At 38.2% G+C, this 69,586-nt stretch overlaps 4 protein-coding genes across 5 annotated transcripts; all 4 read right to left on the bottom strand.

The window, feature by feature from the left end:
• Window positions 1-16,927: 16,927 nt before the first annotated feature.
• Window positions 16,928-19,211, bottom strand: LOC119777850 (macrophage mannose receptor 1-like). The gene is made up of 5 exons (XM_038276858.1): window positions 19,159-19,211; window positions 18,983-19,071; window positions 18,429-18,824; window positions 17,977-18,333; window positions 16,928-17,543 (listed from the first exon to the last, which is right to left on the bottom strand). The coding sequence occupies exons 2-5, from the start codon at window positions 19,014-19,016 to the stop codon at window positions 17,185-17,187; spliced, it is 1,146 nt and encodes a 381-aa protein (XP_038132786.1). The 5' UTR covers window positions 19,017-19,071; window positions 19,159-19,211; the 3' UTR covers window positions 16,928-17,184.
• Window positions 19,212-26,784: 7,573 nt separating this feature from the next.
• Window positions 26,785-28,679, bottom strand: LOC119777851 (C-type mannose receptor 2-like). Its single transcript, XM_038276860.1, has 3 exons — window positions 28,334-28,679; window positions 27,791-28,135; window positions 26,785-27,476 (listed from the first exon to the last, which is right to left on the bottom strand). Exons 1-3 carry the CDS (start codon window positions 28,578-28,580, stop codon window positions 27,130-27,132), a joined length of 939 nt encoding a protein of 312 aa, XP_038132788.1. The 5' UTR covers window positions 28,581-28,679; the 3' UTR covers window positions 26,785-27,129.
• An 8,651-nt stretch (window positions 28,680-37,330) lies between these two features.
• Window positions 37,331-47,550, bottom strand: LOC119777857 (C-type mannose receptor 2-like). The gene is made up of 6 exons (XM_038276864.1): window positions 47,368-47,550; window positions 46,046-46,049; window positions 44,976-45,029; window positions 44,647-44,871; window positions 43,079-43,420; window positions 37,331-37,842 (listed from the first exon to the last, which is right to left on the bottom strand). Exons 1-6 carry the CDS (start codon window positions 47,548-47,550, stop codon window positions 37,496-37,498), a joined length of 1,155 nt encoding a protein of 384 aa, XP_038132792.1. The 3' UTR covers window positions 37,331-37,495.
• Window positions 47,551-59,898: 12,348 nt separating this feature from the next.
• On the bottom strand, window positions 59,899-63,741 carry LOC119777858 (secretory phospholipase A2 receptor-like). Of its 2 annotated transcripts, XM_038276865.1 has the most exons (5): window positions 63,651-63,741; window positions 63,217-63,317; window positions 62,742-63,113; window positions 62,197-62,541; window positions 59,899-60,603 (listed from the first exon to the last, which is right to left on the bottom strand). In XM_038276865.1, the coding sequence occupies exons 2-5, from the start codon at window positions 63,260-63,262 to the stop codon at window positions 60,257-60,259; spliced, it is 1,110 nt and encodes a 369-aa protein (XP_038132793.1). In that variant the 5' UTR covers window positions 63,263-63,317; window positions 63,651-63,741; the 3' UTR covers window positions 59,899-60,256. The 2 variants fall into 2 exon arrangements, with proteins under 2 accessions (XP_038132793.1, XP_038132794.1); XM_038276866.1 differs by lacking the exon at window positions 63,217-63,317 and having other exon boundaries at window positions 63,651-63,727.
• Between the last annotated feature and the right edge of the window lie 5,845 nt (window positions 63,742-69,586).

Below are 69,586 nucleotides of genomic sequence, written 5' to 3'. Positions count from 1 at the left end.
ATTTAACTTTGTGTGGCTTTCCCCCTTTTTTGTGTCCTGTTTTGCCAATATAGCTTTGGGAATAGCTGTGCCAGAGGTAGATGATAGCCCAACATCTTCAAGCATCACAAGCAGACCATTGGGGTTGTTGCCATAAGCTTCTGTTTGATACTCGTATTTTAAACTTTACTGAAAATTATTTAGAGAGTAAAATCGTATACCAAGGACAAAGAGACAGGGGGATGAGAGAGAAAGAGGTGATAGGAACCGGAGAAATTTCATTTTGTACAGCTCTCATGACAATTCCATGTCTTAAAGTGCAGCAGTTGTCAAACATAAACATTTGGAGAAAAGGCATTGATATTGTCATGATGGGTTCTCTAATGGAGACCCAATAATGCAGAACACCACTGACAGACAGTCCGTTTGCTGCTTCAGCGTCTCACGTCTAGCTTGAACAGACCTTGGCTTTGGTTTCCCAGCTCTAGTCCAGAGCTGCTTGGAGGTTCTCAGAGAGTCTTCGGGGTTTGGCTCAGAGGGTCGGCTCGGCAGGTTAGCTCTTCCTGAGCTTTCACAGAGGAGACTCGGGTTTCCTGGGAAAACAGAGAGGGAGGTTAGAATCCAACCTGGATTCAAAGTCATGGAGATTACACAAAGAACTAGGCTTTAGCGCTGACCAACTGGAACAACACTGCGGCGTTGAGGCAAGGTCTGAAGACAGCTTATGTAGTGGATCCTCTGATGATCTTGATGAGCTGCACCTGTGCAGGAGGCTCCCTCAGAGGATCCCCTTGAGGGGGATGTCTCGAGTGGAGAGCCACACCTCTTGGCCCACAGAATACTCAGGGGCGGGACGTCTCTTGGCGTCGGCGAAACGCTTGACTGACTCGGATGACTGGTTGAGTGTGGCGATGGTCTCCCTCCAAATCCTCTGCCAGCGACGGATGTGTTGATTAACGGACAGCACCGATATCTCTCTCTCATCTGCAGGGAAAAGAGGTGGTTGGTATCCGAGACTGACCTGAAATGGGGACTGTCCAGTGGATGCAGAACGGAGAGAGTTGTGGGCATATTCTATCCACGGGAGGTATTGACTCCAATCCACGGGGTTATTGGATGTAAGACAGCGGAGGGTGGATTCCAGTTGCTGGTTCATACGTTCTGTCTGGCCGTTTGATTGAGGGTGGTAACCTGAAGTGAGGGATGGTTTGCAACCGAGAGCAGAACAGAAAGCCTTCCATACCTGTGAGATGAATTGTGGACCTCTGTCCGAGAGGAATTCCTGGGGTATGCCATGAAGCCGGAAGACATGTTTAATTAGCAGCTGGGCTGTCTGGAAGGCCGTGGGGAGCTTTCTGAGGGGAACTAGATGGCAGGACTTCGAGAAACGATCAACAATGGTTAGTATGGTGGACATACCTCGGGAGACAGGGAGACCGGTGACGAAATCAATGGCTATGTGGGACCATGGACGCGAGGGAACAGGAAGTGGTTCAAGCAGGCCTGAAGGAGGTTGGTGTGAGGCTTTGTTGCGGGCACATGTGGGGCAAGCCAAAACATACTCCTTTACGTCTTTGTGGAGTGTGGGCCACCAGAAGCGCCTGGAGATGAGAGCAACTGTCCTACTCACTCCTGGATGAGCGGTGAATTTGGCGGCATGCATCCACTGGATCAGACGGGACCTGACAGAAGATGGGACATATGTACGATTAGGCGGACCGGTACCTGGATCTGGTTCAGTGGCTAGGGCAGAGTTGATTAGGTCCGTTATCTCCCAATTGACCACTCCAATGGTACATGAAGCTGGAAGGACAGGTTCAGGTGTCTCTGGATGATCGACGGAGTAGAGACGAGAGAGAGAATCGGGCTTCACGTTCTTGGATCCGGGTCTGTAGGAAATGATAAGGTTGAATCGTGAGAAGAAGATTGACCACCTGGATTGGCGAGGATTTGCCTGCCTTGTTGACTGGATGTAAGCCAGGTTCTTGTGGTCTGTCCACACAAGAACCGGATGCTCAGCTCCCTCCAGCCAATGTCTCCATTCTTCCAACGCCAACTTAATAGCCAGGAGCTCTCGGTCACCCACGTCATAGTTCTGTTCAGAAGAGAGTCTACGGGAGAAGAAAGCACATGGGTGTATTTTCTGATCAGAGTCGAGCCTCTGGGAGAGAACCGCTCCAACCCCAGAATCTGAAGCATCCACCTCTAGGATGAACTGTTTAGTTGGATCAGGTTGAATTAGTACGGGAGCTCTGGAAAACAAGGATTTTAGTTTCTCAAATGCAGCTTGAGCCTCGGGAGTCCACTGAAAAGTTTGTTTAATGGAAGTCAGAGAGGTTAATGGAAGGGCGGTTTGACTGTAGTTTCTTATGAATCGACGATAGAAGTTAGCGAAACCTAAAAACCTCTGTAGCTGTTTTCGGTTCTCTGGAACTGGCCAGTCTAAAACTGCTTTGATCTTGTCCTCTGAAGGTTTTACCTGGCCGCCCTCGAGCACAAACCCCAAAAAGGTGACTGAAGGTTGGTGGAATTCGCACTTCTCGGCTTTCACGAACAGCTTATTCTCCAGTAGTCTCTGTAAGACAAGACGGACATGTCTCTTGTGTTCATGGAGGTCCTTGGAATAAATGAGAATGTCATCAATGTACACAAAAACAAACACGTTGAGGAAATCTCTGAGAACATTATTAACCAAGGCCTGAAAGCAGGCAGGAGCGTTTGTTAAACCGAAGGGCATCACCAGGTATTCGAATTGACCCAAAGGTGTCTTAAAGGCAGTTTTCCATTCATCGCCCTCTCGTATCCTAAGGAGATGATAGGCGTTTCTTAAGCCCAGCTTGGAAAACACTGTTGCACCCTGTACAGGTTCAAAGGCAGAGGCGAGAAGAGGCAGTGGGTACTTATTTTTAATTGTGATCTGGTTCAAACCTCGATAATCAATACAAGGTCTCAGGGAACCATCCTTCTTGCCCACGAAGAAGAAACCGGCGCCCAATGGAGAGGATGAAGGGCGAATTATTCCAGCAGCTAATGATTCGTTGATGTATTTTTCCATAGTTTCTCTTTCGGGCTTGGAAATGTTATACAATCTGCTGCTAGGAAGAGGTGCACCAGGTAAAAGTTCAATGGCGCAATCGTATGGTCTGTGTGGAGGTAGGGACGTCGCACTGACCTTACTGAAGACAGGGGCTAAGTCATGGTACTCAGAGGGAACAGAAGAAAGGTCAGGAGAGTCCATCTCCCCCCCACCACTAGGAGGCCCCACCATAGGAGCAGCAGAACGAAGGCATGTTTCGTGGCATGTAGTGGACCATGATTCCAAGAGACATTTAGTCCAGTTAATGTGAGGGTTATGCTTCTCCAACCACTCGAACCCGAGGACCAGCGGGGAACATGCAGAAGGAAAAACAAAGAAGGTTATTGTCTCTCGGTGGTTACCTGACAGAAGTAGCTCGAGGGGCTGGGTTTGGTGGGTAACACGGTGGAGTCTTTTTCCGTCTATGGCAGACACACTGAGAGGCTGAGAGAGAGGAATGGTTTTAATCTGGAGTTGCTGGACGAGGTTAGAGTCGATTAGATTACGCTCACAGCCTGAGTCGATGAAAGCGGAGAAAGAGAGACTTTGGTTATCACAGAAGAGCGTGGCAGGCAGCAACAAACGAGGAGATTTTATTGTATTTATTTGGCCCGCCAGACTCCTCAGATCCTCTGGCGGGCCCCGGCTTTTGATTTTGCCGGGCAGGAGGTGATGAAGTGTCCACTCTCGCCACAGTAGATACATAGTTTACTTAGGAAACGCCTCTGTCTCTCCTCAGGAGTGAGCCTAGTGTGTCCCACCTGCATTGGTTCAGAGGCCTGAACAGGCAATGGTAGAGACTGGGACTTAGACCTCTGAGTGGGCATCTGCTCTGTAGAGGGAGAACAAACAGTCACGTTAAGAGAGGCAGGAGAAAAATTACTCTGCTTCTTAGAACTGTTTCTGGCTCGAATCCTATTATCTAGTCTGATGGAGAGGCGAATTAAATCCTCGAGGGAAGCAGGTTCGTCGAGGGTTGCAAGTTCATCCTTAATCTGTTCATTTAATGCCATGAAGAAGGCTCCCTTCAAGGCGCTTTGGTTCCATCCGGAAGCTGCCGCCTTGACCCGGAAGTTTATTGAAAAATCTGCCACTGATGAATTTCCTTGTTTAAGGATGAATTGAGCTCTGGAATCAATAGTTTGGTCGGTTTCCTGGTTGAAAACCTGGGTAAATTCAGCAATGAAGTCAGAAAAACGGCAATTTAAACTGTCGTCAGTGGCAAATCTTGCCTGAGCCCATTCCAAGGCTCTTCCTGTTAACTGAGAAAGAATGAACGTGATCTTCTTGTGATCTGAGGAAAAACTGCCAGGAGAATTCTGAAAGATCAACTGGCACTGAAATAAAAATCCTTTGCAATCTTTCATGTTACCGGAGAATCGTTCAGGGAGACTAGGACAAAATTCTGATGACGTCACAGGTTGTGACCTCGGGGGAGGGACTGGACCCGGAAATGGTTGCTGAACAGAAGCAGCATTAGCGCTATTCAGGAAATTAGCACAACTCTGTAGCATTTGGTTATGAGTTCCAACTAGATGGTATAACTCACGGAGCGTTTGGGTTTGTCCTTGTAGTTGAGCATCCTGTTCCTCCAAACGACGGGTGAGGTGATCTGCTGGGCCTTGAGTTTGGCCGCAGTGTTCTGTCATGATGGGTTCTCTAATGGAGACCCAATAATGCAGAACACCACTGACGGACACAAGGATGAAAAGTTTAACAAGTTTATTAAGCACAACACACAGAATGTACTGCTGACTGGTTCGGGCCTGGGTTCTGGTTTCACCGGAGTCTGCGTGAGAGACAGAGCAGTTATGGACTGCTGACAGGATCTGATTTCCAAGTGAGCTCTGATTGTACCTTGAGGGTTCTTGAGGTTCTCCTTGGGAGAGTCACTGTTGGTTCTGGAGAAGGGTTTACCAGCAGAGTCCGTTTGCTGCTTCAGCGTCTCACGTCTAGCTTGAACAGACCTTGGCTTTGGTTTCCCAGCTCTAGTCCAGAGCTGCTTGGAGGTTCTCAGAGAGTCTTCGGGGTTTGGCTCAGAGGGTCGGCTCGGCAGGTTAGCTCTTCCTGAGCTTTCACAGAGGAGACTCGGGTTTCCTGGGAAAACAGAGAGGGAGGTTAGAATCCAACCTGGATTCAAAGTCATGGAGATTACACAAAGAACTAGGCTTTAGCGCTGACCAACTGGAACAACACTGCGGCGTTGAGGCAAGGTCTGAAGACAGCTTATGTAGTGGATCCTCTGATGATCTTGATGAGCTGCACCTGTGCAGGAGGCTCCCTCAGAGGATCCACGGCGGACTCTGCTGGAGAAAGATGGGATTTTCTCCAGCTCCCAACAGATATGGTTAGTTTGATGCAGAGACTGCAGAAGGATTTTGTTTTTTCAACATACAGCCTTTTCTCAATTTTTTCAGTTTTTTTTTTTACATTAAGCTGTCTGATGGCGGGGGGGAAGAAGCAGTCCGTGAAGATATCGCAGGCTAAAAACATGCAGCGCTGGGATGAAATGTCTTTTATAGAGGGAAGAAGAGCCCCGATGATCTTCTCTGCAGTTCTCACTACTCTCCTCACCTTCTTCCAGTCTGAGGTGCCGCAACCTCTATACAATACAGTGAGGCAGCTGGTCAAAATGCTCTCTATGGTGCTTCTGTAAAAAGTCGTGAGGATGGGTGAGCGCTTTTGTGCCCTTTTGAATGGTGAGGTGGTGTTTACACCCCAGTTGAGGTTGTCTGTGATGTGCACCGCCAGAAATTTGGTTCTGCTAACCATTTCTAGAGCTGAGCTGTTGATGAGCAGTGGAGTGTGGTTAGGCCCGAATTTTCCCGTAGTCAACGATGATCTCCTTTGTTTTTTCCACATTCATGTAGCTGCAGCCTAGTATTTTATATTAGTGTTTATCCATGAGCACATGGAGCCAAACTCACATGGTATGTATGCATGAGCATGCTCATGTCTAAAGGATTTTCAAAGCTTCTTCAAAAGTAAATATGCTTAATAACAGGCGCAGGACAGACAAAGGCGATGCAAGCCCCAGTTATTCAGAGGCATCACTGGGATTGAAGAGGACAAACACAGGGATGGTCACACCTACCTGAGGGGCCTGACCCCAGAGGCCATAGTGCCTGGATCCTTTTTTTGGGTTACTTTGTCTAAAAATGTATCTATATCACAGGAGAAGTTGTGGCCTAGTTGTTAGATCATTGCACTGGGTCCTGGAGGTTCTGAGTTCTAGTCCCACCACCTCCCACAGACTGCCACTCTGGCTCCCTGAGCAAGCCCACACTGCTTCCTGGGCGCCACACAATGGCAGCACACGGCTTCCCAAGAGGATATTAAATAGCATTTATTATTAATGCATAAGAAAATAAGCCAAAGTAGCTGGTCATAGCTAATGCTTAGCATCTTGCTAATTAGACTTACTTCCTCAAACGTTTGTCTGAGATGTGTTTTTTTTTTTCTACCTACAAGACAAGTGTCCACATCTTTGTAAGACTTGATTTGATTTAGGGACAGCCGATTAAGTTTCAGATGCTGGTGACACCAAAAGTTCAAAGCCTAAGGGTTAGGGTTAGGTCCTCGAGGTCTGAAATTTTCTGCAGTAGTGGTTGACATGATGTAGAACAAATGCAACAAATAATACAATGAGACATGCCTACTCTCAAGCGTGTCTTTATTACTGCAGTTCAAAAAAGACCTGTTTTTTTAAATAAAAATATATAGTTGTATTTTATGTTTAGGTACACAGATTTTCTTTCTTTGCTACTTTGCTTTCTTTTGTATAAACTGATAATAGTATTCTTTTCTTTAACAATTTTTTGTGTGTGTAGCACAAGGATTTTTTGTTTGCTGTTTTGCTTCCATTATTTCTCAAATGTGCTTAGACATGTTCGAAATTTTAGACGTGTACTTAGCAGTGACTCACTCTTGTTGCCAGTAAAATTTTTCTGAACGATTACCACATGGCTTTATTTATTGTTTTTCTGTTCATGGTTAGTTTTTGCTGAATTTGTTAGTAAATAAAGAGCCTTGTGTATATTTACAATATAATAAGAGGTATAATACTGAGCTTCTGTGTAAGGGGTAAAAGAAAGCAGCCTACTATGGCTAAGCCATTAGCACCTCTCAGCAAAGTACGAAACTATGAAGAAAATACATCATCCAGTTTGAATAAAAATGCAAGAAAATGTGACTGGTTCTTTTTATATTGCTTCTTACCGCTATGCTGTGTCCTTGCTTTCTTTCTCTCTGTTGTTCTAATAGGAGGTTCTGGGGAGACTTCACTAGAACTGGAGCTGCTGTAGACCGGTTTATTTAATTAATATTTTGGTCTTCAACCATGCCTAGTTCTCACTTTACTAGGCATGGCAGGATGATTGGCTATATTTTAGTGGGCATTTGGCTTTCTGATAACTCCATACTATTGCCAGCAGATGTCACCTTGTTAGAGATCTCTCCTCCGGATATTCAGATGTAGTAAGCTTGTATGAGCAATGAGAAAAGCAACTTTTAAACAGAGCGTGCACAAGGAGTAATGGGCTTGTGCATGCTTTGCACAAGTTTGCAAGTGTTGAAAAGGGTTGCCTCTTGGGAGCAAGTGCAAGGTCGTGCATGTGTTTTTCTTTTTAAGTGGAGAGTGCTGGTCTTTTAAAAGATTTGCGAAAATCCACTGATTTCAAAGTGAAATGTACATATAATGTAAACATAGATAAAACATGTAAATATTAGTATTGTATAAAAAAAAATAATTGAAGAAACTGCTCTCTGGTCCATCCCACGTATTCTTGGGTAGGGTGGGTGGTCCATCATATCAATCTTGGCTCCTGTACCAGAGGCCTGGAAAATTGAGGACTAAAGATTGAGGATTTTTAGCGGTATTATAGTTGTCCCCAGAACTGCTCTTTTTTGGACTGAGATCTCTGATGTTTCTCCAGGTATCTGTTTGAGCCTATTCTCCTGTGTTGGAGTTACTGCCCCACGTGCTCTAACGAGCACTACAGGTGCCCTCACTTTACAGGCTATTTCTAGTTCTTCCTTAAGTCCTTCATATATTTCATATTTTTCTTTTTCTTTTATTCTAATTTATCTGCCATTTATCAAGTTTTATCTCAAAATCCTACAGGATCTTAGCTCGGTCTTTCTCCAACAGCTTGGAAGGTGACTCATTTTGACCTGGAGGTCTCCAGTTTGTATTCTGCACAGATCTATCTTTACACCATACCAGCCACTTCGTTATGACAGTCCGTGTATCGCTTTCCTGCCAGCATCTTAACCCCTGCTGTGAGATAGTGGATTTTTGCTGCTGCCTCTGTGCCTGGGATCTTACCTGCTTTGGTAGATATAGGCCTCCATTGTCTGGTGCTCAAGGCCTGCTTCTTTTATGTGTTGGTCCAAAAAAGTGCAGTTCTAGGAACATCAAAGACACTGCCCAGATAGTTCAAGCTCCCAGGCCTCTGGTAAAGAACCTGAGCTTGGACAAAAAAAGGGGGTTGCCCATGTTTTACTTTTGTGGAAGGTTAAAAATTTACTTAAAATACAGGTTTGGCATCAGGTTATAACTACGGTACTATGCTCTACTTAGAAAAAATGAGGTATATTTTAAGGGATAGACTTTACCAATATAATAAGATCTAGCAACTCTCTAAAATACATTATATGAATACAGGTACAGAATGACACTGTCTTTAAGTAGGTAAAGCATCTATCTAAAATATGTTTTCTTGGATGCTAGAGGTTCAGTTAATTAGCGTGCCTCCCTTTTGTTCTGTGTGCTTATTGGAGAATTTATTGCTATCTTTTCAAAGCTATACCTGACTCAACTGTTCCAGCAGTGGGGAATGTATGCATGTTTTAATATAAAAATACTTAATAAAGAGACATGAAGAATCATCTCAAATATGAATTTGAATTATAATTACATTTTATTTATTTATATCATTTTTAGTCATCATATATTAAATAATTTTTCCTGGATCCATATCTGCTCATCCAGGTTGGTGATATTGACCAGGTCAGGGTAGTGATCTTTACAGTAATATAAGGCATCATCCCAGGTTTTATTTTCTTTAAATAGGATCACTTTATCTGAATGAAAGAAAAAATGAATATCTATAGATAATTACAACAAAGTCTGTTTTTTAGATCTTTATTCAGAACGTATTTCTTTTACTAGGATTTATAACCCCCTGCCATAGAAAATCCACCTTACTGTAGAGAACAGTTTATCACTATGTACGCTAGACTACTACAATTTATTAGAACTGCTCAAAAATGTTCTCTAGTGTAAGAGCCACAGCTAATACACACCATCTATTTAAAATATAGATTTAAAGACAACTTAAAGACACAACAAACTTTATGTCTCACAATGACTCCTTCATTTATTCACATCTAAACCAACACTTACTGTTTATTTTTCTTTTCCAAGCATAAGTGGCAGGATAATGATAAAAACTGAACATAGCTGTCTTTGAAACAGATTTACTATCCATCGGGAAAAAAATATATATATATATTTGTAAAAAAGCCTTCCTCCCTAAATGTTTTAGAATTGTTGGAAAACTCACCATCATAAGAGAGTACGCAGCATCCATCTTTAAAAACAGTAGTGGCACATTGACCACTGTTGTGTTGTTGACTGTTAAAATTGAGGTCCTAGTGTCTGAAAGAAAAGCTGCTTCGAGGGACATGAGGGGGAAGGCGGCGATGGAGAAAACTGGAGCGCTCTTCATGTTAACCCACCCCCACACTCTTCATCGTCCTCTTCTTCTCTCAGTAGCTACGTCACGTTCATTACCTCGTTTATCGAACCCAACCTGACCTCCTTTCTGTATAACTAACAGCATGAGTATCACCCAACCCTCACTGTTCTTACTGAGTGATGGAGGTGAGGAGCTGGCCCTCACGCTCTCCCCCCCACCCAAAAATCCATCATGACGCTCCTGTGGTCTGAAACCTCATCTAGAATGCTGAGGAGGTTTGTTCTCAAATCATCCTGTGTTCCCGTTTCTACCATCCTGGTTAAGAGAAAGTTTAGGCTCATCCAAGGTTTATCTGCATTCAGTCACCTCATCAAGCGCCTCCGCCCAATGCCAATAACCATCAAATTCTCATTCAGCCTACAGTCCTGTTCTGCTCAAAACTCTCCAGTTTAAGACTTTAAAGCGCCTTCTGGCTTCCTACTTCTTTGGCCTTGAATCCACCACCAATGTAATATGTAATCCTAATCTTACAAAATGTATCCAACCTCATTTTCGGCCACGCCTTTCATATCTTCTGCTGTGTCCAAGCACCACTGTCAGATTCATAAATAAATCCCTTTAATTGCCACAATTCATGTGTGTGAGCCTCTCCAGATTGAATTGGGATTAGGATATTTTCATTTGCCAAAAAAACTTGTTCCTGGACTTGGTCCAGAAAAAGTGTCATGCTCTGTTTAAAACTTTTGTATGCAGTTGAAAGTCTTGTTAAGACTATGGTAACTTAAAGACTTAACATCTTTAAAGTGTGCCTCTCTTTTGTGGAAAATATTTTTTGTCCTCTTCCTTATTCTCGAAACTGAACCTTGTCGCCACAATAAGAAAACATTTCAAAATGCTAGCTGGATTATTTTGCAAGCCAGATTAGATGCACATAAAAGTCAAAATACACAGCACCATTACAATATTAAAAAAATAACAAGATGATTCTTAGCAAAAAAAAAAAAGGTTTATTGGTCACTCTCACCTTAGAGAAACGTAGGATTTTGCTTTTACTTTAAAACAACTTTGAGGATTAAAACATCAAATAGTTAAAAGCAGGGATTCTTTTTTTTTTTTTTTTTTTTTTTTTTTTACAGTGTCCTGTCTGGCAAGGTGGCAATAAGAATAATTGTCTTGATGCCAAAAGGAGCCCAACAGATTTTACTTTCACAAGTGTAGCGGTATCGCATTTGCCATACTGCTCCACTTGTTTCATGTATATAAATTGCTTTATTATAATTATGCAGGGAGTTTTACAGTTCATATGGACACTGCAATGTAAGTAGAGCAGAAAAAAAGAAGAAGAAGAAGGAAAAAGAAAAAGAAAAACACAGGACAAAAGATGAAAGAAAGAGGAGATAGGAAGGAGACAATGACAAAACATTTTCAGTCTGCTTCAACACCTGTAATGAGATGGAGAAAAAAAAAAAAAAAAAAGAAAAAAGAACAGCACAACCAAAAAACATGGTACGAGATATACAATAAAGCAAACACCTTGAAACTATCGCTAAAGTAATATTATTAAGTCTGACATGTACTCTGTGTTACCTGAAGATATGAATATGGGGTTTCTGTTTGGAAGTGAATCTCTAAGTACCTGAAGCCTAAGCAGGGATTCTAAATGTGTAACCGAATAAAGCCACAGGTGTAAATACTGTGGAATAGAAGAGAAGGAAGCAAAAAGACCAAAAGCCCTCTCGATGGCAGCACCAGTCCTGATTTACACTAGAACAATTTCATGAAATGTAATATTCTTTGACACTTTGGGCTGCAGACAGAAGAAAAAATACATTCTACATGGTGTGTTTCTATTACAAAACAAAGGGTTCAAAATGACAGCAGAGGAGAGCTAAAGTTTTCTATCGTGTCTCAATCAGGCAAAGGATTTTTTAGGGGTGTAAAAATTCAGGAAATGTTTCAGCACCAAGCTAGCAGTTAAAGCAGCACTGTTCAAGTTTAACAACTTTCATAAATTGAGTGCTTTGCACATTGAAGTTAAAGGTCAGACCTTTACAAAAGCATAATGCTGCAATATTCAGTTCACTTTCCCCGCTGTCTGATTGATTGTAAGCTTCAAACAACTTTGCATATACTTAAAATGCTTAAGAAATGTTCAGCTCAGTGCTGTTTGAGGGTCGGCCCCTTGTTTCCCTGTTCTGAATGAGCAGGGATGGATGGAAGGATGGATGGATGGATGGATGGATGGATGGATGGATGGATGGATGGATGGATGGATGGATGGATGGATGGATGGATGGATGGATGGATGGATGGATGGATGGATGGATGGATGGATGGGTGCTATTTAATCTAATGTCTTCACTTACTTTATCAAAATTCAAAAATTACGGTAGAAAAGAGTAGAATAACTTATTCCCTAACTCTTATTTTTATTTCATGTCATGTTGTTTGGTTTTATTTTTTCTTCTGTCGCTCTGCTTTTCATGCTATTTCCTTGTTTGCTATTAAGGAAAACATATGAGGTGAGAGCACTCTACTTCCTTATGGAAAACTGCTGTTTAAAAAAAACAGCACCAAAAAACAAAACAAAGCAGCGCTTTTATAGAGCCCTAATTTACATATTGTTCACCTCTAAGGTCTCCTCTTCAGTTAAATCAATTAAATAATAAAATACAGTGATCGAATTGCTAACCTTAAACTTTTTAATAGTCAATATAAAAAAATACTTTTTTATTTTATTTGCTTTGAGCTTCAATAGTATAGTTGGCACTCATTGCTAAAAGGACTAATTTTTGTCTTGTCAGCTTCCAAGGGCTGCAGCATAGCTGTTGTTAAAAACAGTTGTATCCATCAAATAACCAGAAAAACAAATAACAATATATAAGTAACTTTATAGGGCTGAGTATGCCATTGAACATATAAAATAAAACAAATTAGACATGATGTAATCAAGCAGATAATATAAGTCATTTTCAAATACAATTATTTTAAAGGATGAAATAAAACATTTTAAAAGACATACAAGGATTTCATGATTAAAAACATTACAAAGTATTTCCAATTAGAATATTGTTTTCTGTATATTCAAAGGACCTCCCTATGATACAGCAGACTGAGCAGGTAGAGGGGGACCTTCAGAAGAATGAAGAAATCAAGAAATCTCACTTTAAAGTGAACTATCTCTGTATGTATGTCTGTCTGTGTGTGTGTGTGTGTGTCTGTCTGTCTTTCTGTCTGTATATCTATCTGTCTGTCTATGGTATAACAAAGCCAAAACAAATTAATACACCTCTTTTTACGGCCAGCTTTCGGTCTTGATACACAGCATCTCATTACCCACATCTTTTCTTTAAACAGACAAAATTAAACCTTCTCAGTATATCTTTTTTTAAACCATTGATGGATGGATGGATGGATGGATGGATGGATGGATGGATGGATGGATGGATGGATGGATGGATGGATGGATGGATGGATGGATGGATGGATGGATGGATGGATGGATGGATGGATGCTATTTAATCAAATTTCTTCACTTACTTTATCACAAAGCACACTTTAAGGTAGGAAAAAGTAGAATAACTTATTCCCTAACTCTTATTTTTTTTCATGTTGTGTTGTTTGGTTATATTTTTTCTTCTGTCGCTCTGCTTTTCATGCTATTTCCTTGTTTGCTATTAACAGAAAACATATGAGGTGAGAGCACTCTACTTCCTTATGGAAAACTGCTGTTTAAAAAACAAAACAAAGCAGTGCTTTTATACTGTAGAGCCCTAATTTACATGTTGTTTACCTCTAACGTCTCCTCTTCAGTTACATTACTTGAATAATAAAATACAATTATCAAATTGTGAATCTTAAACATTTTTAAATGCCAATATAACAAACCACTTGTTCAAAGTTTAGAGGTATGATTTCTTAACTTAATGAAATATCTAAGAATAAAGATGTGATCTAAAGGGGGTGTGAAAACAACCAAAAACATCAGACCTTTTTTTTTTTTATTTTATTATGCAAATGTGTTATGTACAACTTTTTGAAACCAAAGAATGTAAAAAAATTATATTTGGATAAATATTATGATCTAGTGTTTTGTTATTTATTAATTAAGTCCTCTGTATCCTAACATTTTATTTGCTTTGAGCTTCAATACTATAGTTGGCACTCATTGCTAAAAGGAGCTGCAGTATAGCTGTTGTTAAAAGACAGTGGCAATAATAGTGCCCTTTCAACATTTGGCAAGCTGTGGGCTTACTAGTAGCCTGAGCAAAATAAATAATATCAAATAAGTGGGCTATCATGACTATGAAGCTGATCCGAGTGGGAAATGTGTCCCTAACTATGTAGGGCAGTGATAGCCATGCCAATCCAGGGACTGACTGCAGTTCTACTGTAAAGTGCCTTGGTCAAGGTCAATGACCGGCTTACCTTACATGTAAAAACAATATCATGCAATCCCACCATCCCCCTTCTGTTTTTTTACAACCACAAAACTGGTGGTATCCAAAAAAAAAAAAAAGAAAAAAGACAAACAAATAACAATATATAACTAACTTTATTTATTGCAGTCTCTATAAAAAATATACATATAATTGGCTGAGACAAAACAGCTCTGCTATCTGGACTTTATTGAGGCCATCAAATAGGTCAGAGGCATCTAATGATTGTTTAGAATCTTCAGCATTGTGTGAAATTCTGAGAAAAAAATCTGCTGAGGAAAGTTAATCAAAATAAGACACTTACAGGTCAACATTAATATACAGCAAGAACATGTGGGACACAATGAAGAAATATTCCAGTAAGTATATCAGCTTACTCTTCTTTGAGTTGGATTTCCTAAGAGGACTGCAAAAACGACCTAGAAATAAGTAAACATTTCTTAAATTAAGTGTATTCACCCTTAATTTGAGTAGGTAAATGAGATAGTTTGCCAATTGAATGAGTAATTTTACTCTTAAAATAAGATAATTAGATAATGTGCACTTGAAATAAGACAATGCAATTGTGTTTTCTTATTTTAAGTGTAAATTGTCTTGTTCCATTGGCAAAATGTCTCTTTTACTTCCTCAATTCAAGAACAAATGCACTTATTTTAAGAAAAAATGATTTCTCTAGATTTAGATTTTTTGCAGTGCAGCTGCAATAAGTATTCTTTCTCCAATCAGAAACATGTTACATTGATGACATTGATACATGCCAAGTTGAACCATCCCCCATTACCAACAGAGCAGGAAACTAACCTCATCATCTTCTGAATTTTAAATGCTCAAAATTTATTTTTATTCTAGTCCTGTCAAATCTAGTCAAAATACTCAGGGCCGGATCTATCAAAGGTTTGCATGTATAAAAACGTGAGCTATTTCACTGCGCACGCTAAAAAATGTACAAACTGATCTATCAACAGCGTGCTAAAAGGATTTGGTCTTTAAAACATGCTAAATAGCGCCTCTTATCCATTTAGTACTTTTTCTGCAATGAATATGCAATATGTGGCGTTTACACGCAAAAGTGCGTCTTGTGGGAGGAGAACATGTAAATATATTAATTTAGAACTCGCAAAGTGATTTTATTAAACCTGAAAGCAATTTTGCTAACGGTATCTGACTCTATATTTAACACGTTTCAAAAGAAGGTGCAAATGGTCTGTATGCATAATTGCGCACACATGTCAGCGGTTATTGTCGCAAGAAGGAGACATCGAAATGAAGCAAGGAGACGCAGAGAACGCATTTTTTCACTCCGTGTGAATATTTTTGGAATGAACGAGGAAACGATCATCAAAACATATTGTTTATCCAGCATTGCCATTTTGGAGCTGTTGGGGGAACTCCGAATGGATTTGGAGCCAGCCACAAGGAGGACCCACGCAATACCAGATATCACAAAACTCCTTGCAACGTTGCACTTTTTTGCATCTGGGTCATTCCAGCGTACGGTTGCAGCGAGAGCTGGGATCTCCCAATCTCAGAAGTGCTGTCCGACCGGGTCGGGGTTCCCCCCCTGCGCCTGTGGAGCAACATGCCAATGCTGCGGGGATGTGTAATCTCATCCACAGTCACTTCTTGTGAGCCATTTGGTATGTGCATTTTTCTACAGCCCAATACAAAACACCTGTTTTTTATTTTTTATTTTTTACTGCAGTGAAGTAGAAATTCAGCCACATACCACCTTAGGGAATAAAGGTTGCCAACGTTTTTTCCTTATATATATATATATATATATATATATATATATATATATATATATATATATATATATATTTGTTGGGTGTCACTGTAAGATTTAAATTTCTTAATGCACTAGTTTGTAGAAACTACAAACTACTTTGCCGCAAACCACAAAACGCGCAAAACCATCATTTAAATAGGGCGTCTCCAACAGTTTTGCACCTGCCACCAGCTACGCAATCGCTCTTGTTAAATCACCCGCAAACCATGGTTCAGCCCCTCTCGCAAAATTCCAGTTTGCGAGCGCAAATTACTGCACGCAAAATTGGATCTTGATAAATCCGGCCCTCAGACTGGAATGTTTACAGGACAGATATTTTGTTTATATTCATGTAAACAAAGATGATTACTTTAAATGTGTTAAATTCTTGTTATTGGATTTCTAATGCTTATTGGTTTTTGCATATATTATGTATCCACAGAAACTTGACATGGTGTCTGAATAAAGACTGCATTACTTCATCAGGGTTTTTCTTCTGGATAAAATCTATAGTAGTCTTATGAGAAAAATAATAGCTAATTCTTAACCTTATTGATTAAGCAAAAGCTAATGAGATATCACAACTCCCTGTGCAGCTTGGTAAAATCGGGGGTCTTATAGCCTTAACTTATAAATGATTTAGAAAAAATAAGTGACACAAAGAGGTGTGTTAAGTATATACATTAAAAGTAGCATTTCCCCCAAAAAGTTTTTTGTCAAGTAAAAATAAAATATACAAGATTACTTAATTTAGCGTAGGAAGATCAAGGACTGAGTATGCCATTGAACATATAAAATAAAACAAATTAGACAACATGATGTAATCAAGCAGATAATATAAGTCATTTTCAAATGCAATTATTTAAAAGGTTGAAATAAAACATTGGAAAAGACATACAAGGATTCCATGATTAAAAACATTACAAAGTATTTCCAATCAGAATATTTTTTTCTGTATATTCAAAGGACCTCCCTATGATACAGCAGACTGAGCAGATAGAGGGGACCTTTAGAAGAATTAAGAAAACAAGAAATCTCACTTTAAAGTGAACTATCTCTGTATGTATGTCTGTCTGTGTGTGTCTGTCTGTCTGCCTATCTGTCTCTTTGTGTATCTGTGTGTGTTTGTGTCTGTCTGTCTGTCTATGGTGAAACAAAGCCAAAACAACTTAATATACCTCTTTTTACAGACAGCTTTTGGTCTTGATACACAGCATCTCATTACCCACGTCTTTTCTCTAAACAGACAAAATTAAACCTCTCAGTATACATTTTCTTAAACCATTGATGGTTTCCTCCTGCATCCATGGCTCCAGACATGTCACATTCATCCATCTGTCCTCTTTGTCCCCAGTTCTCATAGCTGACCACCTCATCACTTACCCAGAACCACAAATCGAGGGTGCAGGCGTAGCCCAGTCCCATCCACACAAAAGGAGTTGATGCAAATTTGACACTCTGCTGGACTGATCTCTGCTCAGTGGGGTCGGTGATGGTGACAAGGTCATGGTGGTGCTCTCTGCAGTACGATAAGGCTTCTGCCCATGTCTTATTTTGTTTGATCAGGATCACATTACTCTCTGTAGGAATCAGGAAAGACAAGCAAACATCTTGTCAGGAAGTCATTCCCCAGGACTTATGGTCCATCCAACCATCAATGAATACCGGAACGGCTAGAACTGCCTAGAATATACCAAGATAGACTAGTAGGGCTTAGGATTTAGATTTTTAGTAAAAAAAAAAAAAGTTATTGTAACAAAAGGCAAAGGTTAAGCAATGCATATAGCTAAGCACAGTTTAGCACACAGTATACCAACGGGACAATTATCTCTCTTTTTTTTTTTTTTTTATATATCTGATCTTGCTCCCAGACCTTTTCGACAACAGTTAATATGCAGATATGAAATACTGTATTTCTTGGTTTTACTTTAAAATAATTTTTTTGTCTCAAATACATTCCTTGTTGGTTTTAGTGTTATATTTATCAACTTTTAGGAAAAGAAAAAAACTCACCATCATAACAGATGAAAGGTTTTCTGACAGTACAGTTCTCATTCCTCCATCTACCTCCATCATCAAACACAACCATGGCACATTGACCGCTGTTGATTATCTGATTGTTAAACTCTAGATTCCAGTGCCTGAAGGAGGAACTGTTTCCATCTGACCACCTCCAGGTGTCACTGAACAGACCGATAAATATGTAGTCCTTTTGTATATCTTCAAAACTTAAGTTAAGTTCAATGTGTTCCTTCTGCAGCTGCTTAGGTCCACTGACCAGATCTGTATATTTCTCTCTGCAGTAACTCTGAGCTTTCAGCCAGGTCTTTTCTTCTCTAACAAAATGCAGTTTGTTTGATGTGTCATTATCTGTGGAATAAATAATTAGATTACTATTGCTTCTTAGTCAAATGCAGATGTGAGATAGAAGAAGATATATAAAAGAAAATAGAAAAGGTTTTCACCATTATAACAGAAAAAAGGATAAAGTTCATTGCATGATATGTCTCCCCATTTGAGGAAAAGTCCATCACTTTTCCATGTAATCCCACAATTTTGACCATCGGTTCCCTTATTATTCGGTTCATCATCTGCCCAATTTTTCTCACTTTCAATGAATTCCACTCCAGGGAGAGACCAGTGCCATGTCCTCTCGGCATCTCTTTGATCATACAGACCAATCCAAGCTTCCTTCATGTTTCCTGCTGAGTTACAGAGGAGTCTCTTCATGTCTGTCATGTCAGACACTGTGGCCAGGTCAGTGTGTTTCTCTCTGCAGTACTGCTGAGCTTCAGTCCAGGTCTTTAGCTCTTTAATGTAGTGATACTCATAGAGCTGACAGACCATCAGATAACTCTGAGCTACAGAAAAAAAAACAACAACAAACATTTAAAGCAAATCATACCATCAGCTTCAAAACCAAAATAATAATAAAACTCCTCTGAAACTTTCATCCAGTGGTTTTTGTACAAATTTTAGGTAAAATGTCAAGGATAACATGTTTTTCATTACAACTTACCCATTAAAGTAAGAAGAAAAACTTTCCAGTGCATATTTAGAGCGTCTGTTTGAAATATCTGAATTTTCTTTTTTGTTTTAATCTAGAACCTGGAAAAAACAAGACATAAAAAGGAAATATTGTTTCCAGAAATGTAATCCCAATAATAATAGTTATACATTGGTTAAAATACAAACCTAAGCCTGGTTATGTCCTTCCACTCGGATTGAAAATCATTAAATCGCTGGATGCCTTGTTATAGACAGTTCTCAGTAAGCTCAGTGCTACCTGATCTGTTGTATTAGACAGATTCTCTATTTGCATATACAAAATGTCAAATAAACAAATGAGCAAAGTGTTGCTATGATGGAATTTAAAACAACATTCATTGCTTTTTTTAGATGGCTGTCGGGTTATAGTGCAAAAAAATAATTTTCCAAAACTGAGTTTCATTTTGAACATTTTACAAGTTCACACCAGAAAGACAAAGCCTGATGGGCCACTTTAAACTTTGCCTTCTTGACATTTTTAATAGTTCAGTCTATAATTTTAAACTCTCCTCTTTTAAACCTCAATCAATCAATCTTTATTTTTTAAACACTTTACAACCCCAAAGTTATGTGTAGGTTCTCAAACATTAAGACCTAGAAAACATGAAATGTGCTATCAACACTTAACTAAATAGAATAAAGCATTTAAAACATATAAAATATTTTAAATAATCCTATTAATAAAAATATGTCTTTCTACTCAACCATAATTCAAAAACAAAATTACAAAGCAGATTTCTTTTCGGAAATTTAAAATTAGGCAGAGAAATCGCTTTGTCGGCATAGGTTTTCCAGGTTTAACTCTACGTTTGGTGATACAGAATGCTAATCAAATATTCTACATTCTAATTATTACATCCAGTTATTGTGGGTCCATCCTTCATTAAATTCAGTGTTTTCATACTTCTAATTTTTAAAAAGACAAAACAAAAAAAAGTTAAAAAAAAATCATTGAGCATCTTCCAGCCCTGCTCTCACCCTAAGACATCATCAATAACCTGCAGAAGTCGTCACACCATGGGGCTATCATACAGGTCATTTTCCCTTTGTACTCAACAAAATAAGAATTAATGATGCATTAAAACTACTAAAGAGATACTTCTAGACATTGAAATGGTACAAGAACTGTAACAAGCACCTCATGACGGTCAACTGAATTTGAAACATGTTTAATTTTCTCCCGACCTTCCTGATAGGAGGCAGTCATGAGATTGCTCATTACTCCCTGTATATCACAGGATGTAGGATTCGCCCGAAACACAGCCTGATCCAAAAAGTTCTCGCTCAACTGGAGAATTAGCCCAAAAAGGTCAAAACACATACAGTGTATGCCGGCCTATTACCCTAATCCCTCTGCAGCATATAAAAAATCTTAGGATTACAAATGTAATATAGCCATTATAAGCCAAAAAAAGCCCTGGGTCATGTGTCAGACTAACTAATAGCGGACTGTACTCTTGGTTATTTCATCCTTTACACAAAAGACTCTAAGTACAAGTAATTGTCTTCATCTGCAGTAATTTTCACTTTACTCAGTAGTTTTTTTTTGTATCTGACCTAAACAGGAGACTAAGAGACTGAAAATCAGCTAAGCATTTGAGATACGGTGATGATGTGTGACACAGTTGTATGTTAAGCTGGCTCATAGCCATAACAAAAGGACGCATTGCCATGGGGAAAGGTGCTGATAAGAAACATTAAATAAGATTAAAGTAATGATAAGTATGGTGTAGAGCAGTGTTTCCCAACCAGGGGTACTCATACCCCTAGTGGATCGCGAGTGCATTGCAAGGGATACATGAAGTTATTTCCTAGGGAATAAAATAGGGTTAGGATCTGTTTCTTTGTGAGGATCCAATTGAAAAATAAAACAAGCTTTTATTAACCAAAACATATGTTTTTCTTATATGTTTAAGTTGATCTGCAGCTTTAAAATATGAAATCCAAGCAGAGGAACAGACTGGATTTAGAGAACAGCCTGGGATCAGCTGTTTTTCACGTTGAGCTATCGGAGCTCATCAAAGCAAGTTCAGGCGTCTTGATGAAAACAAAGGAAAACTAATTAAGTCAGTGTGAATATCATTTTTTGTTCCTAATTCATGGAGTTTAAATTTGATTATAAGGGAGTTACTCAGAGGAGCTCCAGTTTTATAAATACAGATTTATGATATGATTTAATTTTGTATTTATTTTGATTCCTTACTAACTTCCAGGCATAATATTTATGTTTATTTTATTTTTTTTGGGGGGGGGATAGAAAGAATAAAAACCCTAAAAATTAAATGCTTAAGTCAAAAGATTAAGTAAAATCATTTGTATTTTATAATTAGTTACTGTACATTCCACTTTTGGACAATCATCAGTCTTGGTAAGACAAAATGCCCAAACTGGTACAAAAGTCAAAATAGGTTTGGAACCACTGGTGTAGAGAACAGATGCAGCTTTATCCTTATCCACAGCACCGTAACCTGCACTGAGCAGGAGCAAAAAGGCCAGGCACACAACATATTCCAGTTTACAGGGAAATAAACAAATTAGTTTTTTTATAGAATCCATGAGAATTAATAAAGTAACAAACACCTTTTTGATCGCTAAAGTAGTGCAGGTGGTGGATGAGGGTAAATGCGTTTTTTTTATTCGCAGACAACAGGAAGTTATTTTAAATACAAGGAAACAGAGTGAACTACCTTTTGCATTGATCAAGTGACCTAGGTACTCCACATATGGCTTCAAATATTCAGTTTTTTGCATACTCTTAGCCCATTCTCCTGCAGTCTTTGGAGAGTGGAATCCAAGTAGTAGAGGTGTTGTACATTGTTTGCTCCTGTACAGAAGATGACATCAAAATCACACTGACCTCCTGACAAACCGCTGAGGATCTGATCCATTGCTTGCTGAAAGAGTGCTTTGTGTGTGTTTATTGTTAATAACTCATGTGAGTTTTAATCTAAAAATATTTGCAGGTAAGCCTGGTTGAGGTCTATTTTGATTGTCCTCCACTTAGACTTGCAAACAGATCTTCCATTAGAGGTAGTGGGTATTCCTCTGCACTTAGCACTGGATTTACTGTTACTTTGAAATCTCCATGTCTGTATTCCCCCATCCTTTTTGGGTAACAGCACAATGTGAGTGGCCTATTCACCAGTGGCAACTCTGTCAAGCACACGATTTTTTGGCCTAGTGGTTAGGGCATTGCATTTGAATCCTGGGGAATGCGTTAAACTGTGATGAGGCTGAAAGAAGAGGGTTAGCTTAGCTGGTCCAGGCGGGTCCAGCTGTAACAAAGGAAAGGTTAAAGTTCTCCACACGGCATGAGGTAGCTGGAGTTAACCATGCTAGTCAGCCCGTTGTAGCTCTCTCTTCAGAACTGCATTGCTCATTGAGTCTGTTTGGTGAGCATTAGCATCCACAGCTTATTTCAGATAAAACACTACCTAGTTCACTAGAGCACTGCACTTATAAAGCATCAGATGGAAGGGGGCAAGGATGGATGTTACTGTTTTGGCTTGGTGGAGTGGAAGGCCTTGGCCTCTGTTCCGTGCAGGCCTAATCTCCAGTCCAGTCCATTTGTCCAACAGCAGGTCTCAAAGAGAGTTTGCTTAATCCAATGCGATAACAAGCAATAAGTGCCACTTCTTCATAAGGACCCCAAGGAAGAACCACTTGTTGTCACAGATCCTCTTGAACTTCCACCACTGCACCATTTAAAGGATCCTCACCAACTGTATCACATTTTGTTATGCAAACTGCTCTGCCTCAGACCAGAAGGCGTTGCAGAGGATGGAGAAAACTGCCCAGCGCTGGGGCATCGCTTCCTGCATCAAGGAAATCTACTGGAAGATGTGTCTGAGAAGGGCCAAGAAATTACTAAATACTCCACTCATCCTGCGCACACACTCTTCTCACTCCTGCCCTCTGGGAGGCGTTACAGAAGCCAATGGACTAGAACCACCAGGTACTGGAACAGTTTCTTTCCCAAAGCTGTCTCCTCCTGACACCAGCTATAAGGACAGTCAGGTGGGGCCAACTCTTCTCAGGCAGTTCTGGCTCTCAAGTGTGGTGACTCTATGATATGTAGTCCAACTTGCAGGAATAGCCTTGCCTCCTGTCTGGAAGTATTTTCCCTTCCGTGAAATTTCCCGTGCAGGACTTAAAAAAAAAAAAAAAAACGATATATCTTCTGATTTTTGTTTTCTAGATGCGAAAAGATTTGTTAAGATTTTGCAGAGGAACAAATCAAATGGCAGAGCTGACACACCATGGAGAGCTCACTTATGTCTTAGTGACAGTGTTGGATCTGAGTGGAGAGAGCTTTACAAACCACCATTGATCAATGAGCCGTTAACCTGCAGTGGAAGATTTTACATGGTATTGTATCTGTGAATGTTTTTGTTTCTGTCATTAACCCTGATGTTAGCAATGATTACCTATTTCACACTAATCTTGAGACTGTTTTCCATTGTTTAATGGAGTGTTATTGTTTTCTGCTGCTATTTACAATGTTGGATTATTTATTTGGACTGTTTGGGGAAGTTTTTTCTAAACATATATTCATTTTGGGGTACAGGTACTCTCAAAAGACTAAAACTAAATGCAGTTCAGGAAGGTGAACCCTCTCACATTACCAGAAACAAAAATCACTCTATCAAATGTACCTACAAAAATCTACATTTTGTAACACTAATTTGTTACACTGATTCTGAAAAAAGGTAGAAAATACTTGCTTCATAAACATTTTGTGGCCATCAAAATGTTTCAGTGTTATTATGTGGGTCAAATACTAAAGCAATGCATAGTAAATGCATTTGGCACAATTTGGCACATTTGGAGATTTTTGGAGACGCTGGTGACACTAAAAGTTTAAAGCCCGACACCTCTGGAACTATTGTAGCTAGAGGTCCGAAATTTACTGCATTTGTGGTTGACATGATGTAGAACAAATATAATACAATGAGACCTGCATTTTCTCAAGCATATTTTTTACTACTGCTGTTTAAAAAAGCCCTATAATTTTCAAGAATAGTAAAAAAAAACTTTGAGTCATGTTTGAACTGATGTAGCTTGGTCTGTTTTTGTTTGCAGCATTTTTATTGTTATTTTGTGTTTGCATGTTTTTAACTTTGCATCATAAATGTGTTTGCAGCCCATTTTGCCACATGTCACATGTTTTTAGCTGTTTGCAGCTCATTTCTTATTTATTTTTCATTTGTTGTCTGTTTTTGCATGTTTGGAATTTGCATTACACATTGTTTGGTTGCTCATTGCATTATTTACTGCGGGTTTACACCTGTAGGCCATGGGTAAACAGGTTAGAGTAAGGGTCTTGTTTAAGCCCTACAAACTATGAAACTCAATGAAAAGTCCCAATTAAATTTGCAAACACTGCATGTGTCTGGATTAGCTATTCAAATAAAATCATTTTTCCTAATAGTTAATTAACTCAAATTTATTGACAATTTTGGAGGGACTGTGTGTGTAAACTACTAGATTATTATTTCTTAAACCGTAAATGGTCCATCCAAATCAGTGCATTAATGTCATTGTGAATTTTATGAGCCATGACAACAACATTATTCAATGCAACCACAGGGAAAAAAAACTTAATTGAGCCGTAAGAGCTGTTTGCCAGGAAACGAGGAGTTGTTAATAATTGTAACTACTTGATAAAAATACAGAAAGAGAAACAAAAGTCAGATATCTGGTTAACTGTAACTCCCTAACAGAGTGGTAGCCGTCAGTTTTGATATGGACAAAAGAACAAAAAATCAGCTAAAAGGAGTGTCAACATTTAGGGTTGTCAAAAGGTAAGTGGTTTGCCTTTTTGGAATCAGGGAGGTTTAAATGGTTTGCATTCAAATATTCTGATGTATTTTAAAGAATGGGGAAAATAAGTCTGTTTTTCTTTCTTTCTTAAAGAAACTTTATATAGTCCGGATACAATTACAATATTTTCAAAGATTATTCTATAGGACATATTATGTATGACTTGTTAAAAAAAATAATAGATAACAAATCATAAAATACAATAACAAGACTGTAGTGCTAATGCAGTATAATAATGGAAATATAATCAATTGATGAGCAAAGGTGAAACCTACCAATGGTTTTGTCCTCTCTTTGGAATTTCCAAGCTGGTAAGTCAGGTTTCAGTGAAATGCTATGGTCCAACAAAAACATTTGACTTTTTTTGATTAAAAGACAATTTGAATATTGATGTCACTGTAGTCAGTGGCTCATGTACATGAACAAACATAAAGCCCTATAATAAATGGACACCTGTCAAAGAAAGTAACTTCATCTTGTTTTTTTTTTCTTTAAAATCCAAGTTATAATAATGATCAAATTTAAGTTGTTTTTTGTTGTCTGTTCATGTCCAATAAATACGTAGAAAAAGGAGAAAAACACAGAGATCACAGAATAAGAGGTGAACTCCAGACACTAATTGCAGCTTTCCCTACACACACAAGCAAATATGTATTTCTAAATATGTAAACAATATTTTATTTCATTTCATATTGTTGTTATTGTATATCTTATATATATATTTACAACTTTTCTCTTTATTTTAATAAATTTATAAAATTTTTTACTCTCTATATAACTTCAATTAAAAAATTATTTACAGTATGTTATTTTGTTTAATGCAGTTAAATTGATATAATATATTTTATATAATTTTAAGTTATAGGCTGTCAATGTTGCAAACATTTTTGAAAAAAATCCTTTAACAAAATCTAAATATGCTGTTCCTTCTGTTGCTAATTGTTGCTTTGTAATGGTGCTGTGTGTTTTTTTTTTTCATTAGACGGATATGAGAAACGATTAAGAGAGAGTGGGGAAAAGACAGACATCCCAAGTCTATCTCCCTGAAATGAGTTTTTGGAACCTGGGATGTCTGAAAAGATGCGGCAAAGGTTAACCAGCCAGGACTGGAATCCATCACAGCCATGTCAAGAACTAAGGCCTTCAAACTGAATTACATTTTTAGGATTCAAATCTTTTCACTCCATTGTCTTAAGAGTTAAATCTGTTTAGCACCTTAATGTCTTGGTGTAGATATATCACTGTGAACAGGTATGTTGAACTGTAATATTCCAAAGCAGTCACTTGACAAAATCTTTTTTCATTTGATTTAGTAAAAGGATTTAATGCACCTAATACAAATTAGCACATTTAATCAGCTTTCATTACTAAAATCAGAACATTCATCAATCAATTCTAAAGACAAGTATTACATGGATTGTAATGATCAACTTTTACATTTAATTATTTTGTCCATATTTTAATTGTTAAATATTCCAAGTCCTATGCTTTCCCCACATCTCCACTAACTTCACTTCTATCTGTATGGACGCAATATATATATATATATATATATATATATATATATATATATATATATATATATATATATATATATATATATATATATATACAAGTATTACATGGATTGTATATATATATATATATATATATATATATATATATATATATATATATATATATATATATATATATATATATATATATATATATATATATATATAAACTAATAAATATTAGATGAGTCTTCCTCATCAGTTAGCATTTACCAATACAATGTTACTATGCTCCCTTTGATATATTTCCACTGCTTCCTCCTCTAATTGAGTGCTTTGGAAAAAGGCTTACTAAACATTTTTTATTCTCTGCCTTGCATCCTCAGTATTTTCAAAAGTTACATTGTGGGCAGACTTAAAGAAAAAACATTTTTGTTATAGTTTCTTTATTACATGTGATTAAACTTCTGCACACCTTACAGAGCATCACACACAAGAAATGATTGTTGTAATAAGTAAAAGTAAATATTTTAGCCCATTTTGGACTGAAACTAAAGAAGAGAAAAAAAATGAAATAAAAAGCACAGAATAAACTACAGTTTTGTATCACAACACAATCTATGCATATATATACTGTTGTAGATATTGTGAAACTTTGCTAGTGTTTAATCCTTTCTTATTAATATACCTTCAATGTTTTCAAATTGATAATCTTTTCCTTTAGTTGAATTTCTACTTAGAATATCACATATCTGTGACCTTTGCTATTGTTTGATTATAGTACATCAACATGCAAAACTTAACACTTGGAACAGATGAAATTAAACTTCTCACTAACATTTTCTTTCACCCACTTATGTTCTCCTTCTTGCTGCATGGCTCCAGACATGTCACAGTCATCTATCTTTAATTCTGAGGCCCAGTTCTCAAAAATGAGAACTTCATCAGTGACCCAGAACCACACATCTAGAGTGCAGGCATAGTGCAGTCCCATCCAAACAAAAGGACTCGAGGCAAACTGGGTTTCCTGCTGGACGGACCTCTGCTCATCAAGGTTGGAGATGGTGACCAGGTCACGGTAGTGAGTTCTGCAGTAGCGTAAGGCTTCTTCCCATGTTTTGTTTTCTTGAATCAAGATCATGTTGTCTGTTGTAGAATAAAATTACAAAAAACACAATTTGTGGACCAGGATCTTCAATTTAACATAATTCTTTAATATCGATATGTTTGCGTGTTAATCCAAAAAAATTTGGAATGACAACATTTTTATACACATATATTATTCAAAATCAGGCATAAATAAGGCTAAATATAAAATATATTGGTCAGGGAGTACTTTACTACAAATAAACACAATGAAAATGTTTTACCATACATAAAGAATACCAAATAAATATTTTTGAAGTAAAATCATGGTTGGAGCTAGATATATTATCTTGAAATCCTGCAGTTAAACTCACCATCATAACAGATGAAGGGTTTTTTCGCCGTACAGTCCTCATTCTTCCATCTGCCTCCATCATCAAACACAGTCATGGCACATTGACCACTGTTGTATTTCTCATCATTAAACATAAGGTTCCAGTGTCTGAAAGAAAAGCTGCTTCCATCTGACCACCTCCAGGTGTCTCTGAACAGACCAATAAACACATTTTTATTTTTAGGTAGAACATCTTTCAGTTGGTCGTCATTCAGCTGGTCCAGTCCACTGCTCAGGTCTGTGTGTTTATCTCTGCAGTAACTCTGAGCTTCCAGCCAGGTCTTCTCCTCTTCAATTAAGAAGAATTTCTCTGATGTTTTATTTTCTGTGAAATAAACATTTCAGAGAGGAGGACCTTAAAGCAGCACAATAAGATGCATACATCTTTGAAAGTCTGCACTACTTTCCAACACATCAGTTAATTATAAAAATCCCCCCAGCCATCCTAACATTAGTGAAACTTACATTTTATCCTAATTCTTTTAGTTAAATATAAAACGTGAGAGAAATGTTTTATTCTTACTTTTATAGCATAGAAAGAACAGTTTCCTGTTGCAAGATATGTCTCCCCATTTTATAGTATTTATAAACCCACAGTTTTCAGTTATTATGTCATTCGGTTCTCCTTCATTCCAGTTTGCCTCATTGAACTCCACTCCAGGCAGAGACCAGTACCATGTTCTGATACCATCTCTCTGATCATACAGACCAATCCAAGCTTCTGTCATGTTTCCTGCTGAGTTACTGAGAAGTCTCCTCATGTCTGCCATGTTAGACACTGTGGCCAGGTCAGTGTGTTTCTCTCTGCAGTACTGCTGAGCTTCAGTCCAGGTCTTTTCCTCATTAATGTAGTGATACTCATAGAGTTGACAAACTATAAAAGAGTGCTGAGCTAAAAATAAATAAAAAAATACAGGATTAATAAGCATTGATAAAAGTCTGTGGTGATTGTGGTTAAAATTTTTCTACTGCAGTATTTATGCAAAGTTTCTTACCAAACAAAGTAACCAGCAACAGATCCCACTGCATTTTTCCTCCGGTGGATTTAGTTGATTTGTTGCTACTTTTTTTCTCTCAATAATCTTTTCTGTTGGATAAATTTTAGTACTTTGTCTTAGGGTTTTTTTTTTCTTGACAGACCTCTGCATGTACAAGAAAAACTTTAGAAGGCAACATGTCAACATGAAACATCCCGCAGAATATTTTAAACTATTACGATTAATCATAATACTCAATATGAAATAAATTAAAATAGCTGAACTCGTTATGCAAAAGTCAGTTTTATAAGAAAAAAGAAGTAGAACAAACATTACAACAACAATAAATAATTACAGAGTCAATTTTGATAGTTGCCAATGGAAGACTATCTCTGGTATAATTAATAAAAATAAATATCTGAACTGTATTTAAAAAAGAGAAACTTACATCTGGCTTTGTCTCTCACTCAGATTTTGGAGAATGAATGTCCTGATGAAGACAGTTCTTACTAAATGCGCAGTTTTGCTGAAACAGACTGACTAAGGAACTAAATGTGAATATTTATGGATAAACACAACGTGCTGTGCAGGAAGTTTTAATTCATTTGCATTAAAAAACTGAAAAGAGCTATGATGTAATAGAATAATATACATAGAGGAAAAGAGATTTTGTTTCTCAGGCCTATTTATTTCATTTAATTTGAGTGAGATTCCTCTTTTTTTTTTATTCCGCTGTGATTCTGTCTGTGCTGCTGCAACAAATTTATATCTGACTGCCAGGTGTTTTGTTGTACTCTGGAGAAATACTTGAAGCGGTTTATAATGTCTTCTACATTTTAAAACATTATTTTCCATTGCAGAAAATATAAAGAAAAACAAAACATGCAAACGAATTGAACACAGCACACAGTCACTCGTTGAGTCTCCAAAAGTTTTTTTTTACAATAAAACTGGACACAATGTAGCTACTGTTTTTAATTATTTTGTTTTCATTAAAGTGAAAAATTTTTAATAACATTTGGTGGCCTATCCCAGCTCCAGAGTTCACTGCATCTGTTAGGCCTTTAATGATAATGGATGGGTTTCATAAAGAAACATTATGGCACTCAACATTATGCCTGCTGTTCTAATTTGCATCCTCCTTCCTGCTTTTAACAGAGTAATCATTCTTATTTGCACCACATGGGACTGACTTCCCACTACCTGTGATATATTTAGCCCGTTTTTAATAAAATAGGCAAAACCCAGATATCATCATTTGAATTGTAAAAAAAAAAAAAAAAACACTGGCTATCTTTATTACAAACTACGTTTTTTTCAACTAAGCAAGAAAAGAAATATCTGTTTTACCATCCTTGTCATTTTATTTCAAATGATAGAAATAATGAATAAAATATATATATTTATTAAAAACATTAATATACAGTGTGATACAATAAACAATACAGCACAGTATAGTATATATAAAAAAGTATTTATAGTAATTTGCTTGAATGACTTACAGATCTGTGGCCTTTATGGGCTGAATGTCTTCCATGTAATCCTGCTAAGTGATTCACTGATGTCATTCAGCATCAGAACAACCCAATAACTATTAAATACACATTAAAAACACATTTTGGTTTAAAGACAAGTTTTCTTATTGGTCACAAATGTCATTGATTCATTTAGCAGCATAAAGATAAGGGCTGTGTTTTAAAAGGATTAAGAGAACATCTGATAAAAAAAAAAAAAAAAAAAAAGGCTTTTATGAATTTCCTGGAGAAATTTCAAAAGTAAGTAATAATATTCCTCTCAATTTCTCTTGTTTACCAGAAATCTGTTAAGGAGCCTCCTAGGGACCTGTGTAATGTGTTTAAAAACAATCTTAGCAGTTACACAGAAAAACATTGAGTACATGTAATTTAATATTACACTGATGTCAATGAAGAAAATCATCAAGTTGTTACTTGTATGGGGCGACAGTGGCATCAGATGAAGGAGTTCAACTGCATTGTCTAATGATAGAGGTCAGAGAGCTCAGTGAGCCTATGGACTGCAGCCTTGCTTAGGTCAGTGATCCCCAGGGCAGCTGTGGCTACAATGTAGCTTCCCATCATCAGTGTATGAATGACTCATTGAAGTTTAAAGTGGTTTGGTCAAGTCTCCTGAATAAAAAAAATACTATGCATTTATTTCTTTTCCCCAAACCTATGGTTGTTTCAAGAAGGAATCAGGATCAGAAAGGTGAGGATTCATTTACAATAAAACAATGAAATCCAGAATTAAGCTTCAATTATTGTGGTTTATCAGGTTACAATAACAGCATTTAAACTTGTAAACATGCATATGAACACCAAATATTGTAGTCACAGTTAGTCCTAAAAGATGATCTCGTGAAAAGGGATTCCAAAGATAACCAATCCTGATTCCTTATAGTAAATATGATGTCATAAAGTCTACTTGCCGGTGTTGGGAGAAAAAGTATTCCTCTTGTCTGCTGAAGCTACCAGTCCAGCTTTATGACTGTGAGCTTTGCCTCTTAAAGCGATAGTTCGGTATTTTTGACATGAATCTCTATGGCATCCCCATCACCAGCGGCATGCAATCACACTGACTTACCCCTGGCAGCGTCCTGTGAGCAGAGTTATCGTCCAGTTTTGGTCAAGCCAAAAGTAGTCCGGCAGGTTTTTAGGAACAGCGAAATAAAACTTTTCTCTTCCCAAAACATTATGTGTTCAAAAGAGCGATATTTTTGCATCCCAAAAAGATTGTAGTGGGAAAAAGTCACACGTTGTTATCAATTGGTCCTATTTTCTCTCTGTTCGTATCAGTGCGCGCCGTCATTCAGACAGCGAGCCCAACAACAGCCATGTCTCCCTCCGCGGCGGAAGGAGACATGGCTGTTGTTGGGCTCGCTGTCTGAATGACGGCGCGCACTGATACGAACAGAGAGAAAATAGGACCAATTGATAACAACGTGTGACTTTTCCCACTACAATCTTTTTGGGATGCAAAAATATCGCTCTTTTGAACACATAATGTTTTGGGAAGAGAAAAGTTTTATTTCGCTGTTCCTAAAAACCTGCCGGACTACTTTTGGCTTGACCAAAACTGGACGATAACTCTGCTCACAGGACGCTGCCAGGGGTAAGTCAGTGTGATTGCATGCCGCTGGTGATGGGGATGCCATAGAGATTCATGTCAAAAATACCGAACTATCCCTTTAAGGCTGGGATGTTTAGATAAGATACGCTTCCTGTCCTCTCCCTACTGGATCAATTACAACAACTAACAAAGCCTTTAGTGCTCTGACAAGCCCATAAACAACCAGCAGTAAATTTCTACATAACAGCTCAATATACTTGAAAAGCTTAAAGATATAGCGGACAATCTTTTATTTTCGGGGGGATCATCTAAATAAGTGGTCCTCCTAATTGTCAATCATTCTGGTGATATGTTTATGTAAGGCCCTCCAAAGTGCTGGCCCCATTAGCTATCTTTTTCTGCACATATGCACTTTCAGCCGCATATGTATGGTGAGCTATGGTTTCCGACAATCAAATAAGCTCACCTTTCTCACCGCGGTTCTTTGAAAATGGCTGAGGGTCGTGAGAGAAACAGTGTCTACGAAGTGTATGAGAAGAAAAAAAGGCCCCAGTAGAGGCAGATATATCCCAGCACTATGGGATTTGCTGTCTCAGCGGCCCCCTGTGGCCAAAGGCTGTCGCTACCCAACAGCGGCGACTAATGACATGGATAGCGCAGGCACCACGTGGAGGAGGAAGAGTTAAGTGACCAACGGAGCAAAAAGCAATGGTCATCTGTCCTAACGGTCAGTTAACTGGGTTTGCTATAAAGTCCACTATAGTCCCCGCTGTATGTAGAGAAAGTACAGTTGTATGATCTATGAGAACAGCATTTATTTTAAACATGGCGTGCACAAGCAGAAATTAGCTCATGCATGCTCTTGCATGTGCCTTTTTTTAAGGTGGAGGGAGGATTAAAAAATCCTCCACAATACCTTTAAACCAAAGAGAAAATAATGTTCATGTATTTAGCTAATGTGGAATCATATTTTTCCTGTTTGTGAGATTAAATGTTTAAAAGTGTGCCTTTTCTCTGCCTGAATAGGGTGATTATTTAGAAGCCTGAGAAGAAGAAAGTTGCCTCCCTAGTTTAGATAAGAATGTCCTCACTGAGTTCAAGGTTCTCACATCCCGTTTCTGGTATGGATGGGAAACAGTTGTCTGAAGTGTTTATCTGACTGCATGTATGTTCTTGATGAACTGAAGAAACAATGTTCATGCGTGTGGAGTCTCTTTATATGCAGGGGTGGGAAGCTACCACCCCAGAGCCACACTGAGAGCTGTAGTCAGCTGTCGTGTCGTTCTCCTCTGCAGAGTAAAATAAAACCGTTTCTTCCTTGCATATCAGCTCTCAGTGCACATTTTTACTTCACATTAATGTTGGACTTCATTACTGAATTTGATTACCATAGTTTAAAAAAAAACAGCTTCAGTTTGAGAATCCTAACACCTTCAGGTTGGTTAATACAGACATCCCAAGCCTCCTGGAAGTTCCGGGAGTCTACCTGACATAATAGTTGTTCACGGCTGCCCGCGAGTCGGATAAATTATCCCGGAGTTTACGTTCTGCGAGGTGGTGTTTTTTAATGCGAGTGAGAGCGGGCAGGCAATAATTTGTGCATCATGTGCGGATTAGAACTACTTCGATTGTGCAGACAACAAGAGAGCGTGGGGAGGAGGTTACTTGTGAAAACTGTGCAGCGTATCTCTCCAAAGCGATGCTCTGTTCAACCAGTGTTCCAGGCAACTAGTTGTCTGAGAGCTTATTGGATTGGATCAGATTGATAAGTTTCGTGTTATTCTCTGACAGTCACCTAGTTACCACTCAAAGCTGTGCATCCTGTAAAACGGCAGAGGTTGAATCCTTGAGTAAAAAACGAAAATATAGGACTAATTTTACAGCAGAATATACTAAAGTATATCCACATCTAGTGAAGGTGAGGAACAGTGGCGGATCTAGACCAAATGTACCAGGGGGCCAGGAGGGGGCCAGCGTGTTTTCATGGCGGCACAGAAAAGCATGAAATAAAAAACAGGGCAAGGGATTCAAATATATTAATAGAGTTGCATGAAGTGAAATTTCTTTTCAATTATGTTCAATAGAAATTCTATTTCTTATAAGGTCAATATACATTTAGAATTTAGGAATTTTACATATTTTTGACTTAATTTAAGTTAAAACTACTGTTTTCTATAAACTTTGAATTAGAACTCAAGAAAAACTGTTAAATTCATCTGTAAAAATTAGAGGATTATTTTTTTATTTGTTGTGGGAAAAAGAAACATTTAGCAGATGAAAACTGGGATCCTATATCAGTACCACTGAAACTTTTACCCATATTGTTTTTGAACAATTAGTAAAACAGAATTTGTAAAGAAAAAGAATGAAGTAGTTCCAAAGGACCTATCAGTAACCATGTCTGTTCCAGCGCATATCATCATTAGAATTTCTGGCCTCCGTTGGCTCCCTTTCTAGAACTGGCCATGGTGAGGAACAGTGTTAGGCACTTTGAAAAAAGTAATTAGTTATAGTTACTAGTTACTTCTCCCAAAAAATAGCTGAGTTACTCCACAATAAAAGTAACTAGTTACTAGTAAAAGTAACTATTGCGTTACTTTGGCGTTTCTGTCCCCCGTAACCCTCACCCCCCGGCCCCCACCTTCTCGCCATGTGTTTCAAAAGCCAGCTGAATAGAGTGGACAACAAAGACAAGAACCTGCAGAGAGTTTTGCATTTATTGCAACTCAACGTAAATGACATCAGGGGAGACGCTATCTGATGGGCCTATAAATCCCGTCAGATAGCGTTCCCCTCTTTTTAACATGGGGGGAACGGTATCTGATGCGGTGTAAATATCATCAGGCTGCATTACCTCTACTCATGGGTGTTAAGTTTTTTTAACAGGGCGTTCAGATCTGGTGAGTTTATGAAATTAATAACTGGGGATGTCTAATTCTGAAATCCTGTGTGTTTGGGTTTCTAAAGCATCTCCCTGAAATGAGTTTTTGCAACTTCGGATGTCTATTATAATCTTAAGATTTAACTGCCATAACACATCAATGCTTTTATTTTCTTTTTAATCTATGGTTCTAACTAACAATAAAGTTGTGATAATGCATGATTTATATGGAGTAAATATTGATGTGCAAGTCTAACTGGCTTTACCCAAAATGCTCACACACCCACAGACATGGAAATTTCAGCCTGTATCTTGTGTTGACAGATGGGAATGAAGGTTAACAAATAAAATGACTTATTTACAACTTTCTGTTGTCAGACATTTTACAATAACCACTGATTACTCTGTTTGACTTAGTCCTCAGAAAAATAAAATAGATCTTGAAATAATTAAATGTTCATTTTTATTTTCTCACCAACAGCTAATGATAAATGTTGCATACTACATTCTTACTCACACCTTCTAGGTGTAAATTGTTAATTCATTCTTATTAACTTAATGAACAGAAAAATTAAACAGAATTCCAACATTATCATTACCTGTACCTTTAAAGTGAAATAAAGATTTTCTGTTTGCTTCATGTATATGTAATTTACTCTGTATTACACTGATTTCTCTCTTTTTTATACAAATATAAATTTAGAGGAAAATTTCATTAAATTTAGACAGATGTACTCATGAAATTGCTTGAATAGTTTTGGAAATGAAATTAACTAATACATGGAAAGAAAAATCTGAGCACATTTTAATATAATGTTAAGATTAATTCACACTAAGATTAATATTATATTAAACATATATAATATGTCCTACAGTATGAAACTTCATATTCATGGGTGATTCTTTAACTACGGGCACTTTTATGTCCATTGATAATATTTCATGAAAAATTTTAAAAAAGGGACATTTCACACATTTATAGTTATCTTTACAATGAAACTGTTTTAGGACATTTGTTTTAGCAGCCTGTGATGACTTTTTCTCCTTTTTTCAGCCTCATTTATATGTAAATATTACAGCTCTGTGCTTGTCCCACATCCAGACTTTTGATCTTCAATGACAAAAATGGATAGTAAAAAAAACATTTTTTTTTTCTAATATTTTAAAATATCTTGAATAAAATATCAGTAAAATAATCAAACTATAATTGCAGTATTTAATGTCATTCAACTGTTCATGTTATTTTCTAAACCAATTGTAGTTGTCCCACACTATTGTCGTAATTTCCACCACAACACTGTAATGTCCCTTTAAAAAGTTTGCGTGAAAGATTGTTTGGGTAGTTGCTATGGAGATGAACAGTGACATCACAGCAGAAGTCTGACATGGCGGGAATTTTGACTTCATCCATCAACTTTTGAAGTAAAGCCAAGGTAAATATCGCTTCAATTGAAAATATTTTTATTGCATGTAATTTCCAAACATGCTGAACATCAACTGATTTTACACACATAGATGTATTTTGTAAGCATAAAATGCTAGAGACCCTATGTTAGCTAGTATGTAATGCTAGCATAGATTTTCCCGCCAATTTCTGTCAGATTGTAATTTCCACCACAGTAATTCCACCACATTCTTCTAGAAACTACAATGGTGTGGTGGAAATCACATTTTCGTGTGTAGGCGTAATTTACAGATACACATACAAGGCCCTTGTTCTCACATTTTATTTATCTCATTTTATTTTTACAACAATGTGGTCATATTATTAAATATCAATTTTTTAGACAACTTTTGACATGTTTCTAACTATAATTTACATGCTAAGCATTTTGGTGCCACCCCCTCTCCCCCACCCTTAGTACCACCTATGCATGACTGCAATTAGTTTATCATTATTTAATAATGTATTCTTTTTATCATTATTATTTTATTATTATGCTCCGTAAAGTTTTTAAAAAGAAAGGTTTGTTGTCTGTATGTTCCATTCATTGTAATTTCCACAACAACCATTAATTTCCACCATGCCGTGTAATTTCCACCACACCATTTGTTTTTAAATAAATTGTTGAAAAATTCTAATCACTCATTAAAACCGTCTTTATTACTTAAGAGAAAATATTCCACTTAAATTAAAAACACAAGTATTTACACCTTGAAATGTATCTTGCGATTCCAATGCTATATCTCAGGTTATATCGGACATAAGATTTGCGTCTTGTCCTCATCAAAATTAATTTACCTAATCCATAAATGTATGTGTTTACTATAAAGGCATAAACAGTTAAAACTTTATATGAAATTGTTCTTCCAGTGAAAAAACATTATGTGTATCAAAGTATTTTAGAATAAATGACAAATATTTATATGTGAAGGAAATTACATTTGTGCCAGCCAATTGGGAAATCTGTTCAAAAACACCAATTTGTCTTAAAAAATTTGTGTGTTTTCTTATGAATCTTCAAACTAGACTAGTTATACTAACCAATAACATTGTGAGAATTTATATTTTATTATACTTTTTCTCTTCAAGTTTGCAGGACCAATAGTGCTTTAATTAAAGGATCACCCTCATATGAAATAAAAACTGTCTAAAAACAAAGAGCAGTTCCCAACAATCCAGTTCTAAGATACTGTACAAAGCAAGGTAGTACACTTCTAAAAACACACAAAAAACAATGCACTCTAAAGAACTGCAAAAGTTGTAAAATAAATGAAAAGACATTTGGAGTTACAGACTCTAGAATTTTGCACAGATGAAATTAAACTTCTTCTCATCATTCATTTTTCTCCACTTGTGTTCTCCTCCTGTTTCCATGGCCCCAGACATGTCACAGTCATCCACTGGTTCCCCTGAGGCCCAGTTCTTATACCTGACCACCTCATCACTGACCCAGAACCAGAAATCCAGAGTACAGGTGTAGTGCAATCCCATCCAGACATAATCAGTGGAGGCCTTCTTGGCTTTCTCCTGGATCCATCTCTGCTCATCCAGGCTGGTGATGGTGACCAGGTCATGGTAGTGATCTCTGCAGTAGTATAAGGCATCCTCCCAGTTCATCTTTTTTTTAATCAGGATCACTTTATCTAAAAGAAGAAAGAATGAACAAATAATCTTACTAGTGGCTTTATGTCTTTAGATAGATAACAATAATATTAATAAAGCCTATATATTGTAAAATGTATAGCTCCAGATCTCATCAATTGACAGTGTCTGACAGAAAACGTAAGATTTCCTTAAACAATTCTGTTATTTATCATTACTTATGCATAACCTCCCCCTTTCCCTCCAATTCCTAGTCTTTGACATGGCAGTTGCAGGTTTGAATCCTGTCTTGTAACCTTCATACAAATTGTTCCCCCCGTCTCTCATTCCAATTTGCTGTCACTTTCCTCTAAAAAGAAAGAATACTACAGGAAAAGAAAGTAGTTTTGGACCATTAAGGTCTTTAATTCTCTTTCAAAATTACTAAGACGTAATTAAAGCTACAGTGTGTAATTTTCAGCGACATCTAGCGGTCAGACTGCAGACCGCAGCAACATGAACATCTCCCCCCCACCGCTTCTCCCCCCCAACAGTATGGCGAGCGTTACGGGACAAAATGTCTTCCATCACCTACCTTCTCAAGTGATGAGGTTTGTTTACATAGATAATTTTACAGATAGTATTTCATTAGTCTGTGTAGGGTATAGATTTCATGTAGACTTAAGATAATAAATATACCCGTTATTTTTTCTACATCGTTGTGACGTTTTGGTGTAGGGTGACCAAACGTCCGTATTTCCCGGGACATATCCGTATTTCACGTCCTGTCCCAGGCGTCCCGGTTTTTTTTTAGAAAGTGAGGAAATGTCCTGCGCACGACGCTCCGTGTGACGTAATCCCTGAGCCGCGTCAGTGCGGGCAGCCCTGTTCTTAATCAGAGGCTCTGTTCGAAAACCTGGGCTGCATCCTCCAAGGACGCGGTCTACCTAGACTGGATCCTTCGAAGTCCTTGAAAATAAGGAGGCCAGAAGAGTTTTGGCTGTAAATTCAAACAGGTCTACCCTTCAGCGGGTTTTACCGCCGTATGCTCTGTTGCTTAGCAACCGTGAACGTTGACACACAAAGCAGGAAAAGAATGAATACTGAGGTTTTCAAAACTGTTTGTTTATTTATTTATTTTTATAAAGTTAAAGTGAACAAAGACTACACTCACAAGAATCCAGAGTGGAATAAATGTTCCAACCACCAGGAGCAGGAACAAATCAAATCAAATGTAATGATAGAAACCTTAGTCAGTTAAATAACCTGCTGCTGTCATTCTGCACATCTCTGATGTTGCTGCTATTTTCAAATATCCATTACTGTAAAAATGTTCATAGCTGCATATTGGTTATTTATTCTCCAGTTTTATATTGTTAAAACACTTTACAGGATTTTATTGTTTATATTTTAACTCTTCCCTATTATGTTATTCTTATACATTTTTCTAAGGTCCTCATCTGTGTGACCATTTTCAATAATCTTTCTGCTGCTGTAAATCTGCCCATTGTGGGACAATAAAGGGATTTTCTATTCTATTCTATAAAAGGGTTAGAAATATATAAGTAAATCTAAACAATGTATCTACAAAATATATCTGCAAAATCTCTAATATTCAACAACAAAAAATACTTAGTTAAGCATATTGTGCAAAACAACAATAAAAAAATTAAACTCCTATCAGATTTATAGTCCTCCCCTGCAGATCTATTAGAATCTGTCCTTAAATTCCAGCCAAACCCATTTAATCAGTAACAGATAAAAACCTTTAGATAAACCAAACATTACCGCCACATATCTGACTCTGTAACCATTAAAACAACTATTTTCATTAATCTCAGACGGAACTATTCACAGACTGGATTATATTAAACTGAACTTCCAATTTTCACCACTGTTTGGCGCCAAGTAACCTTTCCTGATGAGACATTTGTTCTTTCAATCAAGCCCCCAAGCCCCCCCAAACACCCCCCCCCCCCCCCCCCCCCGCTCCAAGGTGTCCTGGTTTTCCCAAATGAAAATATGGTCACCCTATTGGTGAGCTGCTTTGCATGGTGATATAAACAGACGAAGTAATTGTAGTCATTAGTTTAACAGCGAGATTGTGTTCGCTGGAAGAATATATATTTCCCGTTTACAGAGTCCAAGTCTTGTTAGTGGCACGGGGGTTACAAGGCGAGGAAGAGGGAGAAGAAGAGGGCGAGGGCGTGCAGCTAGGGCCAGGCGAGGGAGGGGTGCCAGCGGGGTGACTAGAGCAGAGGAGGAAAGGCTTGAAGATCTCCAAAGGAGCCGGAGAGAAGTAACCGAGGTATATATCCAGAAAATGATTTTACAGAAAATTACTGAATCATTACCTATGAAACGTCAGGGACGTTGCTGAATAAGTATACTGGAGAGTAACAGCATCGTCACGCAGCATGTTATTGTTTTAGACAGGTCTGAGCATCCTGTACTCCAAAAACTGCAGTGATATTAGACAATTGTGTGTGTAGGATTAATTACCTGTCCAAGAGAAAACTGGCAACTTGAGCGTCACTTTGAAAACCTTTTTCCTCCATCAGTGACTTCTATCGTGTAAATGCCGTGCCAATGTTGATCTGTGTTTTTTGTCGTTTCTTGTCACGCTTGCGGTTATTCTCGTCATGTTTTCGTTGTGATACAGAGTAGGCATGATCCTCCATTCGTCTGATGTTTGGCCACACAGTGCCAAACAGTTTGCAAAGTCACTCACGCCTGCCGCCTTGTTCACCTTTCTTGTTACTGAGGCGCAGTATACCTGCTTCTTCTTCTTCTTTGGTTTCAGGCAGACTAAACGCTTCCGGGGTATAATACTGCCATCTACTGTTCAGTACCGTCTCAGTTCATCTCTCTCAACTTGCCGTAGTTATTTTCGAGCGTAATGGGAGATCTCGCAATCGCTAGTTTGTTGCCTCTGCGCTGCCGTAGCGCAAAGATGTCAGCCTCCATGGCTGCGAGACCCGCTCCTATGTAATTATAAATAACGAATTCTAAGGCAACGCAAATATTAAGGTTAAGAGGCTGAGCTCGTAGATGATGATAAATAACATAGTTATGTATAATATATTAAATTTCTGACTTTATATCCCTGTAATTATTACACACTGTAGCTTTAAGATTAGATCAATTATAAGATTATAATGTTCTTTATTTGTCATTATACATACAGGGTACAAACAACAAAATGTCATAGATCAAATGGAAGTTTAGCCTGAGCCACTAATGGCTGACCTGACCTGACAAAATGTCTTTATTGGTAGAGGAAACCTACGCAGACACAGGGAGTCTATACAAACTCCACACAGGAAGGTCCCTGCCAAGACTATTGCTCTGTTCGAAAACCTAGGACGCGTCCTTAGAAGGCCAGATTCGAAGGACGATTACGTCATAGCGCTGCGCCGAGGTCTGGTCGGATTCCAAGAGTCCTCGTTATGCGGCCTTAATTTGCGTCCTTCTTTTTGCCGGATTTGAAGGACGGGTCCGATGTATCCTCGGTATCCTTGGTTTACCCAGGATTCATTGCGAGACCAAGCATGCTGGCTGTTCAGAAGAAAGGTTACTTGGCGCCATACAGTGGTAAAAATTGGAAGTTCAGTTTAATATAAATTAAGTCTGTGAATAGTTCCGTCTGAGATGAATGAAAATAGTTGTTTTAATGGTTATTGAGTCAGATATGTGGCGGTAATGTTTGATTTATCTAAAGGTTTTTATCTGTTACTATGTAAATAAGTTTGGCTGTAATTCAAGGACAGATTCTAAGTGTTTTAAAAATATAAAACTGGAGAATAAATAACCAATATGCAGCTATGGACATTTTTACAGTAATGGATATTTGAAAATAGCAGCAACATCAGAGATGTGCAGAATGACAGCAGTCTTTGTTCACTTTACAATAAAAAATAAATAAATAAACAAACAGTTTTGAAAACCTCGGTATTCATTCTTTTCCTGCTTTGTGTGTCAACTTTTATGGTTGCTAAGCAACAGAGCTTACGGCAGTAAAACCCGCCGAAGGGTGGACCTGTTCGCATTCACAGCTAAAACTCTTCCGGCCTCCTTATTCTCAAGGACTTCGAAGGATCCAGTCTAGGTAGACTGTGTCCTTGGAGCATGCAGCCCAGGTTTTCGAACAGAGCCTATGACTCAAGAGTGCTAATCCGTTCTCCTCCGTGCCACTAAGCTATACAATGATAAGATATCCCCCGTTTATCCCACTTCTTATGTAATGCTAAAATCTTTTTCTCAACGCAACTTCCTTATACTTGGTGATGTCTTATAACTTTTTTGCTTTTCTCTAGCTCCTAATGTTCCCTTAGGAGAAGCAAAAAGAAATAAAATGTCACAGGATGATACTAAGATGAGACATTTAAACTTATCCAAAGAGATCAAATTGAGCAATAAAAAATCAACGTGTTTTTCATTTGGGTAGTAAGTTGAGAACCTGAAAAATCTTTCGGATCAATATCAGCTTTTGTTCCACTGTAAAGTAGCACTTTTAAATGCATATTACATATATTACATATATTACATATATATATATATATATATATATATATATATATATATATATATATATATATATATATATATATATATATATATATATATATATATAATTCAATTCAATTCAATTCAGTTTAGTTATATAGCGCCAAATTCACAACACATGTCATCTCAAGGCACTTTACAGTTCAACCAGATCATACAGTCAGTATGTATGTACATATATATATATGTATATATGTATGTATATACATATATATATATATATATATATATATATATATATATATATATATATATATATACATATATATATATATATATATATATATATATATATATATATATATATATATATATATATATATATACATATATATATATATATATATATATATATATATATATATATATATATTATATATATATATATATATATATATATATATATATATATATATATATATATATATATATATATATATATATATGTAGTGATTCATTAAGAAATCTGCCATTTCCATAACTGCAGAGCAGAGCATTATTGCATAAATTGATGATTCCTAGTTTGCAACTAGTGGCGTAGCTGGGAGCTGGATTTGGAGCCTACCTGAGTTACATTTAATAACTAATTCCAGAATGGTTAGAAAACAATTTTTGTGAGTGTAAGAGAACATAAGATTTTGTTTTGTGTTCATGTTGGTCAAAGAACACATCAAAATTAAAACATATAAAAGGTATCTGATTTACAGTTTTATAACTGCCAGAAAAACTCACCTTCATAACAAATGAAGGGCATCTGCTTGGTGCAGCGGTTTATGTTCCACCCGTCTTTATCATCAATAGCAACACAGTGATCAGCCATTTCTCCTTCATCGTCAAACTCTTTATGCCAGTGTCTGAAAGAGAAACTGCTTCCATCCGACCACTGCCAGGTGTCCCTAAACAAGCCAACAAACACAAAGGTGTCTATAGAGTTGATCTCTTCCTTGAGTTGTGGATCCTGTAGCTGGTTTATCCCACTGACCAGATCTGTGTGTTTCTGTCTGCAGTAACTCTGAGCTTCCAGCCACGTACTCTTTATTTTGATTAGATGAAATCTCTTTCTTTGGTTATGGTCTTGAGGATAAAGACAATTAGGACATATAATTAAGTTCCTACCATTATTTTTTCATTCTTCAGCTGAATTGATTGCAAGCAGTGATGTCTGAAACAGTTAAAGGGGTCATAGAATGATTATATAGGGTATTTGATGCTGGTCCTTAAGGTCTCTGAATAGGGTGTGTAACATTGGTTGGGCTGAAAATGACCCCCAATGCAAGCCTGGTTTTAAGCCCTACATTGAATCTTTTATGGTATGCTCATGAATATTTAGACGAGCTGTGCGCTGATTGGGTGGTTCACAATGAGCAAAGCTGCTGAGCAAAGACACATCATAGCAACAAGCACTCACTCAGAAATTCATCTTTTCCCGGACATGTCCTACTTTTCATACCTAAAAAAAATGTCCTGGAAGAATTTCAAAACCTTCCAGGATTTTGGTCAACTACAGTGCAGCATGTAAATCGAAACACACCAGGCACTGGAACCGAGCCGTCAGCCTGGACACACGAAGCCCTGTGCTTTACCCCGCCTGCCTTAAGGCTGATTTATACTCAGAAACCAGGTTCTCTGCGTGTGTTGCAGTGAATGCAAATGTGCCCCCACCCCTGCCTCAGACACTCTGCTGCATCTCTCCAAAATGGTAGGTTACAGCAGACAGGAGGCATCTGATTGGTCAAATCTACATCCGCTCTACTCTATGCATAATTCATTTAAAAATTGTTTTGTATATATCACCGCCATTGTGGAAAACGACTTGTAAAGATGGACAAACTAGATGAGCAAGGTGCGCGAGAATGCGCCCCCCCTCCTCGGCCAGTGAACCAGTGGGCTGGTGTGAATGTCAATTTCACAGCGTAACAGTAACAGGCCTTAAACCAAATAAGGCAAAATCGCCAACTTTATGTCAACTCGGGCCTTGCTTTGGATTCCCCCGTTTTATGGTGGACGTTTAGAATTGTGAGATTTGCAGAGGAGGGAGATGTCGATGGGGTTTCTCTGTATGTCCATTTCACCTACTGAATTATCATTATTCATCTATGACAATGTAAACTCGGTTTTGCATTCTATGACCCCTTTAAAAAAGTCCTAACATTTTAAATCATTAAATATTATAATTTTCCTTTAATGCTATTAGAAATCTTCACTCTTGTTCATTTTATGTAACAGTGGGTCAACAGCTCTGCATACATGTTTTGTCCAAACACAAGTTCTGAAATTAATTTAGTAAAAAGTATTCTCACCATCAAAGCAAACAAAATAACTTTTGTACTCCTCGTCTCCTCTACAGGAGACATCTCCCAATGTGAGGTCTTTGAGCAAAAACCCACAGTTTTCAGTGTCTACATCATTTGGTTCTCCTTTGTTCCAGTTTAGATCACTTTCATTGAGCTTCACTCCTGGCAGAGACAGGTTCTTTTTACATCTGTTCGGTAGATCAGACCAAGCCAGCCTTTTTTGTTTCCATTCTTAATTGACATGAGGAGACTCTTCATGTCCGTCATGTTAGTAACTGTGGCAAGGTCAGTGTATTTCTCTCTGCAGTACTGCTTAGCATCAGTCCACGTCTCACTCTTGTCAATGTAGTGATACACATAGAGCTTACAGACTGCGAGAAAACTTTGACCTGCAAGTAAGGAAAAATGATGTTAAGGGTGTTGAAGTACATTTCATATAATGCTCTTTATTCCTGAAATACAGATGGAATAAATATCTTAAATGTTCTTTTGAATGATAACTAAACTCTGGGAGATATCACCAGCACTTGTACATCAAACCACAATGTTTCTCTCTCTCTGGTGATCTCAAAAACTTTTGCTGAGGGGTGTACTACAACTTAAAATTTTAATTAAAACCTGGAAAAGCAAATTTCACTATTGTAAGCTGTATGCAACACAAGGTTTGGAATACACAGATTAGATTACAAAATGACAATAAAGTTTTTGTAAGTCTAAATCTGAATTTTTAATCAGGGAAACAGCAATGATCAGACCGTTAAAAAAAAAAAAAGACTATAAGCAGCTGAGAGAGAGGCAGCGGTGCACATTGTGAAATCAATGAATGTTAAAATAGAGACACTTACCAATCAGTATGAGAATAAACATTATCCGTTGCATGTTTGTTCTGTCATAAATCATTGTTTTTTTGTTTTTTTTTATTAATGTTTTATCCAATCTTATGCTTCTGATAATTAAATACAATAATTAGAAAAGAATTAGCAACATCTGGTATATTATTTTCTCCCTTTTTGATAATAAAAAAAAGTTTAAAATAATGCCAACATGCTTCAATTTGGTTATATCCCGAGAGAAAAACAGGTGGTATGATCCTGCTGTGCTGTTTAAGCTGTTCTAAAACAGTGTTCAGCTCCACCCAACACAGAACCCTTTTGACATCATAATTTGAATATTTAAATTTTGAAAAACAGTACAGTAATTCTGGTTTATTATTTGTGAGGGGTCACACTTAGATGGACTGACCTGTCTAGGGTGTAACTCGTGAAATTAAAATATTTACTGTGTTTTGTATTTATGTATTTAATATAACTATCTCATATGACATTTCTGCCCTGCTATGTATCAGGGATTGTCTATGATGGACTGTTTGATCAAGGACATGACAGTAATGCAGGCAAATACCCACCTGCCTAACGAGGTAGTCAGTAACACATGAACACAGTAGGGGACTCACCATTCGTTGTTCACCTCAGACATCCAGTAAAAGACACACTGCAGAAATGACCTTGTTGTTGTGGAGTGTATAGGAGATTGACTATAAGCTGAGTACAGGAGCTGGGAGGTGGATTTAATTGGAAACAATGATCTCATCTTAAATGTTACAAAACAACAGAGATGGCTTTCTCTTTAATATATAATTAACTTTCATGCTCAAATGTTTACTGTATGCAGGACCAAATGTCACATTATGTGATAAACCTGCTGTAAGATATCTGGTGCTTTAAGTTTAAATTTCATTGCAATTAATTAATGTACAGAATAAGTTTCGGTTGCACTGATAAAATTATAGAAACACAATAAATGTTTGTTTTCATAAGCCACCTTCCTTGCACCACGTCGAGCTAAAACGTGTGTTGCAGGCTATAAGTCAAGTCTTCATTGATTTTTTTTTTTATATTTATTGTTTAAATGTATTTATTGTACAAACTTGTACAGTATTGGAGGACATAATGAAAGTTTGTTTGACCTTTTACCATATTAAAATGAAGATTTTAGACCATTTTCCTACATTTTTGAAAAAGCTCCATGGAGCCCCAAAGAGGGCATTTAAGAGCTGCATTTGGCTCTGGAGACATGGGTTGCCAACCCCTAACCTAGATAATAATAATAGGTAGACAAGGCCACATAAAGTACTGACACTCTCCAAACTGTATTGATACTCTGCCAGTACTGTCATACAGTGGTGAACTATACTGACACCTTCTGGATCTTAAACACCATTGCACCAGACACACAGATTTGATGACTGAGTGTATAATAATAATAATATAATAATTGAACTTTATTGATCTCACATTGGAGAAATTTACCTCTGCATTTAACCTATTCCCTTGGGAAGCAGTAGGGTGCCATCATGCAACACCCGGGGAGCAGCTTTTGGTTAAGGCTCTTGCTCAGAGAGCCACAGTGGCAGTCTGTGGGAGTGAGTGTCCTAACCACTAGGTCTCCACTCCCCTTATACAGAACTTGGATCAATTTGATGGTACATTATATGATTTTATATCTCAAACTAGATCATATAATGTGGAGGTTTTCCTTTAATAGTTAAAAACACCCACCCACTTTAAAAAAAAATGTGCTTACAAGAGCATGCACAAGCCCATTTCTCCTCATGCTCGCTGTGTTTGAAAGTTGCTATTTTCATAGCTCGTACCGTACTGTATCTGAACGTCTGCCCTAACTACTGTATATACAGTGGGGACTTTATAGTGAACTCAGTCAATTTACCGTTTGGACGACAATCACTGTCTGAATGGTGATCACAGTAGTGGGCAGGCACCACTGCACGGTGCCTGCACCATCTTTGTTATTAGTGACCGCTGTCGGGTAGCTGCAGCCTATGGTAACAGTGGGCCACTGTGGGAGCAAATCCCATAATGCTTTGCGAGGAAAGCTGTCCGCACAAAGCATTCTGGGATATATCTGCGTCTTCTTAAGCCTTTCATTTCTTCTCATACACTAGACACTTTTTCTCTTACGACCCTCATCCATTTTCAAAGAACCGTGGAGAAAAAGGTGAGCTTCACTGTCTGAAACCATAGCTCACCACACATGTGCTGTTGAAAGTGCGCATGGTGTCATGTTGGGGTTCAGGTTTCTAACCCACATGCAGAACATCAAGGAGTCAGAGTAAAGTTTAACAGTTTATTGAAGATAAGCACAAGGTTATTTGACAGATACTGGAATCAGATCCGGGACTGGTCACACAAGGCTCTCTGCAGAGAGGGACAGTTAGGTTAGCCATGATCTTGTAGCTGAGAGAATGTGCAATCTGTACCTGTTCAGAGATTCAGGCAGAGCGGCAGAGGGAGGGAACCAGGAGGGTCAAGAGACTGATCGACGGCAGAGGGCTTGGCAGCGACAGGACCTAGCTTCAGGCTTGTTAGTGTTCAGAGTTTCTCCAAGTCCTCCTTGGAGGAAGGTAGGCAGATCCAGACAGTTTAATCTTCAGGTTTGTTACTGAGAGCAGGCAGGCAGGTTTTCAGTGGAGACGCTCTTCCAGAGGTTCAGGTTTCAGTCAGGTTCTTCCTAGGATGCAGAGAGGACAAAAAACTGATTAGGTTCAAGTCAGGCTTTCAGGGAGTCAGAGAATCAGGCAGGCTGGTTGGCTCAGGCTTGCTAACCGTAACTGGCTTAACACTCTGGCGCTGAAGAGTAGTCCTGCCTCTGCTTATATGCTGGTCTCCCTGATGAGCTAATCAGCCGCAGGTGTGGTGGTCAGCTTCAGCTCCAGGAGACCTAGGGCACCCTCTGCTGGAGAAAGGTGGACAGATCTCCAGATCCCAACACATGGGCATAAAAAGATAGCTAAGATCATCCTCTATACCAGGGGCTTCAACATTTTCCAGGCCAAAGACCCCCAAACTGATAGTGAGATGGAGCGGGAACCCCCTAATTACATACATATGATGAAATTTATACCTTTGAATTAAAATGTCATTGATATATTTTAAACATGTCATAATGTGAAAATGGAAGTGAAAATTTTCCGGATGTAATGTTGTTTAATGATTTGTCAATGATGCAAGATGATGTTTTATAAACATTAAAAAAAAGTTTTTAAAGTTCATTTAGTTATTATTGAGGCAAGTTATACAAACTATCTTTGTGGCAAGATATAAGACGGGTCAACCTGTTCCCTGAACTTCTCACTTTTGCTAAGAAGGTTGTGATCATGAATAATCATACTAAATAACTGCCTGGTCCTTCCTGGAAGCTTGATACCTGGTGAAGTATTCAATAAACTGATACTTATACCTGGACTCATTGTGATTCTCTTATCATCCAGCAGCGCATCACACAGAGATATTGGACATAATGTTACTAAAGCCTTCCTATATTGTTTGTTATAGATATAAAGGCTCAGTGAATGCAGTCAAAGCTCCGTTGTTATCATACTTAATGTGCCTGAAGCCAAAATGAATGCATGCCATGGTTGGATTGCGCCCCTTTCCAGGGAGATGGACTGGACTGTTGAACCAGGTAAGTGAATAACTTAGATCATCATGTCAGATGATAGTGGTCACTTACCTGTGTTTCCATCACCAGAGTGTCAGATATAAGGGGGGTGCCCAATCCATGCATTTGTTACTTCCAGGCTGGACTATTGTAATTATTTGCTATCAGGAAGTCCAAAAACTGTAGTCAAATATGAAAATTAAAAAGAGAGATTATATCTCTCCTATCCTGGCTTATCTTCATTGGCTTCCTGTTAAATCTAGAATAGAATTTAAAATCCTCCTTCTCACATATAAAGCCTTAAATGGACCATCTGATATAAGAGATATGATTGTTCCTTATGTTCCTAACAGAGCACTTCGCTCTCAGTCTGCAGGTTTACTAGAGGTTCCTAGAATTCTAAAAATAGAATGGGAAGCAGATCTTTTAGTTATCAGGCTCCTCTCTTGTGGAACCAACTATCAGCTTTAGTCCGGGAGGCAGACACCCTCTCTACTTTTAAAAGTAGGCTTAAAACTTTCCTTTTTGATAAAGCTTATAGTTAGAATGGCTCAGGTTATCCTAAGCTATCTATATAGTTATGCTGCTATAGGTTTAGACTACTGGAGGACATAGGGACCCCCATTTCATCATTCTGCCTCATTCTATCTCTATTCTCCCACTCTGCAGAATCTGTTAGTTCAATCTCTAACGTTATGCTCTCTCTGCTTTTTCTCATAGTAGCTTTGCCTCATCTGTTCCTGTTTGGCTGTGAGAGAAATATCAGCTATGCTGCTGCCATCAACACCTTTGTTTCTAGATATATTGGAGATTGGCCTGTTTTCCAGTGTAGTCCTGTTTCTCTGACTGTGACTTGGTGGATGTGCTCTCTTCATCCTCTGACATGGGAGCTGGCTCGGAGCATGCCCAACATTTCGTCGCCTATTTTTGCTTTGGCACGACAGCGCCACTTACAGGCCTGGCATACATTTTGCAGCGTTTTCATGCATTCGTGTGGACGATCACATTTATTTTACGTCTCCGTCTTTACGACAAACGTTCTGGAAAATATTAGCGTTTCGTGTTCGTTTTGACTTTGTGTGGACGGGGCATAATAGTTTGGAACAATTTAGTAGTAGCTTTACAGATCCAGCAACAGCACAGTGATTTGAGAACCATATTTTAACATTTTGTTTTGACCTATATTTTACCAGTAAATAAGGTATTTTTTCCCTTTTCCAGGACTCTGTTACTGTAAGATATAATCTGCTGTCTTATTTTTGCAGTTGACCCAGAATGCTGTTGCCCATGTCCACTCTAAAACTAAGAAAGAGGATCATGTCACCTCAGTTCTAAAGTCCTAACATTGGCTTCATAGATCTCAAACAATAGATTTAAAAATACTACTGTTTGTCTATAAAGCCATTAATTGTCAAGGGTCAGAACAAGGGGGCCCAGTTTTCAAAGGAGACAGATTTTTTATAAAACTTTATTAGGAAAATGGATCTATGATGAATAGCTAGCTCTAGAAATCCCACAGATACGAGAATTTTCGTCAGCTTCCAATCCCCCCAACAGTACTTATCAACTCATGAATCCCTTTTCAGATGTAAATGCCCCATTAGTGCTGTGGCTGGAGAACTATTCAACCCCCTTGAGTTTCGGTTTCAGCTAAAGTCTCTCTCTTTGAGACTCTTTTACTTGAGAGCAGGGGGGGAAAAATCATATTTGTACTTAATATAACTAGGTCTACTTCAGTTTAGTGTCGCCAACAGCGCAATGATTTCACCGCAGCCACCAGCGCAGCAATCAGATGATAACTGATCTGTACAATGAAAATAGCTGCTTGAGCTGGAACGCTGTAGAAACAAACAATATTTATACAATAATAACCATTATTTATTTGGGGGGGAATATAACTCAAGCGATCTCTCCTCTCTCTCTCCTTTCTCCTCCACTGCAGACATGCAGACAGCATGGTGAAATTGCAGTAAAGTTGGCAATATATTCAGATTCTGCTTTTCCGGATTAATAACTCGGAAGATGATTTATTCTACAAAGCAGACACCTCTCTGCAGCAACAGTAAGGCAGACAGTGGGCTACAACCGTAGTTTCCAAAAAGTGAGTCTCCTATCGCGCTGGGAGAATTACATTGGACCCTATGCAGAGCTCGCTGCTCCGCAAATGCTCCATCTGCAAGTTGCAAAATAATCAGAGAGAAATATTCAAAAGCCTCACCAAGTAGAGGTGGATTATTATCACATGTATTGGATTCGAAAAATAATACTTTTCTGAGGACTTTCCAAAAGCCTAAATGACAAATGGCACCTCTATTCTATTATTAGAATAAGTATAAAATGAGCCATGACTACACTATAGATCACTATACTGCCTCCAAACTTGTATGGTACACAGATAACCTCATCTGGATCATACTACAACTCTTACTTTGGGAAGATAGGCCAAACTGAATTTTTGGAGATTTTTTTGTTTGTTATTATAAGCGTATAATAGCCAATAATTATACTTTAGATCACTGTGGTGCCTCCAAACCCAGGTAATCTCATCTAGTTCAGACTAAAACTCTTACTTTGGGAACATGTGCTAAACTCAAAAGCCAAAAAACTAAAAGGAGACAGATTTATTTTGTCAAATTGTCTAGAGCTGTTCTAAACAAAAAAAGAATTTGTTTAGAACAGCTCTAGAAAATTTCATATTTTAAAGTGAAGCCTTAAAAACAGTAATAAATACTTTTGAAAAATAGTTATATAAACATGTGACTGTATATTTAAAGTTATAACATTCTTTTTTTTTCTTACTTTGGGAAGAAAGGCCAAACTGTATTTTGGAGATTTATTCATTGTTATTTTAAGCCTATAATACCCAATAATTAAACTATAGATAATTGTAGTGCCACAAAACTTGTATTACACATAGATAACCTCATCTAGTTCATACTATAACTCTTACTTTGGGAATATGTGCTAAACTCTATTTCTTTTTAGGTTTTTTTCATTGTTATTATAAGCAGGCCTGGTGTGCAATCTCTGCAACAGGAACCACAGCACTGAGCGATGTGTGCACTGCACAAAGTATACCTCTCACAAATGCAGAAAGGACTCATGTTGGGTTTGTAAAAACTGCTAAATGGGAAAATTGTAGCTTCATATGTTGTGCTTTTCCTTGGGTGAAATAAATGTTACTTCAGCACTGAAATCATACTGTTTGTCATTCTCTAAGCTGAAATGTTGAATCACTTGAAAAGGCGAGAACAGACAAAATACAATTATTCTCTAAGTTGTACCTTCTTTCACTTGTACCCCATTTACACTACACTTGAAAAACCATGCCGAGACCGGTTCGAGCTCAGTTACTGAGATAACTTATCGTGTGTAAATGGAAAGCAAACTGAACTGAACTGAGCTAGACACAACCGAACCGAGTTAACTGCCGACCAGTTCCAGAGGTGGGCCCGGCTCGGTTTTTCCCTGGCTCGGTTCTCTGATTACAAGAGCGCGTGAGCAGAATGCGTCATCTCCGTCTGGCTGCACATCGCTATTCATACTCCATTCCAGTAGTTAGCGGTAATACCCCTCCGGAAGTTGCTTGCCAGCCAACACAAAACAGAAGAAGAACAACAACTAAAAACATCTACGAAAGGTTGCGTCTTCGCCTGACATTCCGCAAACACCAAAGTAAAGCAATAATAATCAAGCATAACTTTGTGAATGTGAAGGGCGCCGCCATTTTGATTTGCTTGATTCCCTCCTTCTTCGTCTTCTTCTTGTGTTTTATGGCCGTTGGCAAACAACTTTTGGTGCATTACTTCCACCAACTGCTTGATTTCCTCCTTCAATACTGGCAGTAATACCGCATGTCGTCATTAGGAGGCGAGGAGTCGAGGAACCGAGTTAGCGTGATGTGTAAACGGTCGTCATAACCGAGCTCGGCCTGGTTAACTGATCCAAGCTAGGACCGGTCTCTGCATGGATCGGTTTTTCAAGGGTAGTGTAAATGGGGTAAGTGAGCTTTGCAATATAAATATGTTTGTTGGTGAATGGACAATATAAATAGGCTCTGCCTTGCTGTGTTGGAAAAGCATGGCTATGACCTGTTCTCAGCTCAGGAACTAGGACCCATATGATATCTGGTTGTTCAATAGGTTTGCCTAAATAAAAGATTTAGATATTACTTGTCAAGATATTCCTGCAAAAGGTCTGATGTTTTAGGGGAAGGTAGTGAAAAGTGCTTGGGGCATGGTCTTGTTCTGATGCCAGTTTGTTTCAGCCTTATCCAGTCTCATGTAGAAGGGCTGGTCATATCACAGGTTATTTGCATTACAACAAAGATAGTTAGCAAGGTAGAGTGAATACACAAACTTGAAGAGGGGAGGGGGGCTTGCAGGAAAACTGAGGCCCCGTCCACACGAAGAAGAACCCTGGCCTAAACGCACAAATTTTTCACCAAACCAGCCTCTCATCCACACGAAGCCGGCGTTTCGGGGGTCTGTAAACGATCATTTTTTTATTCACCCTTCAGAGTGGGAAGATTCTGAAACGCCGTTTTCGCGTTTCCATCTTTACGCCCTAACCGTATTTTTTTTTTTTACACGCATGCGTCATAGCGTCGCCTCTCAACAAACAAGCGCGACGATAGTATCACAACAACAATGGCGCCGTACTGTGTTGAATGGTTGCTGCTCATGCTACTCACCCTGCTGTCGGGCTTACAGCAGAATCTTCTTCTTCTGGGATATCTCCAGGAAGAACAGAGGAATATAGACGACATAGTTCATCACCTCAATATGACTGAACCACGGAAATGGACCCGCAGGGCGACCAGGCGAAGGTTTTGGGTGAGGCCTGGCAGAACCAGTAGCTGGTGGGACAACTTTGTTAATGGTGTTGTTCTGGACGATGAATGGAAGGCAAACTTTCGCATGTCACGACAATCTGTTGCCACGCTCACCGATGAAATACGCCCATACATTGAATGCCAAGAAACGAACATGAGAGCACCTATGGAGCCGCTGAAAAAAGTAGCAATGACCCTTTATTATTTAAGTGACGAGGGCAGGCTCCGAAAGACTGCTAACGCCTTTGGTGTATCGCGGCAGGCTGTTTCCGTCACAGTCAGGCAGACCTGCAGGGCCATCTCCATTCACCTTGGTCCCCGGTACATCAGACTACCCTTTTCAGAGGATGCCGCCACGGAACTGGTCGACGGTTTTCAGCGTGCTCATGGAATGCCCCAATGCCTGGGAGCAGTTGATGGCACACATATTGAAATAAAACAGCCATCGGTCAACTCCACGGACTATATAAATAGAAAAGGTAAAACACCCTAAATGTCCAGGCGGTGTGCGATTATAAGTACCGATTTATGGACGTTGTTATAAAGTGGCCTGGAAGTGTGCATGACGCACGCGTGTTTGCTAACTCGGAGGTAAATCAGTTCATGAAAACCGGAAAGATTCCTACTCTCAAACGGCAGATTGTGGATGATGAAGATCCCATACCAATCTTCCTCCTTGGAGATCCAGCATATCCGCTTCTGCCTTATCTGATGAAGGAGTTTTCCAATAGTGGATCATCGCCACAAGAGCAGTACTTTGGGCTCTGTTTATGTAGGGCACGTATGGTTATTGAGTGTGCTTTTGGCCGCCTGAAAGCTAGGTTCGCTGCACTCAGAAGGCCGATGGACATAAATATGACTGACCTGCCTTACATCATATATTCTTGCTTTGTCCTTCATAATTTCTGTGAGGCCGCCAAGGAGACCATGGACGAAGTATCTGTGTTAGGAACAATGCAAGGAGAGATGGACTCTCAGCCTCCCACACAGAGCAACAACTACGTCACTGACTGCAATGAGGGGGAAGGAAAGAGAGTGAGAAGAGTTGTCATGAAGTACCTTGATCCTTAAAAACTAGGATAGTGGAAATGCTATTGCATATGTATTGCATTGTGACATTTACTTGCAGATCTGCATTTGGGAAAAGATTTGCAAGCTTTTGAACAGCTACTATATTTACTTTGTATATAACAATTTGTATGACTACCAGTCCTGCCTCCATATTACCTGTGTGCAGTTATTTTTGGCCTGAGTAACAAAAAAAAAAAAAAATAAATAAAAAAAGGTTGATAACCACAACTTGTTGATTCCACTTCCAAGCTCAAGATATTTACTTTGTATATAAGTATTTTCTATGACTACTAGTCCTGCATTCATATTACCTGTGTGCAGATATTTATAGCTAGAGTAAAAAAAAAAATACATAAAAAAAGGTTGATAACTACAACTTGATTCCACTTCCAAGCTCAAGATATTTACTTTGTATATAAGTATTTTCTATGACTACTAGTCCTGCATTCATATTACCTGTGTGCAGATATTTTTAGCTAGAGTAAAAATAAATAAATAAATAAAAAAAGGTTGATAACTACAACTTGATTCCACTTCCAAGCTCAAGATATTTACTTTGTATATAAGTATTTTCTATGACTACTAGTCCTGCATTCATATTACCTGTGTGCAGATATTTTTAGCTAGAGTAAAAAAAAATAAATAAAAAAAGGTTGATAACTACAACTTTTTGATTCCACTTCCAAGCTCAAGATATTTACTTTGTATATAAGTATTTTCTATGACTACTAGTCCTGCATTCATATTACCTGTGTGCAGATATTTTTAGCTAGAGTAAAAATAAATAAATAAATAAAAAAAGGTTGATAACTACAACTTGATTCCACTTCCAAGCTCAAGATATTTACTTTGTATATAAGTTTTCTATGACTACTAGTCCTGCATTCATATTACCTGTGTGCAGATATTTATAGCTAGAGTAAAAAAAAAAATAATTAAAAAAAGGTTGATAACTACAACTTTTTGATTCCACTTCCAAGCTCAAGATATTTACTTTGTATATAAGTATTTTCTATGACTACTAGTCCTGCATTCATATTACCTGTGTGCAGATATTTTTAGCTAGAGTAAAAAAAAAATAATTAAAAAAAGGTTGATAACTACAACTTTTTGATTCCACTTCCAAGCTCAAGATATTTACTTTGTATATAAGTATTTTCTATGACTACTAGTCCTGCATTCATATTACCTGTGTGCAGATATTTTTAGCTAGAGTAAAAAAAAAAATTAAAAAATGGTTGATAATAACAAATTGTAGATTCCACTTCCAAGTTCAAGACATTTGTGAGCGATCTTAAAGTTCCACTTGACTTGTATATTGACAAATATAGATATATTAAATGTTATGCTTAAATGCAATAAATGAAACAAATGCACACTCCAGTATGGCTTTTATTAAAGTGAAACAGTTGTTAAAGCTGGGTCACAGAACCCAGGCTGTGCAAAATCAAAAGTACAAAAAAACTTGGTTCTTTTCCGAGAACTGAACAATTCACCCGGGTGATGTTGTGCTACATTATAACTGTATTAAAGTGAAACAGTTGTTAAAGCTGGGTCACATAACCCAGGCTGTGCAAAATCAAAACAACTAAAAGAACTTGGTTCTTTTCAACGAACCAAACAATTCACCTGAGTGATGATGTGCTACATTGTAACTGTGCAACAGATGAACTTATTCATCTTGAAAAAGTGATCGGGTGTAAGAAAATGAGGGTGTGTTATGTTGTGATGGTTCCTGTGATTGTGGGGTCGTTGGTGTATATCTTCCTGAGTGGAGTGCTGGACTTGGTGTGTGACAGTGGGCTGTTGAATTGGATGGTGGATTTGGGTACAACTGTGACTGTTGGTGTCCTTGGAAGTGTCCATAAGCAGTGTTGCTATTGTAGTGACGTGCAGGTGGAGGCTGGAGTAACAGCTCCCTCAGTAACGGAAATCCATCTTGTATGGTGTTGGTGATGTTGGCTATGTTTGTGTTAATTTGTTGTATGTTCTCCTGATTGCGCCTTGATGTCTGCTCCATCAGCTCAAGCATTCTTCTTTTAATCTGAATATCTTCCTCTGTGGTCTCTGTAGGAGTCCTCCTCTTCAGCCTGTCTCCTCTGTGGCTATTCAGCTTGGCCTGAAATGAAATAAGAACATTATATAGTGGGCAACAGTTTGGCATATGTTTGTTGATTTAAAAGGGAACATTACATGGTATTTCAAGTCAGTTACATCTATTAGGCGCACCGTACTATGCAGCTGGTATGTGGGGGTCTGAGCGCCTCCAACAGAAATAGTATGCATAGTTATTAATGATTGCTGTAGTTCACAAAGCAAAGTAAAGTACCAAATAGAGCTCTGTGAAAGAAAAAAAAAGCTGAACGCATTATCAGAAGCAGTGCATAGTTCTTAATGGTTGCTATAGTTCACAAAGCAAAGTTAAATACCAAATAGAAAAAAAAGATTCAGTTTTTTTTTTTTAGAGAGGTCTATTTAGTCTTTTACTTTGCTTTGTGAACTATAGCAATCAATAATAGCTATGCACTGCTTCTGATAAAGCGTTCAGCTTTTCTTTTTCTTTCACAGAGGTCTATTTGGTATTTTACTTTGCTTTGTGAACTACAGCAACCATTAAGAACTATGCACTGCTTCTGATAAAGCGGTCACAGTTTGTTTTTCCCAGTATAAGTATTATAGTCCATTTTTTAGGGCTGTGGGTGAATTTTACAATAAGGCATCTGGGGTTTTACACTGTAGCTGCTTCTTACTTATGACTTTTTATTGTTATTTGTTTTTACTTATTTTGCTATACGTTTGTCAAAGTTTGGTTATATCTGGGAATAACACTTAACATCTGACTCTCTGGGTTACTTTTGTATTAAATTTCTAGTAGGGCGCACCACACCTAAGGGCGCGCCGCACATTTTGAGGGGAAAAAAAGACGTTTATATGCGCCTTGTAGTCATGAAAATACGGTACTCTAATAAGTACATGTAGGGCGTTGATGAAACCTACCTGCAGCATATGTCTGCGCTGCTTGATTACTGGAGAAGGCAGCACACTTTCGGCTGAGACTGCAGATTGCGGCGAGTCAGCGGGCTGATCCGAAGTCTCCGACATCTGCATGGAAGTCTCGTCCAGGTCCGCCGTCTCGACTCCAGATTCAATCGAGCGCGTAGCAGGCGATCCACCCCAGATCTCCTCACAGAGTTCGAAAAACAAGAGCACCACACGCCCAAAGCCACTCTTTCGTCCACTGTCCACCGCTGCTCTGTATTTTACCCTGATATTTTTGATCTTTGCGGTCAGTTGTGCTTTTGTAATTGCTCTGGAGTCCTGAGGAAAGTCACGGTCTGTACAGTCACGTGGATATTGCTCCTGGAAAGCCGACATTATATCGCTGTATTTCGAATGACACGTCTCCCAATCGACACTTTCTTGTAGTCTTTTGACTTTATAATCCAGTGTAACTCGAAGCAGCAGTTCCACTTCATCATCTGTCCAAACAAGACTTGTACATGCTCGCCCAGTCATACTTGCCGCCATCTTTTCTATTCGGTTCTTCTTCTAGGGGTTTTCCAGTTTGGTTGTTGTAGTGCGCATGCCCAACATTTCGTCGCCTATTCTTGCTTTGGCATCACAGCGCCACTTACAGGCCTGGCATACATTTTGCAGCGTTTTCATGCATTCGTGTGGACGCTCACATTTCTTTTACGTCTCCGTCTTTACGGCAAACGTTTTGGAAAATATCAGCGTTTCGTATTCGTTTTGACTTCGTGTGGACGGGGCCTGAAATTCTCCGGGACATCTAGTACTAGGGTGTCTAAGGCAGGAAACTCTGCAGGGCAAGAACACAGGTTAATGACCACATCTATCTGGCTGAGGATGATAATGAAGGTGTGAGTCACTAACCAGGTGGACCTGCTAAACAGTACATTAATGCATAGATCATGGGCACAAATGAAAATTGGAATAAGGGAACTAGTACAGTTGATCTACCCTCAGTGGAAACTAGGGTGTGAGCTGAAGTATAGAAAAAACAGTCTTGTAGAGTTCATCTAGGGCATGTTATGAATAAAAACAAGGTACATTTAAAGATTGTTGGAGTTTAATAAAAACACACATAAACTGCATCAATAGATTCAGATTAAATCTCCACTTTCAGATAAATCTAGTAATTAATCAAATGGTTGTTAGAACAGCAATTGATTAAATTTGATTAAATGTGCTAAGAATACAACATATTTTCAATTTTCAATAATCATAAATGATTTACTCAGATTTTTTTTATATAAAATGTTTTTATTCAGTAGTGCAATGCATTATTAGTGATAACCACATGTGGCTTGTTAACTTTTGGAAAGAAAAACACCAAGAAAGATTAAGTCATTTCATTAATGCAGCATTCGGATAAAGTGAAGAACTACAACGTTTCTGTTTAACCAGAAGAAGTATGAAGTATGATAAGGATCATTCAAAGAAACTATACAGGACATGTAATCTAAACCATGTTATATAATTTCCACCTATTTCCAAAAGAGGGAAGCTTATCTGGAAAAGTTCAGGTCAATGAATGTCTGTTAAACTCTAGATAAATATGTAAACTAACTTTTAAAATTAAAGACTGTTCTTTATGTCCATTTAAAGTTTGACTATTGACTGTCCTAAAGTTAAACAGATAAGGAATGATATACAGCAGCAGTCATTCAAACATCAAATGCCATCCGAATGGCAGCCCATTTCCCTGCAGCCCCCAACAAAATCCCCTCCTGGGCATGCATATTTTTTTTTCTCTGACTCCATCCTTTCAGTGAATTACAGGGTCTGACCAGGAGATAATAATAATAATTGAACTTTATTGATCTCACATTGGAGAAATTTATCTCTGCATTTAAACCATCCCCTTGGGGAGCAGTGGGCTGCCATTGTGCGGCACCCAGGGAGCAGTGTGGGGTTAAGGGTCTTGCTCAGCGACCCAGAGTGGCAGTCTGGGGGAGTGGGGTAGATTAGATGATCTCAGGATTCAAAGCCCTATGCCCTAACCACTAGGCCACCACTCCCCAGATAATGCCTCTCTTTAAATCTTAATCTCCACAAATCATGACAGAAAGAATATTTTAGTACAAAGATTTATGTTTAAAAAGGGATAGAAGGGTAAAAGCCAAGGATCTGCCAAAAGCCCATCGAAGAAAACGGGGACATTTTTAATGGTTACAACTGTAACAAAGCCCATTACTGATACATGAGGTGAAAGATAAAAGATGTGCAACCTTAAATCTTAGAACAAATAAAATTAAACTCCTCTCCACCATTTATTTGGAACCACTTATGTTGTCCTCCAGTGTCCATGGCTCCAGAGATGTTACAGTCATCGACCTCTCCATCTGAGTTCATGGTTCTCTCAGTGACTCCCTCAGGACAAACCCAGATCCAGAACTTCTTAGTGCAGTTATAGCGCAGTGCTAACCAGACAAAAGGAGTCGATGCCTTCTTGGCTTTCTCTTGGACCAATATCTGCTGTTCAAGGGTTTTGATGGTGACCAGATCATGGTAGTGTTCCCTGCAGTAGGATAAGGCATTCGCCCAGTTCATCTTTTCTTGGACCAGGACCAGATTATCTGTCAGTGAAAATAAAAATAAATGTTTGTTTAAGATATGATCCAAAACCAATGCAATTGATAAGAGTTTTGATTTGAAATGGGAAATAAGAGCCATGAGATAAAAGAGGGAACTAAAGATAATGTTTGCACCATCTATCCTAACCAATAAGTAACCTGTTATCTATTCCAGTGAAACCTGTATCAAGCAGTAGCATTCAGATGGAAAAGTCAGAATTTTGGTTTAAGAGACATAGAAGTGTTTATTTACTCTGACATGTTTCCAAGGTTCATGGGCTTAGTGAGGGCCTAAAGTTGCAGTGATAGTTGTTCAACAAACGTTTAGCTGTGTGGGTAAAATTGCTTAAATACACAGAGTCTTCCAGACCATTGTTGCTGTCTGTGCCCATCCCCTTACTGAACAGTAGTTACAATTTCTGATTAATACACACAACAGTATAGATTACTGTTTAAAGGCTCATGTCATATTAAACTGGTTTAGTTCTTAGTTAATGAGACATTAGGACCAAGGAGGGGAACACCCTGCCAGGAAAATAGGAAGGGAAATCCATACATAGCCTGTGAAGTAAAAAAGGACCAGCCAATGCCCTATCCTTAATAAAGATATTCTATTTTTCTTTAAAATGTTTGTTGTTAATAAGCTCCTTCCTTATTTTCTAATCACACTTATTCACTTTCTTATTACTGGGCTAGGAGTTCACCTAGTTTAACTTTCTTAGGTGTTTGTGGGATTGTGTTCTGCATTATTGGATTCTATTATTCAGTTCTGGGGGTTAGATAGGGATTATTAGACAGCCTCTCTTTATACAATCTTTTTATTTTAGAGAACATGTTTGAACTGCTTTGTATCCTTTTATAATCCTAGTCATTAATCTTGTTTTTCAAAATCAATCTATCCTTTCTGTGCACATTTTTGTTTTTTCTCCAACCTTATCTCTGGGAGTTTTCTTTTTGTAAGTGTCCTTAAATACTTTCGTACATTTCTCTTTCCTGAAGGTTTATCATGAAAAAAGTTTCATCCTGAGGCTTTAAAATAATAACGTTTTAATCCCTCCTGGAAAAAGTTGGTGACATTAGAGTAAAGAAATTGAGAATAAATGGGAGACAGTTTGCAGGCTTTGGGAGTAGATATAGAGGCTCTGCTTGTTAGATTTCCCCATCTCATTCATTCATTATCGTTACTGTTTTAATCCCTACAGTAGGAAATTAATTAGGACATTTATTCCCAGCTAGCCTATGTGGAATCTTAAGAGAATCAGTGGGCATCAACTGCTGGACCTTCTAGATTTATCTGATTAACTTTAGTCTTCATTAGTTAAATTTGTTAGTTAGGATCAGTGAGCTTAGCCATGGGTCCAATGGGATGAGAAACAGAAGATTCATTTAGGCTGGTGCCTAAGAAAGTGGCAGAGTTTATATGCTAATATAACTTGAGCACCGGATGAAAAGAAACCTGTTAAGTGATCAGAAGAAATTAAAAAGATAAAGGACTTTGAAGGCACATAAAACTGAAAATTTAATTAAAATAAAATTTTAGATATTAATGGTAAGTACAGAAATGTTATGTGTTAAGTATGAAATAAATCAACTCACCATCATAACAGATAAAAGGTTTTTTCTCTTTACAGTCCCCATTCTTCCATCTGCCTCCATCATCAAACACAGTCATGGCACATTGACCACTGTTGTATTTCTCATCATTAAACTGAAGGTTCCAGTGTCTGAAAGAAAAGCTGCTTCCATCTGACCACTTCCAGGTGTCTCTGAACAGACCAATAAACACCCAAATATCTACAGATAGAACATTCTTCAGTTGTTCTCCCTGTAGCTCCTTTATTCCACTGATCAAATCTGTGTGTTTCTCTCTGCAGTAACTCTGAGCTTCCAGCCAGGTCTTCGATTGTTTAATCAAGTAGAATTTCTCTGGTGTTTTACTTTCTGCAAAGAGTTAAAATTACTGTAGTGAAAAACTGTATAGATCAGGATAAAAAAGGTCAGCAATGCTCTCTCTAGCGACATGGAAACCAAATATAAAAATAGTAAAATAATAATAAAAGCATATTCATATTTTTATATGGTTTCTTATGGATTAATAAAAGAAGTCTTCGAAAATAAGAGAGAAATATTTCTATTCTCACCATTATAGCAAATAAAATGAAGTCTAGTGTTACAAGATACGTCTCCCCATTTGAGAGGATTACTTATAATCCCACAGTTTTCAGTTCTTATATCATTTGGTTCTCCTGGTTTCCAGTTTGTCTCATTGAACTCCACTCCAGGCAGAGACCAGTACCATGTTCTGTCACCATCTGTCTGATCATACAGACCAATCCAAGCTTCATTCATGTTTCCTGCTGAGTTATTGAGGAGTCTCTTCATGTCTGCCATGTTAGACACTGTGGCCAGGTCAGTGTGGTTCTCTCTGCAGTACTGCTGAGCTTCAGTCCAGGTCTTTAGCTCTCTAATGTAGTGATACTCATAAAGCTGACAGACCATCATATTGGGCTGAACTGAAAACAATAGTACCCACAGGATTAATAAGCAACTATAACAGTCTGTGATGAACAAAGCTTTTTTTAAAATTTCATTACAGTTTTATTTAAAGTCTCTTACCGAACAAAATAACCAGAAATAAATCCCACTGCATTTTTCCTCTCATGCATGAATTTATTTTGTTGGTATTTCTGGTTGGAATTTTGTTATTTTCTGTTGGACTAAAAGTAGTATTTTAGTTTTTCGAGTGATTTTTTCTTTAGATGGATGAAAATCTCTATATTTAAAAAAAGCATTAGAAAAACCATGTGTAATTTAAACATTTTTTAAAATGCTCTAGATCAAACATACCTCCACATAACTGAACTCTAAAACAAAGAGAGTTTATTTTTTATAGCCTGATAAATCTCTTTATATTTTTAAAGAAACATTAAACAAATACCTGTAAATAAGAAAAAAAAAATCAGGAACAGTTTATATCATATGTAAATGCTCTAAATCAAACATTTCTCCACATAACTGAACTCTAACTATTAAAAAAATGAGAAACTTACATCTGGATTTGCTCACTGGGATTTCAAAGCTGTTTTATCTTGATGTTCTGTTGAAGGCAGCTCTTAGTAAATGTTCAGTCCTGTTTCAAACAGATCAGTTTTTCTGCCTCAGGAACTGCATCTGAATATTCATGGCTAAAAACAGCATGGCGTGCAGGTATGAGGTTCATTTGCATCAATGACCTGGCATAGATCAGGATGTTATAGAAGAACATGTGAGGAGGAATGAGAACAGAATCCATAACTGAGACCTTTATATATTTTAATTATAAATATTCTTTAATAATAATGCCTTTTATATGTCATTGTCATGTCATTATTTGTCATCTGTTAAAGCTACAGTGTGTAACTTTTGGCGACATCTAACGTACAGACTGCAGACCGCAGCAACATGAACATCTCCCCCCCACCGCTTCTCCCCCCCAACAGTACGGCGAGCGTTACGGGACAAAATGTCTTCCACGACGTCCCCATCACCTACCTTCTCAAGTGATGAGGTTTGTTTACATAGATAATTTTACAGATCGTATTTCATTAGTCTGTGTAGGGTATAGATTTCATGTAGACTTAAGATAATAAATATACCCGTTATTTTTTCTACATCGTTGTGACGTTTTGGCGATCTCACAATCGCTAGTTTGTTGGCTCTGCGCTGCCGTAGCGCAAAGATGTCTGCCTCCATGGCTGCGAGACCCGCTCCTATGTAATTATAAATAACGAATTATAAGGCAACGCAAATATTAAGGTTAAGAGGCTGAGCTCGTAGATGATGATAAATAACATAATTATGTATAATATATTACATTTCTGACTGTATATCCCTGTAATTATTACACACTGTAGCTTTAAACAGGTGGTTTCAGTGATGTCACCAATAAATGCATTCATCCATATTTTCTCCTATATCTGCTTTCACCTTGTCTGGTTTTGGGGACGTGGACCAATGAGGATCCACAGCAGGCAGATAAATCCTGGACGGGTCAGCAGTTCATCACAGATCTTTCACTCACACACTCTATGATACTTTAGGATTATCTAAAATACCCCCCCCAAATGTGATGTGGGGAAGTCAGCCCTCCTTCATACAGCTTTAAAACCGACGCGCTGAAACCTCTCGTCCTCTTTTCACCGGGTTCATAGGCCTGACAGGAGACACAATAATCCATATAGGATCCTTCAGGAAGCTGGTTAGCTAAAGATTTTTTCCATTGATCTGCCATCAGAGCAGAGTCCTGAGGTTCGTGTAATAGAGCAACTGAGAGCCTTTTTTTAAATATTGTACAACCACATGCTAGGGGTTGCCATTTTCTGAGTCTTAAAACCCATTGTCTTGAGATTTTTAGTCCACCTCCCTTTTAGGTCAAATGAAAAAAATCCACCATTTTGTGAGATTCACAAAATCTAACCCCCAACTGGGTTAGATGAACATAGTTTTGCTGCTGTGCTACAATGCTGTATTGTTAATACATTTTTAAACACCAGTGTAAGCTGAATGAATTTATGTTTTTAACTGCACCTATTATTGCTCATCATATCTGCATATATTTTTGAACAGACATTATTTGATGTATTGACATTTTGCCTACCTTCAAGACTCCCCAGAGACCATAATAGCTCTGCTGACAGCCCCAGCCTTAGTCACTAAATTGGTGGGGATAACTGGTCCAGAGGCCAACCAGAGTGTGAGAGGGCAAAAATCCTGGTTGGTAGGCAGATTACTAAGAATATTCAATTGGTTTTATCTTGATTTTGAATGATTTGTCAATACAAATCCTAGTTCTAGTTAATCATATATTCATATTCTACAGGTAAACTATAGTAACAGTCTTCAGGAGAAACAACTTGGATTTTATATTTCGTCATGAAAAGCAGCAAAAGTAAAAGTTAGAGAAACTGATTGTGTACTGTACTCAGCTGCTTTGTTAAGCCCTGGAGAAAATTGTTTTATTGTAGTGGGAATTTGAATAACACATGCAAACTCACAATTAAGAATATCTTTGATCGAGTCAAATATGATGACTTTCAGTAAAAATAAAAATCAGAGGTACAACTTCTGAAGTATCTCAGTGATGTGATTTCACGAAAGGAAAACTTGGTGTCTACAAACAAGTTTTGTAAATAAACAAGATAAAAAAAAGGAATAAATTCAGACTTACAATGTTATTTAAATATATGATATATATATCATTTATATTTATAAGGGTAAAATGATGAAAATATATTTTTATAACTGCCTGACTTCCTCACCTTAAAGGAATAGTACACCCAAAACATGATTAGCCTTCATTTTCTACTCACCCCCATGCTGAACAACACTCTGGAGTACTTTTTTGATATCTCAAATGCATCTGGAGATCTGGGAGGCTTCTTGCTGTCTGCTGACATTCAAATAATGGAGGTCTATGGCGCCCGAGACAGAAAGGTCCACAAAAGTCCACAAAAACGTGTCAATATTCCTCCATACTGCTCGTCCAATGTAATCCAAGTGTCCTGAGTGGGTAGCATCCAGAATTTACTCGAAACGAAGTCATTTAGAACGTTTTTAGAGCCTAAACAGTAGTGTATAGGATTTCCTAATAGCGCCCCCATGCGCGCTCACGATTCTACGGAAGCCGGCAGACCAAACCGGAAGTCAGCGTCTGCTCTGCCAGTAATGCAAGCGTAGAAGAAGAAATGTGCTGTTTACCTGTGCAAAGAAAGAAACAACGAACGAAAAATGTCTGAGGACTTCAGTGTTGAGGAAGAGCATGAGTTCTTTGCCGAGCTGAATGCGCTGACGCTGACTTCCGGTTTGGTCTGCCGGCTTCCGTAGAATCGTGAGCGCGCATGGGGGCGCTATTAGGAAATCCTATACACTACTGTTTAGGCTCTAAAAACATTCTAAATGACTTCGTTTCGAGTAAATTCTGGATGCTACCCACTCAGGACACTTGGATTACATTGGACGAGCAGTATGGAGGAATATTGACACGTTTTTGTGGACTTTTATGGACCTTTCTGTCTCGGGCGCCATAGACCTCCATTATTTGAATGTCAGCAGACAGCAAGAAGCCTCCCAGATCTCCAGATGCATTTGAGATATCAAAAAAGTACTCCAGAGTTTTGTTCAGCATGGGGGTGAGTAGAAAATGAAGGCTAATCATGTTTTGGGTGTACTATTCCTTTAAGAGCTGTTTGTTATTTCCTGATAGGGGGTTGGTAAAAGGAGTTTCATAAAGAGACATTTGCATCCTCCTTCCCGCTGATAACAGACCTTATTCTCATCTGCAGCTCATGGGAATTTACCAGTGATATGAATTTCCTGATATTCATAAACTTTGTGTGTAACACACAGATGTCAGCATTTGAATTGTAAAACATAAAATTTCACAAACTTAGTTTTACTCTATGATGTTTTTTAAACTAAACAACAAAACATCTCACCATTAGAATCAATAAAATGTAACTTCATCTGTTAAAATACATACATATAACTCAATATGGTTTACAGACAGTATGATGTAAAATTCTGCTTTGTTTTTAATAACTTCAGATTTCAGAATTAATGAAGCATGTTTTGTGCTGAATCTACTTCACAGAATGTTGTTCATTGTTTTGCTAATATGATTCAGTAACCAAATAATCAAAAACTATAAAAAAAAATAATAAGAATAATAACTTGTTTGTACCAAATCATCTACTCTTGTAAAGGAGATGTACATTTTTATGCAATATTTTGTTAACACTAACTGGAATTCAGATAATTATCTGTGTAAAACTATTGTATTACAGAGGTTATTAATTTAAAAACTGTAAAAAAAAAAAACAATTAATAAAAGATATGATATGTCAGAAGGTGAAGAGGGAGAAGACAGGAAGGGTAGTGGAAAGTACTAAGCGGGAGAGACACTTGGTGTGAACAAATGGGAATAAAAAGAGGAAGCAACAGTTGTTGCTGCCAGAAGATCAGGAAGGGATCGTCAGGCGCCTAGACGACTCGATTATCCTGAACTTCCTCCAATTGCAGTGGTGGAGTTATAGTATATCAGTCCTTAGCTTAAAGGAATAGTACACCCAAAACATGATTAGCCTTCATTTTCTACTCACCCCCATGCTGAACAACACTGTGGAGTACTTTTTTGATATCTCAAATGCATCTGGAGATCTGGGAGGCTTCTTGCTGTCTGCTGACATTCAAATAATGGAGGTCTATGGTGACAGAGACAGAAAGGTCCATAAAAGTCCACAAAAAACGTGTCAATATTCCTCCATACTGCTCGTCCAATGTATTCCAAGTGTCCTGAGTGGGTAGCATCCAGAATTTACTCGAAACGAAGTCATTTAGAATGTTTTTAGAGCATAAACAGTAGTGTATAGGATTTCCTGAAAGCGCGCGCCAGCGCGTTCAGGACCTTACGGAAGCCGGCAGACCAAACCAGATGAAAGTGCGCATTCAGCGTCTGCTCTGCTAATAATGCAAGCATAGAAGAAGAAATGTGCCATTTACCTGTGCAAAGAAAGAAACAACGAAAGAAAAATGTCTGAGGACTTCAGTGTTGAGGAAGAGGATGAGTTCTTTGCCGAGCTGAATGCGCTGGTTTGGTCTGCCGGCTTCCGTAGCGTCGGGATCGCGCATGTGCGCGCTTTCAGGAAATCCTATACACTACTGTTTATGCTCTAAAAACATTCTAAATGACTTCGTTTCGAGTAAATTCTGGATGCTACCCACTCAGGACACTTGGAATACATTGGACGAGCAGTATGGAGGAATATTGACACGTTTTTTGTGGACTTTTATGGACCTTTCTGTCTCGGTCACCATAGACCTCCATTATTTGAATGTCAGCAGACAGCAAGAAGCCTCCCAGATCTCCAGATGCATTTGAGATATCAAAAAAGTACTCCACAGTGTTGTCCAGCATGGGGGTGAGTAGAAAATGAAGGCTAATCATGTTTTGGGTGTACTATTCCTTTAACTTTAACCTAAAGACTACCCAGGCACCACACTTCTAAGGGGTTCACAAAAAAGATAAAATGCTGATAATGTATAGTTTAAGTGTCCTGACTGATTGGCACAATCAGATAAGACACTCAAGCCAAGGTGGACATGCTGGCTGTGATAAATGCTGTGCAACAAGTGCTGCAGCTGTATGCTTTCCAACAATCCTCTGGTTAACAAGACTTAGGCCCCGTCCACACGAAGTCAAAACGAACACGAAACGCTAATATTTTCCAGAACGTTTGTCGTAAAGACGGAGACGTGAAATAAATGTGATTGTCCACACGAATGCATGAAAACGCTGCAAAATGTATGCCAGGCCTGTAAGTGGCGCTGTGGTGCCAAAGCAAAAATAGGCGACGAAATGTTGGGCATGCGCACTAATATTTATACATGGTTGCTCTGCGGGTCCATTTTCGTGGTTCAGTCAAAGTCAGGTGCTGAACTATGTCGTCGATATTGCTCTGTTCTTCCTGGAGATATTCCAGAAGAAGAAGATTCTGTTGTAAGCCCGACAGCAGGGTGAGTAGCATGAGCAGCAACCATTCAACACAGTACGGCACCATTGTTGTTGTGATACTGGTCGCGCATGCGTGTTTAGAGGCGGCGCTATGACGCATGCGTGTAAAAAAAAAAATGCGGTTAGAGCTCAAAGATGGAAACGCGAAAACGGCGTTTCAAAATCTTCCCACTCTGAAGGCTGAATAAAAAAAAAGATCGTTTACAGACCCCCGAAACGCTGGCTTCGTGTGGATGAGAGGCTGGTTCGGTGAAAAATTTGTGCGTTTAGGCCATAGTTCGGCTTATACTGTAGACACAGCACACCTCACAGAGCCGAACACAGATACATTTTTCCTTAAGGTGTAATCCGTGCAACACCAAAAAACCTTCAAATGTTTTTGTTTTTTTTTGCTAATTATGTGTAACTTGTGTTGTTTTTTTGTTCTTGTTTAGAAGG

The sequence above is a fragment of the Cyprinodon tularosa genome, unplaced genomic scaffold, assembly GCF_016077235.1.
Source record: "Cyprinodon tularosa strain WSP-4 unplaced genomic scaffold, ASM1607723v1 ctg1282, whole genome shotgun sequence".
NCBI lineage: Eukaryota > Metazoa > Chordata > Actinopteri > Cyprinodontiformes > Cyprinodontidae > Cyprinodon > Cyprinodon tularosa.
The sequence above is the reverse complement of the archived record's forward strand: the minus strand, read 5'-3'. Positions and strand labels throughout refer to the sequence as shown.

Bases quoted from the DNA above. Each gene is read 5' to 3' on its own strand.
- LOC119777850 (XM_038276858.1), bottom strand. From the start codon at position 19,016: ATGCACTGGAAAGTTTTTCTTCTTACTTTAATGG. The intron at 18,825-18,982 runs GTAAGTTGTAAT...TTTTTTCTGTAG, and splicing joins TTTTCTTCTTACTTTAATGG to CTCAGAGTTATCTGATGGTC. The intron at 18,334-18,428 runs GTGAAAACCTTT...TTTATTCCACAG, and splicing joins TCCTTTTTTCTGTTATAATG to ATAATGACACATCAAACAAA.
- LOC119777851 (XM_038276860.1), bottom strand. From the start codon at position 28,580: ATGGCAGACATGAGGAGACTTCTCAGTAACTCAGCAGGAAACATGACA. The intron at 28,136-28,333 runs GTAAGAATAAAA...TTTATTTCACAG, and splicing joins GTTCTTTCTATGCTATAAAA to AAAATAAAACATCAGAGAAA. The intron at 27,477-27,790 runs GTGAGTTTAACT...ATTCTACAACAG, and splicing joins ACCCTTCATCTGTTATGATG to ACAACATGATCTTGATTCAA.
- LOC119777857 (XM_038276864.1), bottom strand. From the start codon at position 47,550: ATGCTTTGTGCGGACAGCTTTCCTCGCAAAGCATTATGGGATTTGCTC. The intron at 44,872-44,975 runs GTGAGACGTGGA...ATGTCAATTAAG, and splicing joins GTATCACTACATTGACAAGA to AATGGAAACAAAAAAGGCTG. The intron at 37,843-43,078 runs GTGAGTTTTTCT...TTCTTCTTTTAG, and splicing joins GCCCTTCATTTGTTATGAAG to ATAAAGTGATCCTGATTAAA.
- LOC119777858 (XM_038276865.1), bottom strand. From the start codon at position 63,262: ATGAGAGGAAAAATGCAGTGGGATTTATTTCTGGTTATTTTGTTCG. The intron at 63,114-63,216 runs GTAAGAGACTTT...TATTGTTTTCAG, and splicing joins ATTTCTGGTTATTTTGTTCG to TTCAGCCCAATATGATGGTC. The intron at 62,542-62,741 runs GTGAGAATAGAA...AACTCTTTGCAG, and splicing joins TCATTTTATTTGCTATAATG to AAAGTAAAACACCAGAGAAA.